The sequence below is a fragment of the Thyridium curvatum genome (genome assembly GCF_004353045.1).
Source record: "Thyridium curvatum strain D216 chromosome Unknown NODE_77_length_194619_cov_74.347017, whole genome shotgun sequence".
Taxonomy (NCBI): domain Eukaryota; kingdom Fungi; phylum Ascomycota; class Sordariomycetes; order Thyridiales; family Thyridiaceae; genus Thyridium; species Thyridium curvatum.
The window spans coordinates 1-65,745 of NW_022156832.1; the positions used below are offsets into that span (position 1 = coordinate 1).

At 53.2% G+C, this 65,745-nt stretch overlaps 23 protein-coding genes across 23 annotated transcripts; 11 read left to right on the forward strand and 12 right to left on the reverse strand.

Annotated features, from left to right (window-relative positions):
- Positions 1 to 84: 84 nt before the first annotated feature.
- On the reverse strand, positions 85 to 2,323 carry E0L32_009975 (uncharacterized protein; the record flags this gene model as incomplete). Its single annotated transcript, XM_031132543.1, has 8 exons — positions 85 to 578; positions 640 to 904; positions 961 to 1,019; positions 1,069 to 1,449; positions 1,509 to 1,658; positions 1,716 to 1,770; positions 1,823 to 2,013; positions 2,068 to 2,323. 8 exons carry the CDS (start codon positions 2,321 to 2,323, stop codon positions 85 to 87), a joined length of 1,851 nt encoding a protein of 616 aa, XP_030990199.1.
- A 1,071-nt stretch (positions 2,324 to 3,394) lies between these two features.
- Positions 3,395 to 5,415, forward strand: E0L32_009976 (uncharacterized protein; the record flags this gene model as incomplete). The annotated part of the gene is made up of 3 exons (XM_031132544.1): positions 3,395 to 3,867; positions 3,983 to 4,232; positions 4,288 to 5,415. The coding sequence occupies 3 exons, from the start codon at positions 3,395 to 3,397 to the stop codon at positions 5,413 to 5,415; spliced, it is 1,851 nt and encodes a 616-aa protein (XP_030990200.1).
- A 164-nt stretch (positions 5,416 to 5,579) lies between these two features.
- Positions 5,580 to 7,863, reverse strand: E0L32_009977 (uncharacterized protein; the record flags this gene model as incomplete). The annotated part of the gene is made up of 6 exons (XM_031132545.1): positions 5,580 to 6,187; positions 6,272 to 6,618; positions 6,692 to 7,329; positions 7,408 to 7,586; positions 7,653 to 7,727; positions 7,788 to 7,863. 6 exons carry the CDS (start codon positions 7,861 to 7,863, stop codon positions 5,580 to 5,582), a joined length of 1,923 nt encoding a protein of 640 aa, XP_030990201.1.
- A 399-nt stretch (positions 7,864 to 8,262) lies between these two features.
- Positions 8,263 to 10,297, forward strand: E0L32_009978 (uncharacterized protein; the record flags this gene model as incomplete). The annotated part of the gene is made up of 6 exons (XM_031132546.1): positions 8,263 to 8,531; positions 8,584 to 8,703; positions 8,763 to 8,854; positions 8,998 to 9,635; positions 9,709 to 9,870; positions 9,962 to 10,297. The coding sequence occupies 6 exons, from the start codon at positions 8,263 to 8,265 to the stop codon at positions 10,295 to 10,297; spliced, it is 1,617 nt and encodes a 538-aa protein (XP_030990202.1).
- A 209-nt stretch (positions 10,298 to 10,506) lies between these two features.
- Positions 10,507 to 11,565, reverse strand: E0L32_009979 (uncharacterized protein; the record flags this gene model as incomplete). Its single annotated transcript, XM_031132547.1, has 1 exon — positions 10,507 to 11,565. One exon carries the CDS (start codon positions 11,563 to 11,565, stop codon positions 10,507 to 10,509), a length of 1,059 nt encoding a protein of 352 aa, XP_030990203.1.
- Positions 11,566 to 12,518: 953 nt separating this feature from the next.
- Positions 12,519 to 14,650, reverse strand: E0L32_009980 (uncharacterized protein; the record flags this gene model as incomplete). Its single annotated transcript, XM_031132548.1, has 10 exons — positions 12,519 to 12,839; positions 12,920 to 13,023; positions 13,086 to 13,224; positions 13,282 to 13,318; positions 13,384 to 13,495; positions 13,556 to 13,751; positions 13,809 to 13,964; positions 14,022 to 14,106; positions 14,179 to 14,290; positions 14,539 to 14,650. The coding sequence occupies 10 exons, from the start codon at positions 14,648 to 14,650 to the stop codon at positions 12,519 to 12,521; spliced, it is 1,374 nt and encodes a 457-aa protein (XP_030990204.1).
- Positions 14,651 to 15,163: 513 nt separating this feature from the next.
- On the forward strand, positions 15,164 to 17,386 carry E0L32_009981 (uncharacterized protein; the record flags this gene model as incomplete). The annotated part of the gene is made up of 9 exons (XM_031132549.1): positions 15,164 to 15,221; positions 15,525 to 15,604; positions 15,682 to 15,973; positions 16,079 to 16,373; positions 16,448 to 16,493; positions 16,552 to 16,860; positions 16,938 to 17,136; positions 17,200 to 17,281; positions 17,338 to 17,386. The coding sequence occupies 9 exons, from the start codon at positions 15,164 to 15,166 to the stop codon at positions 17,384 to 17,386; spliced, it is 1,410 nt and encodes a 469-aa protein (XP_030990205.1).
- Positions 17,387 to 17,621: 235 nt separating this feature from the next.
- E0L32_009982 (uncharacterized protein) lies at positions 17,622 to 19,327 on the reverse strand (the record flags this gene model as incomplete). Its single annotated transcript, XM_031132550.1, has 4 exons — positions 17,622 to 17,755; positions 17,820 to 19,064; positions 19,132 to 19,222; positions 19,295 to 19,327. The coding sequence occupies 4 exons, from the start codon at positions 19,325 to 19,327 to the stop codon at positions 17,622 to 17,624; spliced, it is 1,503 nt and encodes a 500-aa protein (XP_030990206.1).
- Positions 19,328 to 19,779: 452 nt separating this feature from the next.
- E0L32_009983 (uncharacterized protein) lies at positions 19,780 to 21,048 on the forward strand (the record flags this gene model as incomplete). The annotated part of the gene is made up of 4 exons (XM_031132551.1): positions 19,780 to 19,905; positions 19,972 to 20,183; positions 20,280 to 20,463; positions 20,569 to 21,048. 4 exons carry the CDS (start codon positions 19,780 to 19,782, stop codon positions 21,046 to 21,048), a joined length of 1,002 nt encoding a protein of 333 aa, XP_030990207.1.
- Positions 21,049 to 21,180: 132 nt separating this feature from the next.
- On the reverse strand, positions 21,181 to 22,672 carry E0L32_009984 (uncharacterized protein; the record flags this gene model as incomplete). The annotated part of the gene is made up of 6 exons (XM_031132553.1): positions 21,181 to 21,300; positions 21,361 to 21,852; positions 21,943 to 22,026; positions 22,085 to 22,193; positions 22,253 to 22,514; positions 22,573 to 22,672. 6 exons carry the CDS (start codon positions 22,670 to 22,672, stop codon positions 21,181 to 21,183), a joined length of 1,167 nt encoding a protein of 388 aa, XP_030990208.1.
- A 497-nt stretch (positions 22,673 to 23,169) lies between these two features.
- On the forward strand, positions 23,170 to 25,296 carry E0L32_009985 (uncharacterized protein; the record flags this gene model as incomplete). The annotated part of the gene is made up of 1 exon (XM_031132554.1): positions 23,170 to 25,296. One exon carries the CDS (start codon positions 23,170 to 23,172, stop codon positions 25,294 to 25,296), a length of 2,127 nt encoding a protein of 708 aa, XP_030990209.1.
- A 547-nt stretch (positions 25,297 to 25,843) lies between these two features.
- On the forward strand, positions 25,844 to 28,016 carry E0L32_009986 (uncharacterized protein; the record flags this gene model as incomplete). Its single annotated transcript, XM_031132555.1, has 5 exons — positions 25,844 to 26,136; positions 26,588 to 27,226; positions 27,351 to 27,445; positions 27,519 to 27,667; positions 27,795 to 28,016. The coding sequence occupies 5 exons, from the start codon at positions 25,844 to 25,846 to the stop codon at positions 28,014 to 28,016; spliced, it is 1,398 nt and encodes a 465-aa protein (XP_030990210.1).
- Positions 28,017 to 28,254: 238 nt separating this feature from the next.
- Positions 28,255 to 30,095, reverse strand: E0L32_009987 (uncharacterized protein; the record flags this gene model as incomplete). Its single annotated transcript, XM_031132556.1, has 3 exons — positions 28,255 to 29,403; positions 29,479 to 29,573; positions 29,630 to 30,095. 3 exons carry the CDS (start codon positions 30,093 to 30,095, stop codon positions 28,255 to 28,257), a joined length of 1,710 nt encoding a protein of 569 aa, XP_030990211.1.
- A 1,188-nt stretch (positions 30,096 to 31,283) lies between these two features.
- Positions 31,284 to 32,105, forward strand: E0L32_009988 (uncharacterized protein; the record flags this gene model as incomplete). Its single annotated transcript, XM_031132557.1, has 1 exon — positions 31,284 to 32,105. The coding sequence occupies one exon, from the start codon at positions 31,284 to 31,286 to the stop codon at positions 32,103 to 32,105; it is 822 nt and encodes a 273-aa protein (XP_030990212.1).
- Positions 32,106 to 34,300: 2,195 nt separating this feature from the next.
- On the reverse strand, positions 34,301 to 35,041 carry E0L32_009989 (uncharacterized protein; the record flags this gene model as incomplete). The annotated part of the gene is made up of 1 exon (XM_031132558.1): positions 34,301 to 35,041. The coding sequence occupies one exon, from the start codon at positions 35,039 to 35,041 to the stop codon at positions 34,301 to 34,303; it is 741 nt and encodes a 246-aa protein (XP_030990213.1).
- Positions 35,042 to 36,957: 1,916 nt separating this feature from the next.
- Positions 36,958 to 37,641, reverse strand: E0L32_009990 (uncharacterized protein; the record flags this gene model as incomplete). The annotated part of the gene is made up of 2 exons (XM_031132559.1): positions 36,958 to 37,080; positions 37,387 to 37,641. 2 exons carry the CDS (start codon positions 37,639 to 37,641, stop codon positions 36,958 to 36,960), a joined length of 378 nt encoding a protein of 125 aa, XP_030990214.1.
- A 1,741-nt stretch (positions 37,642 to 39,382) lies between these two features.
- On the reverse strand, positions 39,383 to 41,135 carry E0L32_009991 (uncharacterized protein; the record flags this gene model as incomplete). Its single annotated transcript, XM_031132560.1, has 3 exons — positions 39,383 to 39,695; positions 39,757 to 40,362; positions 40,414 to 41,135. 3 exons carry the CDS (start codon positions 41,133 to 41,135, stop codon positions 39,383 to 39,385), a joined length of 1,641 nt encoding a protein of 546 aa, XP_030990215.1.
- Positions 41,136 to 42,299: 1,164 nt separating this feature from the next.
- Positions 42,300 to 49,219, forward strand: E0L32_009992 (uncharacterized protein; the record flags this gene model as incomplete). The annotated part of the gene is made up of 2 exons (XM_031132561.1): positions 42,300 to 42,737; positions 42,794 to 49,219. 2 exons carry the CDS (start codon positions 42,300 to 42,302, stop codon positions 49,217 to 49,219), a joined length of 6,864 nt encoding a protein of 2,287 aa, XP_030990216.1.
- A 1,589-nt stretch (positions 49,220 to 50,808) lies between these two features.
- E0L32_009993 (uncharacterized protein) lies at positions 50,809 to 54,372 on the reverse strand (the record flags this gene model as incomplete). Its single annotated transcript, XM_031132562.1, has 2 exons — positions 50,809 to 50,914; positions 50,996 to 54,372. The coding sequence occupies 2 exons, from the start codon at positions 54,370 to 54,372 to the stop codon at positions 50,809 to 50,811; spliced, it is 3,483 nt and encodes a 1,160-aa protein (XP_030990217.1).
- Positions 54,373 to 55,036: 664 nt separating this feature from the next.
- E0L32_009994 (uncharacterized protein) lies at positions 55,037 to 56,882 on the reverse strand (the record flags this gene model as incomplete). Its single annotated transcript, XM_031132564.1, has 5 exons — positions 55,037 to 55,702; positions 55,757 to 55,763; positions 55,844 to 56,114; positions 56,172 to 56,600; positions 56,672 to 56,882. 5 exons carry the CDS (start codon positions 56,880 to 56,882, stop codon positions 55,037 to 55,039), a joined length of 1,584 nt encoding a protein of 527 aa, XP_030990218.1.
- Positions 56,883 to 58,052: 1,170 nt separating this feature from the next.
- On the forward strand, positions 58,053 to 59,200 carry E0L32_009995 (uncharacterized protein; the record flags this gene model as incomplete). The annotated part of the gene is made up of 2 exons (XM_031132565.1): positions 58,053 to 58,379; positions 58,460 to 59,200. The coding sequence occupies 2 exons, from the start codon at positions 58,053 to 58,055 to the stop codon at positions 59,198 to 59,200; spliced, it is 1,068 nt and encodes a 355-aa protein (XP_030990219.1).
- Positions 59,201 to 60,995: 1,795 nt separating this feature from the next.
- Positions 60,996 to 62,204, forward strand: E0L32_009996 (uncharacterized protein; the record flags this gene model as incomplete). Its single annotated transcript, XM_031132566.1, has 1 exon — positions 60,996 to 62,204. One exon carries the CDS (start codon positions 60,996 to 60,998, stop codon positions 62,202 to 62,204), a length of 1,209 nt encoding a protein of 402 aa, XP_030990220.1.
- Positions 62,205 to 62,996: 792 nt separating this feature from the next.
- E0L32_009997 (uncharacterized protein) lies at positions 62,997 to 64,903 on the forward strand (the record flags this gene model as incomplete). Its single annotated transcript, XM_031132567.1, has 6 exons — positions 62,997 to 63,209; positions 63,268 to 63,410; positions 63,474 to 63,553; positions 63,614 to 64,003; positions 64,211 to 64,241; positions 64,303 to 64,903. 6 exons carry the CDS (start codon positions 62,997 to 62,999, stop codon positions 64,901 to 64,903), a joined length of 1,458 nt encoding a protein of 485 aa, XP_030990221.1.
- Positions 64,904 to 65,745: the final 842 nt, after the last annotated feature.

Below are 65,745 nucleotides of genomic sequence, written 5' to 3' on the forward strand. Positions count from 1 at the left end.
CTTCCTCCCCCCCCAAAAAAAAACAAAAAAAACAAAAAACAAAACAAAGGTAACCCAGAAACTCATAGATAAACCTGGAAAGGTTCAACCGCTCCGGTGCTGTGAGCCCTTTTCGACTTCGACATGATCGGTGGACTTTGTATCGTCAAGGTGACCTGGCGACTCGTTCTCTGATCCGGATACAACTTTTGCATTAGGCATGTTGATAGGCTTGGGCATATGGCCGTCCATGTAGCGGTTGTAGTCTGGGAGAAATATCGATGCAATGATAGCACAGCCAAGTAATGGCATGGCCGAATAGTAGACATAGCGGAAAGCTTCAGAGTAGGCGACCCGCTGCGCCTGGATAACCGCTGCTTCAATCTGTGCAGTAATCCCAGGAACTTTAGCAAATGCCGCTTCAGAGCCAATTTTTAAAGCCTCAAAGAGATCCATGAGCGAAGATTGCGGTAACCCGGCCTCGATTGCCGCCTGAGAGACTATGCTGGCGATTTTGGACTTGGCCTTGGAGTTGAGGACGGCAAGATAGATCGCAGTAAAGATGGAGCCAGCTACCGACCGGATACACGAGATGGTACCTATATCAATCATAGGCGTCAGCATACATTCGGGATGGGGGGTTTGGATGAGTTAACGTACCAAAAATCATGCCAATCTCCTGATCAGGGGCGCCAAGCTGACAGATGACGCATGGTCCCAGCTCGATGAAGCCGACGGGCAGGCCAGTAAGAAATGAAAAGGCAATAGCCTTAGACTGGTCGACGATGCCAACCTGTGACAATGCGATAAGGAAGACGGTGCTGAATACCACGCAGCCGAGGATCTGAAGTCGAAGATCGCCAATCACGTTGACCAGCGGACACATGATCATCAAACCTCCCCAGATTCCCCAGCCGACTGTAGACTGTCTAATGTGTCAGTTACGGGGCGCACCAGTTGCACTTTTGGAAAAGTGCTTACGCTCATCCAGGCTTCAGTTTGCCAGGAGGTGCTGGCAGTGCTAAATACCCTGAAGACGTCTACCGAAGTCAGCTTTGAGTCAGTGAACAGCTCCTAGCATTGACTTACATTGAGGCCAGATAATACTGAGTCCAACGTACATCGATCCGGAACAGGCAGATATTACCGTCAGGCAAACGAAACCTCGATGCTTGAACAGCCGCAGATCCACAATGGGGTTTGGAGTTGGGTAGAATGCCTCCCAGAGGACAAAGGCCACGAGTGTGACACCTCCAGAGATCAGCAGACCCAAAATGAGACCAGAATGCCATGGCTTTGGGTTACCTCCCCATGAGATTCCCAGCAAAAACAGCGTAAGTCCAGCGACGAGCAGCAGCAAGCCCACTTGGTCAATCCGTTGAAATTCTCGAAGTACAGAGCGCTGCTTTCCATGTAGCTGTTCAAACGTTGGGGGGAAATATACAAACATTTGGATGACCCAGCCCACGCCTGCCCAGCATCAACCTCAGTCAGTCACACGTCAGCCGAAGAGCAACTTTCGCACGTACCAAGTATCACGATCAAAATGTAGTATATCCATCTCCAACTGTGCGTCTCAACACATGCTCTGCCAATATAGGCACCCAAGCCGGGCGATATGACCATAGGTATCAGAATTGCTGTCTGAATCATGAATTTGTATCGGTGTGGTGAGATTTCTGGAGGAGCAAGAGTCAACACCTTGCTTCTGTGGCTCAGCTTGACGCATAACTTACCTCCTGCGAACAGGCCGACAGCAGAGTGCACGCCGGATGCCAGACCGAGCAGGACCTGTTGACGTAATGAGCGCAGTTCCCTCGAAGTCAGCTCGAGGATATCATACATTTGCTCCGATCAACGTGTTCATGTTCTTGGCTCTACTGGCCATAATAGCCCCAACCATTGCTACTGCTCCTGCTCCAAGCATGATAGAGCGCTTTCCAAATCTGTCCGAGACACGACCAACCACCAATAGACTGATGGCGTTACACATTGTCCACACAATGGAAAACAAACTTTCGGAATCAGTTGGGCCTGGGGCAGGTGTCAGCGTCTGAGCTGATTAAACGGATAGAATTAGAGACGCACCGATGTCTTCATTGATGTAGCTGAGAACCGATGCAGGGGCGGAAAATCCAAAGTATGCCGATGCTGTAGTCAGTGACAGGGCGAAGATGGTTCCCAAGTAGCGTGGATTCCAGAAATAGCCAGGAGTCAAGTCTGCTATATCATGCGCGAGGAGCCCAGCTTGGTGCACATCCTCTTTGTGTTCGGCATCGTCACGCTTTGAATGCTCTGGAAGCGCTAGGGTGGCACCTAGGCCATCATCATTGCCCAGGGTCATGGCTATTGGGAGGTGGCCTTAGAGTCTGAAGGACCGACGTTGATACGATTGGGATGTAGGTACTGTTCAATAGAGGTATCGAATTCAGATACAGGTGATACATGCAGTCTGCATTGAGGTTGGCAGGCGATATGTGAGGTATAAATAGCGTAGGTACCGATAGACAGAACAGGTCGCAACATCACTACTACCCCACGCGATGTTTCTGGGGTCCGGGGAATTCTCCAGTATACACTAAGAATCGGATCGAATTGACAATAATTAGGATGAAACCAGCCATAGCTCGTTGTCAATCTGTGGAGTATTTCGGTGGCCGAGGACGGATTCCCTAATTGGCAAACGAAGATGATAGAACTTAGACCCGTCGAAGGTATGGTCAGGCAAACAAACGTAATACGCTTCACCTCCTTCAAGCGATTTTATTTTTCGGCGAGACGTTAGGCCATTTGGCTTTTACACTTAGCGGAAGAGTGACTTCTCATGCAGTCGAATCACGCAGGCGTCTAGATCTAAGCCACTCTTCTACATGTCCCAGGCCCTGTTATGGCGAGGAGACTCATGGCTGTTCGGCTGTGGTCGCTAGCTAGAGGGTTGGGAGACAGGACAATAAGGTAACCCCTATACTTCGTCCATATAGTGGCGTCTCCGGGTGTTCCGTTTGGTGCCGAGTTCAGTCTCAGGTATCCTGCCTGGATGGGATGTTGCGAATCATCACTCGACCAAGGAAGACCACACCAAGATACACAATCACATAAAATCTTCATCGTCCGAACTAGAGGCCTAGAACACTCGGTCTGGTCATTGGATTCGGAATGTTGCCGAGCCCCTCCAAGCGGGCCCCGAATGCTGCCCCAGCCTAAGACGAGAGAGGCAATTTGCCGGCGGTCCGCCGAATAACTACTGTCTCGACTTGCGAAACTTTTGAGGCCTAGCTAGCTCGTCTTTTGGGTTCGGCACAGTCCCCAGACCATGAATAATATAACTACATTATACCAGAAAGGTCTTTAATGCGGCAGAAAGCTCTAGGCGTAAACAAATCATTTTGGATCCAACATTTATCATACTGCCAATATGGGTTCTATCAACGAGACCATTTTGCCCGAGAACATCGATGGAAAAGCTCTGCTAGAGAAGTATCGCGAGGAGCGTGACAAACGCTTGCGTGATGAGGGCATCTTTCAGTACCGTGATGTGTCTGCAGACTCATCACTGAAGCACTTTGCCGAAGATCCTTGGTCAACTCCTGTAGTACGGGAACCCCTCAACCAGGACATCGAATTTGCCATCATCGGAGGCGGGTTCGGGGGTTTACTCCTGGCTGCTCGATTAACTGAAGCTGGGATTCACGATTTCAAGATTTTCGACAGAGCGGGTGACTTTGGGGGGACCTGGTATTGGAACAGGTACCCAGGGGCTGCATGTGACATCGAAAGCTACATATACATGCCCTTATGCGAGGAACTGAACTATGTCCCCTCAGCCAAGTACGCCCCGGCACCAGAAATCTTCCAGCATGCGAAGAACATCGGGAAACACTATGGCCTGTACGAAAAGGCCCTCTTCCATACAGAAGTAAAGGAGCTGTCGTGGGACGAAGAGTAATGCACCTTTCTCAAGCTGCGACGAAGCGGCCAAATCGATGTGCTAACTTTATCCCAGTCTCACACGGTGGATCGTTCTGACAAACCGTGGGGACAAGATTCGAGCTCGATACGTGGCAACTGCTGGTGGACCTTTGACGAAACCCAAACTCCCTGGAGTGGAAGGGATCGAGAAGTTCAAAGGCCACAGTTTTCATACTGGCCGCTGGGACTATAGCTATTCTGGTGGTAGTTGGGAAGGCAACTTGAGTGGTTTGGCTGGCAAGAAGGTTGGTGTTATCGGAACTGGAGCAACTGGGGTGCAAGTGGTAAGCTATCATCTTGATCACTACATCCCACTTTACTAAAGACCAACTATCGTAGACTCCACATCTGGCAGCAAGTGCGGGCCATCTTTACGTCTTCCAGAGAACACCGCCTGCTGTTGACGTCCGCAATGATTCACCGACAGATCCCCAGTGGGCTGGGAGCCTCACTAAAGGTTGGCAACAGAGGCGTATGGACAATTTCACCACCATCGTGGAAGGCGGGCATCAAGACGAGGATTTGGTCAACGATGGATGGACACACATTTTCCGATCTCTTGCCCCATCGGGAGAAATGGTGAAGAAGTTCAATTCCGGCAGCGACGCAGCGCGGAATGTCCAGCTGGCGTGGGAAGAGGCCGACAACATGACCATGGAAAGGATACGGCGACGGGTGGACTCGATCGTGCACGATCCAGAGAAGGCTAAATCCCTAAAGGCTTGGTACCGACGGTTCTGCAAGCGACCTTGCTTCCATGACGTCTACCTGGATATATTCAACCGCAACAACGTGACGTTGGTCGACACTGACGGAAGAGGTGTTGAGCGGATCACCGAGAATGGAATTGTCGCGAACGGTGAAGAGATCGAGCTGGACTGCATAGTCTATGCGACTGGTTTCGAGTATGGTACCGATTACAGCCGAAGACTCGGCGCCACAGTCCGAGGCCGCAACGGGGTAAAGCTCTCGGACCATTTCCAAAACGGATTTCGTTCGCTACACGGATACTATGTCCGAGGCTTTCCGAACTACTTCATCATAAGTCTGTCCCAGTCCGGTGGCAACCCCAACCAGGTGTTCATGCTCAATGAGCAAGCCAAGCACCTTGCTTGGCTGATGACGGAGCTCAAGGCCCGTAACGCCACGAAGGTCGAAGCCTCGGAGCAAGCAGAGCAGACCTGGGTTGAGACCATCATCGAACTGGCAAAGTTGAGGGAGAGCTTCTTTCGAGAATGTACACCGAGCTTCTTCAACGACGAGGGCAAACTGACAACGAAAGGTATACTACAAACTCGTTATGGGCTCGGCACATTGGTTTATATGAAGCTTATTGAGGAGTGGAAGCAAGAAGGTGATTTCAGAGGCCTGGAAATTGACGGGAAACTGTTGACCGACAAGCCAATTCAGACGAGGCCTACAGAGAAAAATGTAGAGCAGGGTGCTGCGGTTCCTAAGTTTGGATAGATTTTTCTTTTTCTTTTTCTTTTTCATAGTCTATAATGTTCAATGTATGTTTGATAGCAGAGTGTTCAGACCAATAAATGCATGCTGGAGTGGTAGTTCAATGAGATTTATACGAATGGGTAATGCCGTCTAAGGGGCTTAGAAAGGTCCAAAGGCCTTAGGCTCTAGCAGACATTTTTCTTCTGAGCAAAGCGAAACCTCTTCGCGTGTTCCAGGATCGAAAGCGGAACCTCGACATGTCTCCCCCGAATAAAGTCTGCAAATCCTTTCCCCAAACAGTCAAGGCGTGCAGTGCTGGTCACGCCTCGGCCCAAGATACCGTAGATGACAAAATGAACCGCGTAGATGTTTGGGAATTCGACACGTTCGATGAAGAAGTCGTCGGACCAATCGTCCCCAATCAGCTGCGTCATTCTAGAAATGGTCATGAACGAAGCAAACCAGCTCCACGCACCCTCGTCACGTACAAAGAGACCAATGTTGATGTTGGCACCCTTGTCACCAGATCGGCCGAGAGCAACATCCCCCAAACAGACTGTGGTGGTTGGGCCTAACGAGTCCATATCGATCTGGCTAACAGGGCCGTAACTCTTCCGAGCTGGGATATCTTGGTAGCTTGGCGGATGCCCAGCATCAATCTGCTTTTCGACGGTTCCGTCTGCGTGAAGAATGATAGCAGACTCTTTGAGCTGGTCTTGTGGCACGATCGCGGGATAATAGGCGACATATGGGCGCGGCAATGCAGTTCGTAAATCAAGGGATCGATGTGCACCTGCCGAAACGCACGCAGTTGTTAGACAAGGATCGTGGTTACCACTTTATGCCCGCTGATGGCCGGGATTGGACGGATAGCTACCTGAGAAATGCTGCATGCCGTACTCTCTGATGACTTTGTAGAGATTAATGAGGGTCTCCTTTGCAGCTGCTTGCCCAAAAACTCGCATGTATGTGGTGCTACGCAACTGAGTAGGCGCATTGGACTCGGGTCGGCCGACGCGTTGGAATTCCAGTACGTCCAACTGATTCTGGAGGCCTCGTTGCTCGACACCATATCTGATCTGGGCCTCGTAAAGGTCCCATTTCTCGTCGGTGGCGTATCCCGTAGCATTGAGCAGAAATTCAGATCGGAAACCTCCTTGGTAGAATATGGCTAACTTCGTGGTGGACGGAGGTGGCTGTCCACGAATTCCACTGACTCTCACTCTTGTGGGAACAGTATTTTCGTTAGCTGAAGCTTCATGGACGAAAGGGTTACCGCAGGCAAAACAATAATTACCGGTTATGGCTGCACTGTTCGATCATAACGTCATCAAGAAGAGCTGTCACATCACTGTTAAGGTACGCCGTTCCCTGCAGCTCGTATAGGAACTGGCACTCGACGGTGTCCTTGGAGACCAGACCCTTTGTTTTTTCATGTTTACTTATCACGCATGTCCCGTCATGCGCAATCTCGGCGATGGGAAACCCAATATCGATCAGAGCATCCATGTCTAGCTCGTCGAACCCGGTGTAGTTCGCCCCCGTGACATAGGCGGAGCACTCAATCAAATGGCCGGCTATCAAAGCACCGGCAAGTCTGTCGTAGTCTGTGTCGCTCCAAGAATGCCAGTACCACGCTGCTCCGATCACAGGAGAAGCGTCCGCCACCCTCCCACAGATCACTATGTCGGCGCCAGACTTCAGAGCCTTGACAATGGCGCGAGCTCCAAGATATGCATTCGCTGAGACGAGTTGCCGGTGTTCAACATCAGTCACAAATGATTTTGTCAAGTGGTCGAGTTTCACCTGCGCATTGGTCGCATCTAAGTGGTCGGGAATGTGGTCGGGTCCGGATTTGAGCTCGTTCTGGACTTGTTCCAGTAGGTCGTCTCCAGAAACATAGGCCAGTTTGAGGCTATATTCGCGAGAGCAGATCTAAGGATATGAGGACGAGAATCAGTAAGTAAGCCTTGCAACGCTATCAGATGCACTACACAAGAGGTCTCGTCGCACCAATTCTCGACATTTCTCTGCGAGTCCAGCTGGATTTAGAGAACCTCCGTTGATGACTACTTTGGCACCTGTCTTGTGGATGAGATCGATGCTCTCCACAAGACCGTCAAGGGCTGTCTGTTCGTAGCCAGGGTGTTGGCCTTCCCGGTAAGCCGTCGCATTCTCGGCGAGGTTCATTTCTACATCAATTGGTTAGATGTTGATAGAGTTCTGTTCGGGCACAGTTTAATGCTAAGGAACCTTACCGGCCAGATAATCTCCAGTCACGAAATCGACAGATCCGAGTTCTAATTGTCGGGGCATCTGAAATCCGGGGTCGCCTTATCACAATTTTAGCAACGAGGCTGCATCATTTGAGCATATGGCGCTCTTGTACTGACCATGTGCTCCGGAGCAATTAGCTACCCTTACGGCACGTTTTCCTATCTCTCCTCGAAATTCTGCTTCTGTGACCATTGTATTGGAGATGCCTTCTGAATGATAGCAGCTATGCGGTAGAAGAGATTCGAGCAAACAACTTGCAATGCAAAGGAACTGGGGCCGAAGCTTGCTTAGTAGGTTTAGTTGGTAGGCTAGGCAAATGGCCGAACTTAAAGGCTTCAGGCGGGAAATTTTAGGTTGTGCCCCTACGTCTCGGGCTCCGAGGCAAGCCGAAACCCTGTAATGGTCATTTCCTATGGGGCCACCAATCGCGGCCGTCAGGAAAGTGGCGGTTCGCAGCATCTGATCTGCTACGGGTATATGTTGCGCTTGTCTAGTACCCGAGATATCCTTTACATAGACTCTCGTAGGAAAGGGGATCGCAGAGTCGAACTAATTCCGTGTTGCTGAGATAAACGTGTACGATCTGCGACTATGACCATCACATACAACAAGAACGTCGAGGCGAAGAGGCTGTTTGTGAACGGATTGCTGCGCCATGAGAAGGTTGGAGCCTTGCTGCCACCAGAAGCGCAAGACTGTGCTGCAAAAATCGAGTTTACGGGTTCTGCATCCCCATCTCTGGCCATCAATTGGAGATTCGCTGAGAGCATCTCTGCACTGCAAGCACTGCAGGCCACCATGGTCAGCGTGCTTCTGAAGCGCAAATACGACGTGGATGCCCCGAGGGTTGTGATTGATACGTGCGTCGTCCTCAATTTTAGAAATTGATAGTGACTGACATCTCATAACAAGGGACCATGCGCAGCTGTTTTTCATGACTCTGATGCTCTTCACGATTGACCCTAATGACCAGAGGATCACCATCGGCACCCGGAGCGCACCTGGGGAGGGACTTGAGAAATATTTCCCAAGGTAGGATCTCCCTCGCCTCTGAAAATCAGGACAAAGCTGAACTTTGGCATCGTCATTAGTTGGGAGAGGCATGATTCATGGCGGAACCTGTATCGTGCCGCTGCGACCAACATCTACAAAACCAAGGACAATCGCTACTACCATCTGCACGGTAAGTGCCATCCACCCGAGAGAAGATTCGATATTTCAATGGGCTAATATATTCGGCTTTGTTCGAGGCAGGAAGTCTCAATCCCAGCCCTACAATCGAAAGCCTGGGTCTTCCTTTGCATCATAATGCTTCCACGGTCCCAGAAGCCCAAGCTCCTTACGTCAAATCGGTCGCTGCTATGACCAGCGCGGAACTGGATCACCTTGAGAATGACATCTGGCGTCAAGCCGGGACAATCTGCTACACTGTGGATGAGTATAGGAATTGTGAAAGTGGCAAGGCTAACTCTCACGTCGGACTGTACGAAGTGACCGAATACCCAAGTCAGACACAGCAACCTGGATGGTGGCCATCGACACCTCAAACCTCTGCACAGCGCCCACTTGCAGGCTTGAAGGTAGTGGACTTGTCTCGCATCATCGCTGCCCCAGCCATCTCCAGAGGCCTGGCAGAACTTGGAGCCAGCGTCATGCGTGTCGTTGGACCCCACCTCGACGACCATTCCAGGCTTCATCCAGATATGAGCTGGGGGAAATGGAACACCTGCCTGGATTTTCGGAAAGCTGACGAACTTGAGGCCATGCGAAATCTGGTTGGAGATGCAGATGTCGTCGTTCTAGGTTACCGTCCTGGCGTACTGGACAAATACGGTCTCGATGTTGATGGCATTCTAGGTCTAGTGGAGCAAAGAGGGAGAGGGGTGGTCATAGTCAGGGAGAATTGTTACGGCTGGCATGGTACATGGTCTGGGAGGAGTGGCTGGCAACAGATCAGTGATGCGGTAAGCGTGTTTTGTTGGACTATTTGCCCTACCTGAAGTTGTACCCGGGAGATATGCTGATTGGGATCTTCAGGTTACTGGAGTTTCTATGCAGTTTGGTCAAGCCATGGGTCTGGACGAAGCCGTTACGCCGGTCTTCCCAAACAGTGACTTCTGCACTGGTGTTTGCGGAGTTGTCGGAGCCCTGGATGGACTCCTGCGACGGGCAGAGAAGGGCGGATCCTACTGTATCAGTGTATGTTTGTCTGCTTCTACATCTGAACGTACAGAACAGCAATGACTGACATTCAAGGAATTATCAGGTCGCACTCAATTACTATTCACAGTGGCTCGTTGACGTTTGTGGAACCTATCCTGACGACGTCTGGAGGAATCTCTGGGAGCGCAATGGGAGACCCCAGTTCCGGCACAACGATCCAATGTCGGTTCTGCTACCGGCTTACATGAAGATGATGAAGGAGAAGCACGCCGAGACTCTTCTACGAGAAGACTTCTTCGAGGATCGCGCATGTCCCGTAATCGGGCACTCCATCAGAACGATCAAGCCCGTACTTAAGTATCCGGATGGCGAGGTGCAACTGAGGTTCAACGTAGGGACAAGGACGAACGGGGTAGACCAGCCATATTGGCCCTCAGACCTCACTGTTGAAGTTGTAGAATGAAACAACATATACCGTTATGGGACCACAGTATGTAGAGACGAATCTAACTTTCTTTACACGATATTTCCATAATTCTGGCTCCTCATAGAGTTAGATATCAATAACTAGAACACGGTGGAACACTTCTGAATCGGGTTGTTCTTCCTTACGTTTGTCTTGACTTCGCGGTGCTACAATATCTAATCATTTAGAGCATATTCGGATGATGGTCACTCCTTCACAAGCACGAGCCTGCCGGTTACCTTCGAATCACGAAGAAGTGTCATGGCATCTGCGGCTTGGTCCCATGGCATGGTCTTGATAGGCGGCGGAACCAGCTTCCCACTCTTCGCCAAAGACAGAATTTCTCGGAAATGTGACAGATTGCCCGTGTTTGTTCCCGTGATGGTCAAGGCCTTGCCGATCAGGCCGACCAGCGACAGTTGCAATTCCCCGCCCATGAGGCCGACCTGGGCCATTCGGCCCCCCTTGTCGACGATAGAAAAAGCCAAGGCAGCCGTGGCAGAGACATTGACGAAATCGATGACCCCAGTTACCCGCGCACCGTGGATGGCGTCTCGAATGAGATTCTGAACGCCTTCCTCCGCGGACGAAAATGCCGCCGCGGCACCGGCCTGGACCGCGGCCTGGCGGTTCATTTCGCTCAGATCGACGGCGACGATGAGTTCATGTCCGAGGGCACGCAGTACGTGAATGGCCGCCAGGCCAAGGCCTCCCGTGCCGATGACCACAACACAATCGTCCGGATGCTGAGGGCCAAGGTCACGCACGGCGTGGAGCGCCGTCATGCCTGAACAGGCGTACGTGCATGCGACGGCCGGGTCCAGCTCCCCCAGGTCCACCAGGTACCGCGGATGAGGCACGACAACTTCGGCGGCGAACCCTCCCTGGCGCACCACGCCCAGCGACGTCTGCGCCGTGCACAGGTTGTCCTCCTCCCGCGAGCAAGGCACACACTTGCCGCAACCCAGCCATGGATAGACAATCTGTGGGCTGCCGAGCTTCACAGCGTGCGCCTCGGGCCCGCGGCGAATCACAACGCCGGCGATTTCGTGTCCCGGCGCTATGGGCAGCTTGGTGCCGCGCTGGGCAAAGCTTAGTCGCCGTCCAGCGCCGAGGTCATAGAACCCCTCCCAAAGGTGGACGTCCGAATGGCAAACGCCACAGTGGGTCACTGCAATCACCACTTCGGTGCCCACGGCTTCGTGCTTGGGGAGTTGGACTTTCTCCAGCGGGCGGGCATATTCCACAACCGCCCAGGCGTCCATTTTGTTAGAGATCTGTTCTGGTCTTGTTGATCGAAGGCCCCGGAGAAAATGTGTGAAAAAGTCTGGTAAGTGAGCTGAGCTGATCTGCTGCAATAAGGGCAGTACAGGGTTCGGAAGCCTGTTTTAAGCCGTCGACGGCATCCAGGACTTCTAATTGTAAGGTCGATAGTTATAACTCAGCAGGGATTCCAAGATCGAGCAGGCATGTGACGCTGATACCTTCTAAGGTGTCCAAGTGCGGGATTGGAGGTCCTCCTAGAAGTCCCTAGATTATGAATGCGAAACCACCGAGGAGCCATAAACCTTCCTCCTCGGCCGCCGGGAGATTCTTGCCTGTCGCTCAGGTGAATACGATGGACCTGCCTAGTGCCGCTAACCAGCCCCTCACGATTTTGTGACCATCACTCTAGCAATTTGCATAATTTTTTTTTTGAATTTGGTTCCGGCGTAACGGTAGCGACGCCGTAAGAGGCTAACCCTCAAATAACCAAACTTCAAGACACAACTCGACTTGAAGCTGTACTGGTGGCCCCGGCATCTTCCGCCACTTGTGTCACTTGGTTACCTTATACCCAGTTTGACACCCACAATAGCCAACGCGAGATACCTACTCTGTAGCTTCGAAAGGAAAATCTCTAGAGATGAATTGGTCGGGTGGGGCCCCGCCTAACCATGATCATGCCTTTCCATCCCCTGTTTGCCGAGGACGGCTACTATTCCATGCATCGTTGAAGAATTTCTCGTTGTAGTTTCCTTCCTCATTCAGATTGGCGTCAGACTCAACACAGAGTCGCTCGATCAGCTGTGCTTTGGCCGCACTCCGAGGCTTGATCTCGCATCTATGGTGCCGCTTTTAATACATAATCTTCCTGGCAAGAACCACTAGATGTAGTACGCTGAAGGTGAAGACAGAAATCATAAAGAGGGAGTCGACGATGGAAAGATTCGCGTACTTACTCGAAATGTGCTGGTCCTACCACCAGTCCAGGAGTCAGAGCATCGGGATCAATTGGTATGGGTTTGCCTGATGCATCCAGCTTGGGATGAAACTCGAAAGCCCACAGTAGGCGAGCCATGGTCATAAACAGAGTCCGAACAGCCACATAGGATCCTGGACAGACACGACGACCGGCCCCGAACGTCAAATGCGGTCGGATGGAGTAGTCTGTCGAGACATGGAAGGTCTCACTGCCTGAAAGATCTTCGGGGAACCGGAAAGGGTTGAAAGTCCGTGGATCGGTGTAGATATCCGGATCGTTGTTGATTGTCCATACCTGTTGAGATCATGCGGTCAGCCAAGTTCCGGGTTCTTGACTCCGGAGTTTTCTCTTGATCTGCGCCCTTAGCAACATACACAGTTATAAAGGCCAGCATTGGCTGGAATGGTATACCCTTCGTACGTGTCTTCCTTCATGGTACAATGCGGCATTGGCCCACCCGTCAATGTTGTCGGCATCCCTTTAGAAGTCCTTGATTAGCGTAAAGGCGCACATCAAGCCTCGAGGTCCGCCTGCACTTACAGCGGAGTGTTTCTTCAACGCAACGGCGGACAATGGGCATATCTGGGCGGTCTTTCCACTCCGGCAGGCGAGAGTCGCCAACGATGCGGTCGACTTCTTCACGAGCCTTGGCTTGCACGTCTGGAAACAGGACCATTGCCTTGACACAACGTTAGCTACTTGTCTTTGGCCATAGATCCGAACAGCCTCAGACTACCTTGACGAATGCGGCCAATGTGTTTGCTTGAGTGTCGCTGGAGGGATGTTAGTCGTATAGGATAGGGACATGGGAGGGAGGGTTAAGCCATTGTGTCCTTACGTTGCCGCCGCCCACGCATGGCCGACATTGAACATAGGTTCTCTGATATCAACCGCAACGTTGCTCGCCTTCCGCTCCTGTTCCCAGTCCAGGATCGAGTCGCGACACATACCTATCTTAAACGTTAGAGATGGACGGTATTAGTGAAGACCTACGAAGGCGGACGACGTACTGGGATAGTTGAGGCCCTGCTTCATTTTCTCGGCAACCCCGTTCCACATGTCGCTCCACAAGTCAGACTCGAGTTTGTTCAGTTCCAAAAGCCGGGTCTTTGTATTGCTCGGTACTATGTGGAACAGGGGGCGGAAGATGGGGAACCAGTCAGCAATCTTAGTGTTGGCAACTGCGTGAATATTGCCCATAAACCACTAGATTCCCATGATTAGTACCGAGAATTCGCCACGACTTCACAATGGACAACCGACGTCGAGTAGAATCCTCCCTGGTCCAACCTTTACAGACCCACAGCGACGCCCGTATGCAATGGTGCAGGCAATGCTGATTGTGTAACGCTCCAGATGGTCACGGAACTCCTCGGGGTCCTTGATCAGATCACGCAGGAGATACAAGCTCTCAAACGACTGTAATCCAACATAAGCAATCTGTACAAGCTGCATAAAATGGTCCTGGTCTCTTACCTGATAGGGTAGGTATTTGTTAGCCTGATTACCGCTGACGTGGGTAGTGTACAGTCGTCGCTGGCGTCTCCAAACTTGGTCGTATCTAGATGGTCAGACTCTGGTGAGCTTCCCATCTATTGAACGCAATAACAAAGAGCGTGACAAGCACACGTACGGGTGTGTTGCAACATGATACTCATTTCCAAACTCACGAAATGTCGAGTGCCATCTGGATGAATAGTTTCCTCCTCGTTTCTCAAATAGGTCAGATACCATACGTCCTGACCCTAAAAGTATTAAGGTCTGCGTCCCCAGTTTTAGCGATACGATCGGACCATCTAGAAAGAAAACTTTGTGAGCCCCTTAGATGCCAGACAGAGTTATCATTGATCCTACATTCATCAATCCATTTCTGATATTGCAGATGAACATCCTTCCTGGGCATCTGATGCAGATTGCCGATGATTGGTAAAGTTGGAGGGCCTTTTCGAGCGACTCAGCACCAAGTTTCACACGGCTGTCTTCCCAAACATACCTGGAGGATAGCCCTTGGGACGCATGCCAATTCTAGATATCCTGTAGACTATATGAAGTAGCGCGGCCACGGCAAAAGCCAGGCTGAAAGTGGTGAACTTGACTAGAGCCATGCTTTCGGGCCAAGCAGTGTCGACAGAAAGTGAAGTATGAAGCTTGTGAGTTAAGATAGAGAATTGTCAATGGCGACTTTCGTTCCTTTTGTCTCAGTGATGGTTTCTTGATAAATGCTTAAAAGATGTTTGGGACGACGCTCTCGAGGTGATGTGGGACTCTGCTTGCCTCCACGGGTCTCCATGGACCTCGCGGAGCTCGAATGAACCTCGCGGAGCTCGAATGGGGTCAGCGGGCATTGACTTCCACTAGTGTCGGTGCTTTTGTGTCTCAAAAATCTCAATGCGGAAAATGCCCGAACGTGACCCGGGACTAAACGTTCGGGCTTCCACGTTCCCGGTCCACTGAGGCGTTCATGGTGCCATGCAATGGGTAAGGCAAGAAAGTCACCTCGGACACAGTCCTTGGGCCGATGGTATGCTTCGTAGATTAATATGATAATATCATCATCACGTCGCTATCGCAATATTGAGGTTGAACAAAAAATCAGCAGTTACTGAGTGAGTGCAATCATGGGCGATCGAAAGCGCAGCACCACATCATGTCTCATTGTCGGCGGCGGCATAAGTGGTAAGCGAGGAACATTCATTCCCCAATACTCGATCTCACAAGCTAGGGCTGACGATGCGATTCAAGGCATTTGCATGGCAATTGATCTGATACGACGGAACAAATGTCAAGACTTCATCATCGTAGAAAAGGGAAATTCTTTCGGCGGAACCTGGAACGACAACACCTATCCCGGTATTCCTCCCTAGCAAAATCTATGTTAATGAACTGAAGTCTAATACACGTCTCTCTAGGTTGCAGCTGTGATGGTTCTGAGTTCTCCATACCCCTTCCCTCTCCTGCATGGTTCTGACATTTCCCTAGTTCCATCCTCACTTTATAGCTACAGTTTTGCCCAAAGTCCAGAATGGTCAGAGACTTTCGCTCCTCAAGATGAGATCCTGGTGAGACTCCTATATTTCACACCTTTAATTTATAGACTACAACACTCCCTTTTCCACAGCTGCTAACATCGGACTAGAACTACTTGATCAAAGTTTCAGAAGATCATGACCTCTACAAATATGTCCGGTTCAACACGGCCCTGGAGGGAGCTGAATGGGATTCCATTGAGAAGAAGTGGGTGTGTAAGCTCAATGTCTTGGGAGGGAAAGAAATCGAAATGTACCAGGAGTACACTGTCAAGGCAGATTTCCTCGTCACTGCTGTCGGCCAGCTGAATGTCCCCAAGTGGCCCACCGCGCCTGGACTGAAGGACTTCAAGGGCAAACTCATGCATTCCGCTCGATGGGACTGGAACTACGATATCCGAGGTAAGAGGGTGGCGATGATTGGCAACGGTAAGACTTGTATACCATCTGCTCCCCACAATAGGGATCAGGGCCTTGTAGTCCGATCATCTATTAACGGGTTTACAGGAAGCACGGCTGTTCAGATTGCCCCAGAGGTCGCAAAGGTTGCGTCGAGCTTCGTCATTTACCAGCGCAGTCCGCACTGGCTCCTTCCCCGAGACAATTCTTCCATCTCTGAAGGGCGGAAGCAGATGTACAGACGATTCCCAGCACTACTGCATTATGACCGCGCTAGTACCATGAGGTATCGTGAGAGTCTTCATGGTGCTGTGACGGATGTACATTCGAAAGAGGCCGTAGAGTTGGAAGCTCTTGCCAAGGAGTTCATCATGTCACAATTACCAAACAGACCCGACTTATGGTGCGTAGACCTCCCATGGTAGCAGCACAGTGTGGCTGGCCTCGTGAATCATGACTGGTCTTAATGATTTCTAGGGCCAAGTTAACCCCTGACTACCCTGTTGGGTGCAAACGGGTTGTGGTGAGTCAACCATTCTGAATCAGTAACTAGAATTAGAACTCTTACGCGCCGAAAACAGAAAAGCGACGACTATCTAGCTATCTTTCGACAAAAGCATGTACATCTCGAAACAAGCCGAATCACGAGGATCAAAAGCACAGGCATTGAATGTGACGAAGGCGAAACGGAATTCGACTTGATCATCTGTGCTACTGGTTTCGAGACTACCTCCTTCTTCACCGACTCTTTGAATATTGTCGGACCCGACAAAGACCTTCAACAGATCTGGAAGGGAGGGCCTCGTGCTCTGTACGGCATGCTGGCCGAGTCTCTACCCAACTTTGCCATGTTGTATGGTCCGAATACAAATCTAGGTCATAACTCAATCGTACGTGGCGGCAACTACTGGCTATGGGCCCGACTGATCTTGACCCTGTTTGGAAGATTTGTTGACCGCTGTATTAGATCCTTATGATTGAGGCCCAGTCGCGGTATATCTCCGAGCTTGTGAAAGAGGTAGTGGACGCCAGACGCAAAGGAGACTCTCTTATGATCGCTCCAAAACGAAGCGCTCTGGAGAGGTTCAACAAGGACTTGCAGAGCGAGCTTAATCAGAGCTCTTTTGCGAATCCAGGCTGCAACAGCTGGTACAAAAACGCAGACGGTAGGTGTTCAATGTGCTGGCGAGTCCGAAAAATAAGTCTTGTCAGGCTGATTTTGGCACTAGGTTTGATAACGACAAATTGGTCCCGGAATGTTGTCGACTATCAAAGACTCCTTGAGAGGGTGGACTGGGATGACTTCGAACTGTCAGGAAAGAACAGATCGTCTTTAGACTCTCGGAGCACCTACATTGGTAGGATAGTGGAAGAAAGGCTGATGGACTATACATGGTTGGCGGCTGTGTCTGGTAGCGCACTCGCCATAGCAGCCGTGGTTTTGAGGCCAAGGATTTTGCCGTCCTTGAGAGCTCTTTATTAGCTGAAGATATTCCAATGATTTATCACTACTATTGGTCCAGACAGAATAACATATTGGTGTATGGGAGACAAGCGGGCTTCTCTCAATCATGACCGGGATTTTATTGAATGCCTTATAGAATGAATGCCCGTGATTGTCTTCTGCTGCACCTCAGCCGATCTCTTTTGTCTATATATCTTGGACTGTGAGACAGCCTGTTTTCGTGATAAGGTATTCGTCCACGGCGACGCCTTTTCCACTTTCTTTCCCGTACCCAGACTCCTTGATACCGCCAAATGGGCTGTCAGCAGAGGACATGCCTCCTGTGCGAGCGTCAGTTTATGCCCATAAACTCGTTCTTGGGTGCTGAGAGCTGCAGAAGCTTACCGGTATTCAAACCTATCATACCAGCTTCCAATTTCCGAAACATTCTCCAAAGACGGTCTGCATTCTTGGTAAACACATAGCTGGCCAGCCCCATGCTTGTTTCATTAGCCCATGTTACTGCCTCTTGTTCAGTCTTGAACCTAATAAGGCTTGCAACGGGTCCGAAAGTCTCTTCTTTGGAAACTGCCATGTTCAATGTTACATTCGTCAGGATTGTCGGCTTAAAGAAATAGCCGCTGCAGTTCCCAATCGGCCCACCGTTTAGAGCGGCCGTGGCACCCTGCCGTAGAGCGTCCTTGACTTGATCGACAACTTTGGCTACTCCCCGGCGTGATGCCATGGCGCCAATATTCGTATCGTGGTCGGTGCCGTGACCAGTTTTCAGCTGGGCCGTGCGCTGGACGAATACCTCTACAAATCGATCGTACACGACATCTTGGACGAATACCCGGTTCGCTGTAACGCAAGTCTGACCTGAGTTGCCCCATTTGAGGCGCATCAGGGCATCAACTGCCTGATCGAGGCTGGCATCGTCAAAAACAATGAATGGACAATTGCCTCCGAGCTCCAGAGTGACCTTTTTGATCCCCTGAGCGGCATAGGTGGCGATTAGCTTGCCCACTCGAGTTGACCCAGTGAACGTGATCTTTTTGACGGCTTCGTGCCGGCAAATGGCTTCGGCTACCGATGGCGTGTTCTCCAGGCTGGCGGTGATCACGTTGAGACATCCCTTGGGAAATCCTGCTTCGTAGGCCAAATATGCCACCGCCAACGTCGTCAAGGGTGTTTCCGGCGATGGCTTACACACCACCGTACATCCCGCCGCGAGGGCTGCGCAGACCTTGCGTAACAACATGGCCACAGGGTAGTTCCAGGGCGCTAGAGCAGCGACCACTCCGATAGGCTGTTTGATCGTAAGGGTCGTTCGAGGAACTGCTGCTTGCTGCATAGTGATCCCCGAGATCCTCTCAGCCTCACCGGCGAACCACCTGTTGAAGGATAATGCATACGCAAATTCACCGCGGGATTCCGCCAGCGGCTTGCCGGTTTCGTAGGTCAGAACCAGGGCCAAATCGTCGAGGTTGTTGCGGATTAACTGCTCCCATTTGAGAAGTAACTGAGACCGTCGAGCTGGCAAGGACTCCGAGAAAGCCTCGAACGCAGCCTTTGAACTCGCGATGGCAAAGTCCACGTCGCTGGCGTCCAGATCTGCCACAGTAGCGATTACCTCTGCACTCCCGGGATCTGCTCGACAAGATGATCAGTCTTCGGACTACGACGGAAGATTCGTACGCCAGGAGATTTCTATTACCTTCGACCTCAAATCGTCTCTTGGATCGCGCCTCAACCCAGGTACCGTCAACAAAAGCATCGGCCCCGAAGATTTCGGGACTTTTGAGCAGCTACACTCGACAGATTTAGCCAGGCCCACGTGAATATTTTCTTGAAAGGGGAGCCAGACAAGCAGCGCTTACTTTCAATATAGAGCCCTTGAATCTACCCGCCATATTTAGTGCTGGGAATCCTTGTGCTTGGTTGGATGTTAGTGGATTCAATCTAGAATGAAACCCAGCAAGCCACAACAATCCAATGTACAATGTACTGGTTCTTGCTGATGGGCACAGAGACCAGCCTCTGAATCTCTTGCAGCTACGACTTTATCTTTGCATTGCCACCCAGCACCCCACACGGTCCATCTGGTCGGCAATAACCTTGTCTCTCCTCCGCCGGGGTTGTCTGCCGGTGACCGAACGCGCCGAGGCGTAAAACCCTCAAGCCCCACCTTTGTATTGATGCCACCATTCGTTCCGCGGCTGTGAGCAACAAGCGCCCAGTCGATCTGGGCCCTTGTATTGTCAATCACAATCGAGCCTGACTCATAAACGTTCAGGGCATAGGCAAGCGTAACGTCTGCGACCTGTCTCAGTCAATGGTGAGCAGTTGTTACAGACCTACAGCAATGGGCCTCGATAGTGATCTGACCATCAAGCTGGACAAGTTTGACAGGGGTGCAGTCAAACAAAGCACCATCAACATCAACAAGCAGCTTGAGTCGGCGCCATCAAGCGCTATAAAATGGTGGAAGGTATGCATAAATCTTTTGAAGCGCGGTAAATTTTCTAGGTGTCGATATTGACCCGTAAGTACGTAGGTCGGAGCTCCTGCTTACCGTCAGATGAAGGAGTTGGGAGAGAATGGTTTCTCCAAGCCTGTCGAACATCCTTCTGCCTCTGATTTTGAGATTCCTTCTCGGCAGTCCGGTCGGATGATTCCTTGCCGCCTAGTGAGGCCAGACAACATCCAGTTCACCGGGATCTACATGCACATGCATGCTGGAGGATGGGTCTATAATACTCACCGATCGTAAGTTGACCGTCCCATCACAGGGTCAGTGGCCTACCGTAGACGAGATTGAGTCTTGCAGGCGCCTAACCGACAAACTTCTGACATTAAATCTAGTCAAGATCACTATCTGAGCAGTCTTGCCAGGCAAGCATCGATGCTGGTGGTTTCGGTTGGGTATAGGCTCGCACCAGAACATACCTTTCCCTGCGGTCCTGAAGATTGCTACGACGTTGCGGAATGGCTGGTGGATGAGGCCGTGAAGAATTTTAGTGTGCCGTTGCGAGTAGTTGCCGGAGAGGTAAGCTTCTTATATGACAGCTCAGTGGGCTTTCATTTATATGGTTTCATGAGGTCAGCTTTGATGCATTTGATATGAAAGCTAATCAAAATTAACCCTACTTAGTCTGCTGGTGCCCATTTGGCAGTTTTCACCCTCATTCACCTACTTTCGAGCCGCCCTGCCTTCAAGCTCTCAGGTTTAGTGGCGAATTGTGGCATCTACGATTTGACACTTCTACCTCAGGTCAACCTGTTCAAACGGCCCAAGCTGGTCCTCGATGGCGAGGCTATGAAGCAATTCACCGACGCATTTTTACCCGAGATACCTGCTGATCAGCGCAAGAGACCAGATATTTCTCCACTCTACATCGACTTTGATGGTCTTGAGCTTCCGCCAGCACTCTTCACTTGCGGAACAGAAGACTGCTTGCTAGATGACACATTGTTCATGAGCCTCAAATGGCGTCGCACCGGTACTAAGACATGTGTCAAGCTATACCCAGGTGGTTGTCACGCATTCCAGCTCCTGGAGCCGATTTCGGATGAGCTGGCGACTATTGCCATGTCGGATCTGTCCCATTTCCTCAATGAAAAACTGCGATAAGAAGTCGAGGAGAAGGAGTCCATGTAATGATTTTCTCTCGAGATAGTTCAGTCATGTGTCTTTACATGGTCCTCAGAAGCCCACAACGGGTCACAATGGTGGAGACCTGCAGAAACGAATATGATTGTCTACCTAAAAGCTCCGGTATACTGCCTCTTCAAACTTATTGTTGAAAGCATTGGCCTTAGCATCGCCGGCTGGAATGAGTTGGAAGAAGGTGGAAGCAGCAACTCCCTTGGTGCGGTCGATCCACTATCGCATGTCAGTAAGTCGCGGTAATATCTAGCTGCAATGTCGGAGCTCGGTACATACCCAGAACTGGTTGGCAGCTCCAACCCACTGTAGGGTTCCCGCCGAACGTCGAGCTGGGAAATCCTTCAGGTTGACCACTCCGCCTAGTCCGTGATTGACAGGTTGACTGCGCGGGATCGTAGGTGCAAGAACCCTCTCGAGGAAGCCGTGGAGCTCGGCCTCTAAATGCTTTGGGTCTGGGAGCTGTGGCGTAAAGATTTCATCCACTGACTTGGTGCTCAGGATGGGGGCGCCTCCCCTGAGGAGTGCGCTCAACAGCTTCGCGTGGTCATTCGGGGTGCTCCAGACGCCATGTCCGGCCATTTCGACTGGCGCGTCGCGCGGCACAACCAATGGTCCAGCCTTCACTCCACCGTCCGCCTGCCTTTGATATGGCTGGATGATGTATTGCCCAAACTGTAAGGGATGGAAGGTGCTTCGGGTCATTCCCAGTGGCCCCCATATGTTCTTCCTGTAGTAGTCCTCTAAGCTCAGTCCATTCAGGCGACGGACCTAGATAGATCATGAGGAAGGAGCTCGTTAGCAAGTGAATCACACTTGGTGCTTCTAAACAGGAATGGTGTGGCATTTTGCCTGACGTACAGCTTCTCCTGCCCAATCAATTCCTTCGCCATAAGTCCAACCTGTTCCGGGTTCAAAGGCCAAAGGACACTTGAGCATGACTTGCTGCGAGCTCGTTAGTACCTGTCCGTTATTTTCTGAAGGCTCATAGTCCGGAGCACACCTGATCGGAATCGAGAGTCTTGTTAGGTAGGCCTGTCGCATTGGCCCACGCTGCCAGGGTGGGAGGGAAAGACTCGGAGCCGACACCGCTAGAGTGTGACAGGAGCGTCCTGGTAGTCAAGTATCAGTGCATTTGCTTTTTCCCACCTCAAGTCGAGTTGCTGCTTACCGTAGGGTGATCTTGTTCTGACGAGGCTTGGTTGAGGGAACACCGTGCTCATCAACTGAGCCGTCCAACACCTCGAGCGCGGCGAGCTCTGGTAACACGTCCTTGACGTCGTCATCGAGTCCTATCAAGCCCCTCTCCACAGTCTGAAGCGCTGCAATGGTGCACATTAGCTTGGAAAGCGAGGCGAGCCAGAAGACATGGTCGCCAGTGACGGGATCATCTTCGGCATGGCCGACGCCTCGTGCACACTGCCACATTTTTCCTTGACACGAATTAGCTTCGAATTAATTGTAACCATTCCCGTGGATGCGCTTTCATACCATCTCTTTCAACAACAGTCGCAACAATAGCAGGGGCCACAAACGCCGAGTCTGACGGTGAGGCACCTTTGCTCACCAGCTCGTTCAATTCAGTTGTCATTTGGAGGGTGGAATCTAAATTCTTGGAAGCGAAATCGTTAACTTGCAGCCGCAGTGCCTAGTGGTGATGTCTAATTCAGTCTCACCTTTGCCAGGAAAAGACCGCCATTCATAAAGACTTGGGCCCTGTGGTGCCGATGAGCAGGGGTGGGGGCAAAGGTTCCCCGGAGTATTGCTAGGTGCCGGTCAGTGCCGACCCGTGAGTGACAGGAGCTAAGGCAGCACTTGACCGCGGTGCTGAACTTCGGACAATCGGCCACTTTCCTCAATGGGACTGTGATCCATTTTGCTTATGACTGTGCTACATGAGATGGCACCGACGATATTATCCTCTTCCGACTGGCGTACACGCACTGATGTGCAAATGCTTCCCACAGGTAAATGCCCGATTAAGGGTTTCACCTTTAAGCCCGAGAAGCCGAGAGTGAAATCATCACACCTCATCGACAGCAACTCAGCAATTGTTTTGTTCTAGCCAACAATCACGCCCAAGGAGACATGGCAAACCCTTCTACGACCCTGCCGCCAGCCGGTCCGAAGGGCCTGTCAATATTGGACTCAGAGCGCATGCAATCCGGCATTGATACCGACAACCTGGCACATCACCTTCTTGGTTGCGATGGATTTCGAGATCGCCAGAAACGTATTCTCACTGTCCTGGAACAACATCCTCTCTTCTGCAAAAGGACGACTCTGCATTTATCGCGAGTCGAGAGGTTTCACTTGGGTTTGGCTAGGGCCAAAGAACTTCGAAGACTGTCCCGACGATTTGGTTGGAGTAACGAGGACGATCGAATGGCCGAGTATCTCCTCGACGAAGTGTCTCCATTTGCATTAACACACAGTCTTTTCTCGACGTCGATCCTCGAGCAAGGGACCGATGAGCAAAGAAGCTACTGGCTGCCCAAGGTGGACAGGTGGGAGATTGTGGGTTGCTACGCCCAGACGGAGCTGGCTCACGGAAGCAATGTGCAAGGCATCGAGTGCCAGGCCGAATGGAATCCTGCCACGCGCGATTTTACCATTCACAGCCCAAAGTTAACATCCGCAAAATGGTGGAACGGAGGTCTAGGTCGTCTTGCTGATCACGCCATCGTTGTGGCCCAGCTGCTGGTTCCAGATACGCGCAACGTTCTGCAGCGCCACGGGCCACACCTGTTTATCGTCCAGATTAGAGACATGAACACACGGCAACCTCTACCAGGCATCACTATCGGCGACATCGGACCAAAGTACGGGTATGCTACGATGGACAACGGGTATATGCTATTTCACCACTTTCGGGTCCCGTTCTCGGCAATGCTCGCAAGGCATTCAAGCATAGACGCCGAAGGGAGGTACCGTAAACCCGCCAACAGGTCCCTCTTATACGGCACGATGACCTCGGCCCGTGCACAAATCGTGTCACACGCACGCCTGGTGCTCGCTCGAGCGGTGACGATTGCGATTCGTTATACACTCGTTCGGCGACAGTTTCGCGACAGAGATGCTGGATCCGAGAGTCCCGAGGAGCAAGTCCTGAATTACCCAACCGTACAGATTCGAATACTACCGCTACTGGCCGCCGTTTATGCGCTACATTACACGGGCGAGGCTATGTCTATGTTGTACGAATCATCTCGAAAGCGCGTAGAAGAGGGCGACGGGACTGCGCTTGCAGGCTTGCACGCCTCATCCTCTGGTCTGAAGGCTCTCTGCACAACCATTGTGGCAGACGGAATCGAGACATGCCGCCGAGTCTTGGGAGGTCACGGCTACGGGCCAGGCAGTGGGTTGACAGTTTTGAATGCTGACTATTTGGCCAAGGCTACGGTCGAGGGGGACAATTGGATGATCACGCAGCAAACGGCGAGCTACTTGATCAAAAAGATGCAAAAGTGTGTCGAAAGCGACGCTGCTGCTACTTCCATGGACACCACCGAGAAGTTCTTCCGGGCTTTTATCGCCGAACGTGCTGATGCTAGTGGGTTTTGTCGTCAGATAGAGTCATTCACAGACCCCGTCGAATTGCTGAGAGCATTTCGGTACCGAACCGCTAGTCTCGCCTACCATGCATACGTACTACGGGTGGCCAAGGGCGCTCCTTGGACTGAGATGATGATTCTACTTCGAACATTGTCCAACGCACACTGTCAAACTTTGCTCGTCGAGCATTTTGCAGCAGGCCTCAACCAAAGAAAAGCGAACAATTCTCTGTATGGGCACACCTTGGCGGTGCTGGAGACACTCTTCCGCCTGTTCGCCTTGCACACGCTGGAAGTCAGCGTGTCAGAGTTCCTCGAGTTCGGCATACTTGTGCCCTCTCAACTCGACAGGTTGCGTGAAGATATTCGGCTATTAATGCAAGAGGTGCGACCGCACGCTGCTAAGCTCGTGGATGCGTGGGAAATTCCAGATTATCTCATCGCAGGGAGTTTGGGCAAGTACGCAGGAAATGTCTATGAAGAGCTTTTCCAAGCTGCCCATTATGAAAATCCACTCAATGGACAGAACTTCAACGCGAAGTGGGAGAGCCGCGAGATCCTCTTGGGCGAAGGAGAAGAGGCTGCGGACGAGCGAATCTCTGCTATGTTGGCCGTCAAGACCAGCGGTAGAGACACGGGGGCTCCCAGTCCGAAGTTGTGAGACGTGAACGTGCAAAGGGGCCAGGAGTCACATTTTCATAATTTGAGGCAGGCCGTCTTCCGTAGACTGATCAGATTCTTTGTATTTTCGTTCAGTCAAAGTGTAATTGTTGTTTCGAGCCGATTTATGATGCGAGAAACGCAGTGCAAAGGTCCCTACCATCACAGTTGAGCAATTGGGTGTAGACCTATGTGGTTACAATATCGAAGACCCTTGGAAACACGGTGATTCCTGCCGAACCCACAACTAGGTATCGCCGAGGAACGCCGAGACAATTCACCGGCTCCGCTTAGGATACGGGTTCGATCTACAACTGTTCCAACGATCTCCTAACATCTGGCCGGTTGACAGCTTTGTGCGGTACTTGCAACTTGTTGCCGGGCAATTTCCCCTTTAGTCTTAATGCAAGTTGCTGAACCCATTTTGTAGCTTGCCTGTGCCTCAAAGTACCGCGGCCGTGAAAGATGCATATAATCATCCATCTTTAGACTTGCCTACTGCCAAGGCCTGAGATGATGCTGTGAGGTTTTGTGATCATTTCCCTGCAATGTCGGATCAACATCGTCTGGGTATTGCCAGTGCTTCACGCCCAAAGCATGTCGGTCCAACCATTTTGCCCCAGTTCTCACTTCTCAGTCGGCTTCTGCGCCTGGCATGCAAGGAAACCAAGATTGCGATCACGGACAGACCATGTGGGATCAGCGCAACGCACATGCAGCTCATCAGCGACGTTCTTCACGTTCGTAACCACCTAATATCGAAGCTGGGGCCTGAGGTACGCGAGGCGCTCGTGTTGCAAGAGGAAGTGTATATCAATCTGCTCGCTCCCGCGGGCTATGAGTACGTGGTGGGATTTCTGGCGATCGTAGCCGCTGGGGCAGTTGTGGTTCCTATATGTGAGGCTTTCACCCATTGATCCATTGTGTGTGTTACGCTGCCGCATCTCTTGTGGTTTTGCGCTAACGCACAGTTCTCATTCGTCCCTAAAAAAAGAGAATGAGAGTAATTTCAGCTAACCCGACTACGCGGTCTTTCTGCGGTACATAGACACGGCCCTTCCAGTTTCCGAAGCAGCGTACTACGTAGAAAAGGTCAAGTCGGTTGCGGTTCTCTATGCAGCATCCTGTCGGGAAAAGGGAGAAGAGCTTTCGCGGTATATGAGGATCAGGCAGGTTGATGGGCGGCATCATCCCGGGTTTCAAAGCCATAACCTGGGGTCACTTTGTCTTCAGACGCCACTGCATCGTGAGAGCTTGATTATCAGCTCCGACCACGTGCTGAACACGAGCAGAGCTGGCCTTGTCATATACACCTCTGGTACGACGGGACCACCGAAGGCTGTCGTGATACGCCGCTCGTATCTCAACGAAGTACCTCTGGAGCTGGAGGACCTTTACGAGCTGAGGAAGGACGACTGCATCCTGCACTGCCTACCCGTGCACCACGTCACAGGCATTGGCGCAAACCTGCTTCCGTTCCTCTTCGTAGGGGCGTCCATTGAATTCTTCGGCTGCCAACGCTTCGACGCGGGTCAGGTTTGGGAGCGATGGAGGCAAGGCGGGATTACAGCCTTCTCCGGGGTCCCGACGCAGTTCGTGAGGCTGATGCAGTTCTACGACGAGCACATCGCCTCGCTTCCGCCCATCCAGCTCGCCGAGTACGTCGAAGCTGTCAATGCCATCCGATTCATGGCCAGCGGCAGTGCGGGACTTCCCGCCGTGATTCAGACAAAGTGGACCTCACTCCGCCGAGGGCGACCGATCCTCACGAGGTATGGTACTACCGAATTCGGCGCCGTGTTCGCCGCCACCCCCAATGACGTTGATCTCCCTTATGGCGCGGTGGGCAAGCTTGTCGCTGGAGTCGACGTCAAGCTCACAGGCGGAGACGAGGGAGAGATCCTAGTACGGTCCCACCTACTGCTGGACAGGTATGTCGATCGTCCCCAATTCGGAAAGAGAACTTCGAGCAGTTCATTTTCCATAAGTGCTTTGCTAGACTGACCATCATGGTTCCCGGGGGTTTAGGTATTTTGATAACGACGAAGCGACCAGAAATGCTCGCGACGCCGACGGATACTTCCAATCCGGCGATATTGGGGCCAGAAAGGGTGACTATTATTTCGTTCTCGGGCGTGCCTCGATTGATAGTAGGTTGAGGCTAAGCGTGCCCACGTGCCCTCGGTCTCGATAGTGGATCTTCGCGCTGACCGAAGGGCACAGTCATCAAATCAGGCGGCTACAAGATTGCGGCCCCAGATATCGAACGGGAGATGTACGGTCTTCCTTACGTGTTTGAGGCCATGGTGGTAGGAATTGACGACCTGGAATACGGCCAGAGGGTTGCTGCTGCAGTTGTGCTTCAAGATCAGGTGCGTTTCAATCTCTTGAAGTCCAGTTTCTTGGAGACTACGAAAATAGTGTCCTCCGGTGGAATCTACCGTTGATGTGCCGCTGCACGCAGAAAGCTGACCAGTAGCGATTTTAAACGGTTCACAGACCAAAACTCTTGACATAAAGAGGCTTCGAGACGATCTTCGATCGTCCCTGGCCCCCTACAAACTCCCGACACTCTTGCGAATCGTCCCATTCCTACCCAAAACATCAACCGGTAAGATCGCCAAGAAGGTTCTACGAGACCAGATGTTCCCTCCGGAGGGACATCCGGACGTGCAGGTTTTTAGAAAGAGGTTGACAGCGTCGGCTGGGAGCAGGCTTTGAGTCAAAGTGGGTAGTTTAGAACGAGTTTTAGAGTATACAATAAGACAAAGTACTAGAGTGAAGTAAGGAGGAACAAGCTCACACAGTACGACAACCTGGAAACAGATACAGAGAGCTTGGCGCTACTATGTCAAGGTACTTCAAGAAGCGCAAGGCAATACACTTTCTCGAGGATTATTGGATACAATCTCAGGAAAGCAGACGTAGTTACCGTATAGAGCATCTTAGAGCTGACGGCTTACACCACAGCTAAATCATGCGCTCCTGTGCCAGCCAGTATATCCGTCCAGTCCAGGTCACACCAATTGTCACACCAATTGGAGTCCATTTCTTCAAAGGAAATAGGGGCTTCGGATAGACTTGGCAAGGTGGCTGAACTGGGGTACGTCTGATCGCTCGTCGCGGACACCATCTGGGAGGTGAGTGAAGCGAGCCGGTCAGAAGAGGGTTGACAGTTAATATTTCTCCCCATTCCTGAATTTCGAAGAGTCGTGTCCGCCGGAAGCTGCACATGGGAAGCAGGGGGACCTCCATTGGTGGCCACCACCTGACTCGGGTCCATAGAAATGGCCAGGATAGAATGTATCTGTTGGTAGCGCTGCAGAGTGTGCTGACCATAACCGACAAACAGTGACTCCAGGCCGTGCTCGGAGCCGGAATCAGATTGCAGGACCTGGACCTGACGCTGCGAGTTTTGCGATCGGCGATGGTTTGCGGCTGCATCGTCCGCAATCTTCTGGAGACGTTCGAGTTCTTCACTGTTGAAGGTGGCCGAAGGCCAGTTCGACGAGAGGGAGACCAGTATACCGTGCAGGTCACCGACCGCCTCGCAAGAGTCTTTCCACAGTGACGGCACCACCGAGCACGAAAGCTGGGGGATTGCAGCGACGAATGTGCACCAGGTGAAGATGGGCGCGAGGTAGCGGGTGAGATCTCGCAATTGGAAGCCTTCCAAGAGACGGTGGCTGAGTGACGATGCCAGCACCGCGGCTGTGTTCTCTGGCCCGAGGGTGGATATTGACCGGGGTCGATACAAAATGCAAAGAGCTGTGAGGAAGTAAACGTGCAGCTGGGCCTCCTCGAACTGATGTGGTCGACTCGAGCCATCAGAATTGTAGAGCCTCAGCTCGTCCGGCAGTCTTTCAGTCCATTCCAACAGCCGTGCGGCAATGGTATCCTTGGATGAACTCGATAGTATAGGAGTACGAGTGAGGGCGCGGCATAGATCGCAGAGGATTTCAGATATCTTTACAAAGTGGACGAATATCAAACCTCGAAACTCGTGTCCGGGTGGGAAGTCATGCACAGTGATAGCGTCGATTGAGCAATCTTCCTGGTTGATGATTCGAGGCCGTCCATGCGCTGCTGCTATCAAACAATCTCTTGCCTGTGAGAAAGCCAGTCAGTCACATTCATACAAGACAAGATCAACTTCAGCGTCCGGATAGAGATGCAAACTCACGTAGAGAGTCCACCATAGCCGTTTCCACAGGCTTTTGTTTTGGCTTGGCAGCGTCCTGCCCATGTGAAGTCCCATCTGCTGAGCAAATCCAATTGCTAGGAAAGTCAATATGGCCCCTTAGATTCCTCTCTTAGTGGAGTAGAATGCATACCGTACGTGATCCAGAAACGAGACGATGTTGTGGAGACGTCTTGAGGATTGTAGGCGTTCCACCATTGCATCATGCAGAGGGCTCCCAGCAGGTGTTGCGGGTTTCTTTCGATTTCCATGTCCACCAAAATCTTCGCGCGTGTATAATATTCCTGACTCGACGCATACTTGGTTCCTCGGCGCATCCTTGATCCAGCAAGAAGCAGGGCATTCATGAGCAGTGGTGATTCGGGCTTGCTGAGGGCGGGATCGGTCCACAAGGATGTTGCCGCGGTATCGCGTAGACTTAGATCGACGACTGGCATCCAGGTCCAACAAAACTCGAAGTAAGCCTCGACCAGGCTCTGACACACCGGCAAAGGTGGCATGTCCATGGCATGGAAAAGTTCTAGCACTTTCGACATTGTTTCCGACACGATGAAATCCTTGTTCCTCGGACTTAATGCCGTATGTTGGTTGGTTGCCATAGTGGGGAGCTCACAGTAGGCTGCACGACAGAGGACGCCAACATTCTGAAGCCCGTCTTTGACCGGCTTATGAGCTACTTCTGTGGTGTGCTCATAGTCTGGACTCCCATGCGCACAGGGCTTTGGCGAAGGCTGCGAAGTTGGAGAGCGTGGGCCTACCGTTGTATGTTCCTGCTGCTCAGGTGAACACCTTTCCGGTGGAGGTGGTGGAGGTGGCGGAGGGGTTGGCAGTGGGTTGTTCTCGCCTTGCCGTGCTGTATCGGATCGCTTGCGCCGCCGCTGAGCTGTTCTGTATCGTCGTCGTTCACGAAGTCTGATCAGATTAGTCGTCATCTCGATGAAGCCCTGACAGCTACCATACATGTAGTACTTACATGCACTCTTGGCCGTAGAATTCACAGTTCGAGCAAACGGATTTTCCACCTCCAATGTCACAGCGCACTTTGTTTGGCGGCGAGTTAGCGGTCCTGTTCCATATGCAAGGGAACGCTCTTCATAGCTACCTTTTCGATCATGGCATCTTTCACACGCGGCTCGTACGCATCGAGTGTTAAGTACACTTATCGTACAGGGGACGAAATTGTTGGACTGCATGACAGTCTACCTGAGCACCAATACACCTTGAATCAATTGGACATTGAACCGCGAGATGTTCAGAGAATAAGAGACGAGAAAGTCTCGCTTAGATCACCCCCTGTCTGCGGAAAGTAAGATGGAAGAATTTCCGGGGGGACGGAGCTTCGCTTTGTGTGAAGAGGGGCTGATTCCGGGCTCTCCGCGGGGTTCCCCGCCTTTCGTGGGCCTCCACGTGGGCCTCCACAATGTCTGGGGAACCCCGGCTTGCCCGGCTCCCTGGCACCATCATGATAGGCTGCATAAATTTTGTGCAAGGCTTGTGCGCTAGAGCGCGGCAAGTGAAAAGGACGAGATCCTGGGAAACGTCACCCGCTTTGGGATTTAGTGCAAATCCTGTTTTCAAGGTCCTCGGCGAATTTCCACACAGGAATGCGGGGAACCACTTCTGCTCCGAGGGCAAAAGGAACTCTGTTTGATGCTAGTTGCAACTGTGATAGCTAGGTAAGCCACGTAGATTTAAAAGTTTCTAGTGTTCCTTGGGCCGGTGACCATAATAGACAACGCCTTTTTGACACAGCACGAAAGAGGTCAGCCCAGACACCATAGCTTACAATGTCTTATCCTTCCCTAGCTCGCAAGGTCTTCATCGTCACGGGGGGAGCCTCGGGAATTGGGCTTGCGACTGTACGCAAGCTTATCGCCAACCAAGCTGTGGTTCATATTGTCGACCGGGTCGCCACACCTCCTGAGGAGGTCAAAGGACTGACAAATGAACATGTCCACTTCCATGGCGGCATTGACATCAGTTCACGTCAGCAAGTCACCGAGCTTTACGACCAGATAACATCCCTATCTAAGCAGGTGGATGGCCTCGTCAACTCAGCCGGTATCTGCCCAACAGGGAACGGCTATTTTGAACCCGATGATGTCTTCCAGAAGATCCTGACCGTAAACGTGGTCGGGGCCTGGAACATGACGACTGCTCTCTTGAAGATGATTCACGAAGAAACGCCGAATCATGGTCCACCTACAGCGGGACCACCCCCTGAGGGTCGGGCAAGCATTGTCAACATCGGTTCTAGTGCATCGCTGACACCATTCCCGATGCTGACAGGCTATATTGCCAGTAAGCACGCGCTGTTGGGCCTGACCCGTTCGTGGGCTCTGGATTGGATTCATGTTGGTGTTCGAACCAATCTTGTAGCACCCGGTGGAACAGACACGCCGATGGCTAGGGCACAATGGATTGATTCGGCTCGGCAGGGAGCTGGTACTAAGCTAGGGGGCAGTGATATCCCCAACAGGCAGAAGCCAATGGGGCGATCTGCCACGGCTGAGGAGCAAGCTGACAGTGTCATTTTTCTTCTGAGTGACAACTCTTCATACATCAATGGACAGGTCATTCCAGTTAACGGTGGCTATCCCAATCATTGAGACTTAATAGCAAATAAATCTCCCGCGCATTTCAAGGCGCTCTCCATGAGCCACATTATGAAAACAAGGCGTGCCGGTGATGCGGGCATCGACTTGATGAGATAAGCGAAAGTTAATCTTTGGGATACAAAACTGTTGCGGTTGTTAATCTACCGCCAGGTTACGAGCAAGTTGTCCGAAACTGTAGAACACAAGTATCCCAGCTATTCGGCCCGAGGTGGATTTCCTATTCAGAACAATGTCCAGAATCTCGGCCCACTCGTCTCCCGATGGGGAAGCGGCTTCAAATAGACCTAACCGGTTCAAGAAGAATCAACGGCCACTATCATGGATTTTCAAACGACTCAATTGTCAGTGGTCAGCCCACAACTTCAGAAGAGCAAATCTAAAGGTCCCCAGATGCGATGACTGCGCCTCAGCTTTTGCCAACTGATGGTTGACGCAGAACTGTATTCCTTAACTAAGCCAAAACCTGACGTATCAAGAATCTATAAGCAAGCATAACCCGCTAGTCATTTCTTATGGATCTATAACAAGAAGAACGACTCCGGAAAAAAACCACAGGTCACCTCTCTGTTTTGAATCCGTACTTACTGAAAGATATTTACCTCTTTCTTACACCTTCACCTCTCTGCATCCTCCCTCTTTGTTGCATTCCTGTGGTTCATACCCGATATTTGATGTCTTTGGGTTTGGTCACCATAGTCCCACCACTTGTCGTCCTCGAAGTCTCCGAGAGGATTTCACAATCTAGCGTCAGTCCTTGATGGTCTGTTTCCCATGAAACAGGTAGAAGCTCTTGGTAACAAGTGGCCCGAGAGCACCCACGGGAGAACAAAGGGCGACAGCACAGATGGCGCCAATACCGAAGATAGCATATCATCGACAGGATTCTTGACGACGGATATATTCCCTTCACGGAATCCGGGTAGTACCTGTCCGACACCACTACCATCTATAGACCTCTTTAACTACGTGATCGATGAACTACGACTGACGGATCAAGAACGAGTATTCATACACGATCTCCTCAATCAACCGTCTCAGTTCGATTTCATGACTGCATCTGCACCTAGAGATGCACCGAAATCGTCTGTCCTTGATACGGAAGTGGTGACCGAAGATATTTACAACGCTTCCATCAACAGATCTCTCCAGACATTGTCTTCGCCGTCGCATGAATCTGAAATAACTCCCTCGGGGTATGAGTACATCCTTACGACCGATGAATGTAGGGTGGATGATTTACATTTGTATGGGCTGAGTCAATCAGGCGAAGAAGAGTACAAGTCTCTGCATACAATTATGGATGGAAATGCTGATGATGATTTTTCTCCACTGGCGCTCTGGATATTCCTACGGGGAAATTAATTTATGTGGTACTTGCATCGGATCTTTTGGGGCTATATCAACAATTTGCGACGCTTCATTCAGATATAATGTAAACTAATACTTGCAGAAATGGTAAATCGATGGCTAATTTTGTTTCTTTGTTTGTATGTTTGTGCGTGATGTTAACTACGTTATTTCCCCTTTGTGATCATCCCTGTCATCATCATCATCACAGAGAAGTTCACATTAGACAGCGGGGGCAAATTTCCTACATAGTTCTCACGACCACTTCTGGATAAGCACAAAACGCCCCAAAACAAGTCAGTAAGAGGTGTATTGGGTGTTTCAGCGTGAGGACCAGCCAGGAGGAGCCTTGCGCGACCAAGTGTACGACAGATAAGACTTGGGGTCGCAATATTCATCCTGCTCGGACTCAACTTCTCGTCTTGGTGAATCAACAGGCAAGGGCCTAGCACATCAAAGGCGAAATCTTCAAGCACAGATCTACTACGGCACATGACTACCATCTTAGGCGACAAGACCGGTGGTAACGATGAAGAGCAGCAACTATGCCACCGTATACACACTAAATCAAAATTGTTCAAGTTATTCGCGCTCTTTACTACGCTCTGTGTCTCTGCTTCCGAGTTCCAACTTAATAAGGCCTTGATAGTTGCGCCTGAGGAGATACTTATGAGCGAAAGGAGAAGAGCGCAAGGAGGATGTTAGAGGCATTGGTTCCGGGTTCTCATGGTCACAAGTAAGCCGGGAATGTAAAGCTGAAGCCGTCGAAACGTAAAACTGACAGGACAAGACGTGAATACGTCAATTCCTGATACTTGGGCGTGTATATAAAAGGGGGCTTAAACCTTTGCTTTGGTAGTCGTACCTATCCGCTTTCTATGCACATAACTAATGGCTTTGAACTTGTCGAGAGCCTCGCCCCATAGTTCTGCTCGCAAAAGGCCATAAACTCCCATGGTAGCCCGAGGGGCAACATTGCTCGCAAACTCGACGGCTCTCTGTCTCATCTTCTCTGGTGGACTGAGCTCGTCGACGACCCCGTCCTTCAGGGCAGCTTCCCCAGTCCACTTGTGCGCCTCGAGCAGCATCTTCCGCGCAATCTGAGGTTGGAGCTTCAGTCGAGGAAGGGCACCAATGCCGTCAAAGTGTAGACCGAGATTAACCGGTGGCATGCTGATGAAGCCACGCTTGCTGTTCATGATCCGATAATCACAAGAAAGCATAAATGGGCATGCACCGCCGAATGTGTGTCCTGTGATCAGAGCAATGGTGGGGTATGGGTAGTCGAGCAGAGTGGCGAGGAGCGGATAAAAGCCATCTGAACTGGCGTAAATGTTGGAATCGGACTCATCCAGTTCGAGACCGGTGCACCAGAACTTGTCGGAAAAGGACGAAATGATGACAGCTCCTGGAGAGTCGGGCATCATCAAGTCTCTTTCGATATAGCGTAAAGCATTGATGATTGTCTGAGCAAATGCCACAGTCAGCCGATTCTCGGGCGGCTTGTCTAGCGTGATGATGTGGACTCCTGGTGCTGAGGCCGGGGAATCGATGAAGAGGTTTTCGAATCGGGGAGCCATAGTGATGACGATTTGGTCAGTCCCTGAATGTTCGTTTAAATGTCTGGGCCAGAGGCCAGTGCGAAACATAAACATGGTGTCTTCTAAAAGCAGAAAATCTCTAGGTTGACAGGTCTATATACAAGTACTTGAATACATTCGGCGTTTTGGCGAGCACCGAATAACTACCTAGGTAGATATCCCGCGGCGAGTCTAAATAGACTTATCAGTCACTAGCTTGTCAGTATGTTCTCGGCGTATTCTGGGGGCTTATCGTCAAACCGGAAGTCACTTATGCTGACTAAGCGATCGCTTGAGTTCCGTCACAGAATATCATTAGAAACACAAGAGAATTTCGTACGTTCTGTGGAAATGTACTGTAATACCGCTTGATTCCTTAGTACTACTGCCTGTCTGAGTAGGTGGGAGCCACCCCTTCTATATACAATAGCGTGAATAGCCTCAAGTACGGGTACTCCATACCGTGGGTGTCGGACTGCAATATCTCCGATTTCGGCACATTCTCTGCCTCCCAGTCGAAATATCTTTCCGCTCTGAAAGCATGTATGGAAAAGCCGGGAGAGACTATTATGACCCAGGTCTCTAGTGGCATATCGCAGGAAAGATTTATCAGATGAGCTATGTCAGTGCGTGGCGATCCCACAAACCTCCAGAAATATCCTTCTCTATTTCGATCCATGAAGACACTATTGGAACATCTCACTCGGACCGAATACGGAGTCATCGCTATGTTTCAAATTCCTATCGAACTTCCTGTCTTTTCCGGTGCCACTGCCTCACTTTGGACCTTTGACAGTGATAGAAGTAAGTGCCCTTGTAGTACACTTTCCCCATGAAGAAAACAACCTCCATGTCTTGAAACGCTGTACAGTGAAGCGAAAGTCCTATCTTCGACATGCAGTAATACTTCACACGGATCTCGGCTCAAACACCCAATTCTCGGTTCATTTTCTCAATCAAAAATCTATAGCATGATCGAGAACGCAGCAGATTACGACTCCAGGTTGCATGCAGGTACAGGTAGATCATGAAAGCCGAGTCGAGAGAAGGGTGCCAAGCAGCCTGCGTCCGGATATTTGCGCACCCCTCAGATGCGTTTAATATACGGCTATCTCGATGATAATAGTACGCCATAGATTAGCCTCGATTCTTCCGAATGGAGCAGCGTTATCTGGGACAAATGCGGGATCCCCAACTATTAATATGCCCGTATCTTTCCCCTGACGATCGACCATCCCGCAGCATGCAGTGTGATTGACGACACCCTTCCCTGGCTCAGCGGCTCCTGTGCACAGACGTCTACAAGGCTACCCCATCTGTTCCGGGAACGCTTTGATCATGAAGCTCCAGCTTCTCGCCGGCCTGGTATCGGCGACCTTTCTCTCAGGGCTCTCGTGCAAGGTGGCTGCCAGCAGCTTAGCCGATGACAGTCTGGTCGCTGCAATTATCCGACAGCAACAGCGTGACGCACTTACTCCCAATATCTCTTGGGTAGATTATGGGCTGAGCCTCCTCTCTCCGAGACAAGAGGCTGGCCGCTGCGGACCGGAAGGGAACGACCAGTCATGTCCTGGTCAGAGCTGTTGCTCCATGTATGGGTATTGTGGTGATGGACCTGAGTATTGCAATATTTTCGGGTGCCGGCCAAAATTTGGCTGGTGTCAGGACCAGCCTCTGCCCTCAACGACAGCAGTCCCAACTACACCAAGCTCCACATCGGCACCGCCCTCGCCCACAAGCACAACAAGCGGGTCGGTGCCGCCGCCGTCTTCTACCATGGTCCCTACAACCAATGGCATGTGTGGTAATGGCACCACCTGCTTGGGAGCCAGCGGGGTAGGACGATGTTGCTCCTTCTTCTACTACTGCGGCGATGGAGATGCCTACTGCGGTACCGGGTGCAGATCCGGCTTCGGCTACTGCAACGGCGAGCCGGAGCCGAACCCGTCGACGAGTCCCGTCCCCACATCGCCGACCCAGTCGTCAACGTCAACATCCACAGCCACAACAACGGGAGCTACAACATCGCCGACTTCAGGCTTGACTATCAGTCAAAATGGAATGTGCGGAAACGGCACGACATGCACCGGTTCTGGTTCTGGAGATTGCTGTTCGTTCTTTTACTACTGCGGGAACGGTGATGCGTACTGCGCTCCGCAAAACAAATGCCGGTCCGAGTTTGGTTGGTGTGAAGGCCAACCGCGGCCAAGTACTAGCACAAGCCGCACGAGCAGCAGCAGTACAAGTAGCATTAGCAGTACGAGCACAACTTCTACGAGCATAATTAGCACCACGAGCTCGAGCAGCACGAGCACGATTTCTACGACATCCTCTTCAACATCTACCTCGACGACAAGCTCGACGACGTCAAGTAGCACAACCTCTCCTTCATCCACAATGACGACGTCCTCTTCGACTACAACCAGTCCAATCAGCTCTTCGACCGCCAGCTCCTCGACAACTAGCTCTTCTACAACCAGTACATCGACAAGCAGTTCATCGACATCCAGCGTCTCCACCACGACATCCGTGACATCATCCACGTCGACAACGACGACAACTACAGGAGCTGGTCCGCGCCCGACTCTCCCAGCGGGCATGGTAAGCTCGACCAATGGATTGTGCGGAAACACGACCAGCTGCGCGGGCTCGACTTATGGCAACTGCTGCTCTAACTTCTACTGGTGTGGATCGTCTGCCGAGTTCTGCGGTTCCGGCTGCAGACCCGAGTTCGGCACATGTCAGAACGGTACCACTGTCCCGCCAGTGCCTCAGATGCCTGTCAGCACCAACGGAATGTGCGGCAACGGCACCACATGCGCGGGGTCCGGATTCGGCCGCTGCTGCTCGAGGTTTTACTATTGCGGAAGCTCTGATGACTTTTGCGGGGCGGACTGCCGGTCAGACTTTGGTGCTTGCAACGGAGCCTGAACGGAAAAATTAGAACCACCTGCTTGAGGGGATATCAATATTCTAGGGCCAGAAGCAGTCGACTTTGGACATTAACGTCCACATTTTAAGTTACTTGCTAGACTAGAAGTACTCGAAAGACTTAGGTTGTCAAGGAAGGAGAGACAAAGGCACTTTCCAAACAGGCGAAGATTCTACTTGGTCAACAGTACAGCGCTCTGAAATGTGAGAATGTTGCTCAGGATCTTATCCTTGTGGGAATTGGCTCCTACTTTTTCGAATCCTGTGGAAGGAGGTGCTCCATATGTGCTGTGAGCGAGTATTCCTAGCCGGCACGAACATTATAGTTTCAAAAATGTTTAGGCAGACTTATGAAGCTCAGCTCCTCGAGGGTGCGGCCCTGGGTTTTTGGGAAGAGCGCGTAGACAGTGGCGGCTAACTGCATAGTATTTACAATAGAAGCTCACCCTACATGACTCACCCACGCTCACTGCACGGAGATAAGGGGAGCCATTTAGGGTGAGGCGAAGGTGACAGGGTGCTAGAAGGTGATCTGGGTGATGGATTGCCGGAAAAGCGGACATGACTTACCTAGATCTATAGATGGAGATAAAGTCCTGTCTATTTCTTGCCCTCACTGTTTCTTGCCCTCACTTTCCTCCCTTTCTTCGCTCTATTTATTATCTTTTATTACGTCAACCTAACATTTAATATAACGTATAGTACAGTGTTATAATGCTTTCATCCATGACTTTGTAACTTGCTTTCTCGTAAGTAAGCTAGGCCTCTTTGCATACAGCAAGTCTTCACATCTCAGTCCAACAGCTCAGAGCCTCCCCACAGCGTTCTTTTCCAAACCCTAAAGCATCAGCTACCAATGCATACATGGCAGCCCAGCCATAGGTTATCGCAATTAGAACTGACAGCCGTAGTCCAGGAGAGACATTGCGCGATTATGATATCTTCGACATTGTCAATCACGTAGCAGCTGCTGGGCAGCGTTTCGCCTCACAATGCCTTTTCGATCAGCAGCGATTCAATATTGCCGCAAGCTAAAGTCGCTGTGGAAGCTCTATGGCATCCAGAGCTATGAAAGAGATGGGTACAGAGACTTTGGAGAGGCTACAAGACGACATGCTTTAGAAATGAACAGGCTTTCTCGGGCACCCTAGTCCGCTCGTGTAGCACGGCTACTCCTTGCTCGTCTTCGCTGCTATGTCATTGAGCAAAAGCTTTAGCACGGGCATCGTTTCAACGAGTCTCTTCAGTCCCTTGCGGCCGACGACAACGAATTCCGTATAGCATTCGAGCCAATTGACCGACGCCTCACGCTCGTTCCGCACTTGTTTGAGCTTGGCCGCATCATGGCCATGGCGGCCCACCGAGGCTGCGAGCTCCCCAGCCGTCCGATTTGTCTGGTCCAGCTTTTCTTTAGAACAGCCTATGCTCAAGAGCCAAATCGGACTCCGGCTCTAGACCCACGCAGGCCCGGAAGATGTTGATTAGGGCGGCGCGCTGTTTCCCCAATGCATTGACCACCGGAGTTCCAGGCGGAGTTAAGGGAGCTTTTAGCATGTAGCTGAGGATGCTCAGGACGCTGTGGAAGCTCTCGTATGGAATAGTGGATTCGAGGTCATTGGAGGAGCTGGATCTCCACTGAATTCTGGTCATCATCTCGGTGATCAAGACGAGATCAATAATGAGGGGAGACGCTAGAAGCGAGTCCTCGCAGACGTTGAAGATTCTGCAGCAGATAGTCAACATGAGGCAACATGAGGTCATACCTAGACCAAGAAGCGACTCACGAAATCGTCTGATGACCACCCAGGAAGATCTCGGCGTAGTACTCATCGAGGGCCCGCTTGTCATCGCCCACAGCAGGCATGTACTTGATAACAACGGTATGGTCCGGATGCTCTCCCTCCTTATAGAGGATCGTATTTGCCTCGACCATATCGTCCACTACGTTAGATTTCGAGATCTCTTTAGATCGGAACTGCTTCTGTTCGCTCAGATTTCTGCCGTCGTTATTCCCTAGATGGTTATAGCTCGCAATAGAAACAAGCTTGATACCCGCGTTGATTAAGAATTCTACCAAGGCAGATTTCATCTTAGTCTGTCCAGATTTGAAATCATCGCCACCGATAAATACACCATGCTTCTGGGCAAGATCGATAGCGCCAGGCACAAATGTATTCTGCGGCGAGCCGTTAATAAACGGGGTCTTCTCAAGGATCGAAGCTACCGCAAAGATGGTTGAAGGCGCGATCTCCTTATGGCCCTGAGTGATAGCCTCGAGTAAGTTGTCTGCTGTATCGTTTATACCAGCGACTATATCGGCATAACGTTCCGTGTTAGCAGTCCACAGGACTACAACCTTGTCGAGGTTGTTTGCGCTTTTGAAATCGCTTCTAGGGATTAGGAGTGGTCTCTCTACTCAATGCGGTTTGGCATCTGCTTACCGAATGTCTTTGCGGATCTGGTCTACATGGGCCATGCAGGCGCGGTCGCCAGGAAGCACATGGTTTGCTCGACCGCTCTGGTTGGAGGCGATAAAGTCGGGATAGTAGATGCTAGGGAGGGGCACCATCTGGGCCATCTCTTTCTTGAGTTGCATTTTCAGCGTTGGCTGGAGCACTGCCGCCCGGTCCATGGCCTCCGCGAGGTTCATGTTACTGATATCCCATCCGCCCACCATGAGATCGTTGGGGTGTACCATTGGCAGTACGTTGTGTAAGGGAATATTCACGTCCCGGTGCTCTGCGTCGATGCCGAGCTTCATGGTAGAGCCCATGACCAACGATCCATAGTAGTTCGCAGCCCTCGGGCCCTCACGCGTGTCCCACACGAGCCCGCGACGATTAGCGAGCAGTCCGGCCGTAACGGTCGTGCCGTTGTTGCCACCCCAGCCTACGAGCATGACCCCGACCTTGGGGATTCTGCGGTCGACTCGGAAGTCGTACCTGGTTTCTGTGGGGGTGGCAATATATTGCCCAGTACTGGCGTCCTTGGTAACGGTTGTGGTTCGGTACGTGTACTTGGAAAGCACCTCATCATCCCTGTACACAACGTTGGGGGAGTTGACCGTGAAGAGCTCTCTAGACGAGGATGGGCTTTCGTAGCTGCCGTTGCTCCATAGTCCCCAGTTCGACGAGGCCGTCTCAGCCTCCGCGTGTGGTGTCATCTTTGTTTGGTCTAATGAAAGCCGGTTCGGGCTGTAGTAGAGAGGCAGGCTGCTAGGATGCGGGCAAGTGCAGGAGGTATCGTCTTAGCTCCGTGTGTGCTCCGGTCCAAGCATTGGAGGGGCATCACACGCCTTAAGAAGGGTCGAGCAGGCTCGATATCTTGACACTCTCGCAGTAATTTTCTGCTGACAAAATGTCGCTCCAAGATGAACGACCATGTCGATTTCGCAAGCAAGTCATCCTCTCTTTCGGGTCCGATAAGGAAAACCCTGAGGATCGAAGGTGTGCTATGACCCCCTTGTTACATCGGAGGGTTATGCCGCTGTAGCAACCGGTGTACCCGCAGCTTGTTCGCAGATGTACGATGAGCATTTGGGAAAAAGAATGGCCAGTAATACAGACTTCAAGAAGAACACTTATCACGAGAGTGAAACTGCCTTGGGTACGGGTACCTAGGCAGCCGGATGGAAGGTAGTACATACATCTGGGCAAGGGATCCGTCGCATGTACTGTTTGAAATCGGTGTATACCTAAATGGAGTGGCTCCTATCTATCTCCAAGACTCGACGAAAACCCACCTGCATAGCTGCTATTATCCCCCAATGGCACCCGGTAAGTTTTACCCAAACCCGATTGGTGTGGGCCATCGGCGAGTGGATATTAGATACCTACAACCCGCCGGACATGGGGGACTGCGCGCCTTTCCGCACGGCAATTAGGTGTTGCCCACACGAACCCGGCTCGCATCGGACGAGAGCCGGCGTGTGTGCCCTATGCGCTTCGAATAATACGTTGCCTTGACTAGCTGAATTCAGCGGCTGACTCCGCCTCGGCCCCGCCCCCGGCCTGGCTTGAAATGATGTTATCTCCAGTACATCGGACCTTGGGGACGAGGCACAGCTGTTCAAGGCGAAGAAGCCGTTCAGGGAAGCGAAGACTACTTTTGCAGCTATCATTTATCAATACCTTCGCAGCCCCCAGGCTCGCCATTGTAGTGAGCACTCTTGTTTATTATGAGTACCGTTTCGTGGATGCGCCTTGCATGCCCGGCTTGATACGACAAAGCCTTTGAGTTTAGGTAGTGATATTATATAAGCTGTCGCGCCTCTATCTTCAACAGACACACTGCTCAGTCTCCAAGCAAATTTATAGGAGCTTCAGCCATGTCCGCCTCACAAATCAGCGATTCAGGCCCTGTTTCGGCGGCTTTCTTTTGCCCGCAGGCCTGGGCTCCAGACGAAGAATACTTGAACGGCGTTCGCTCTTTCCTAAACCGAAACCAATATGGCCAGTTACTTTTGCGCGAGATCGCAGACCTCAAGAACAGCCGGATCTGGTCTCTGTTTGCCACAGCAAGCACTGACGTGGCCTCGCTAAGCCCCGGGCCAGAGTACCTGGACATGCTGCACAACTGGGCAGCTAAAGGAGTTTCCGGGCCTGTGGCGGCAGCCAGGTCTGGGGTGGTGGCTCTGCCGTTGCTGGTCATTCTCCAGGTCAGCCAGTACTTGAGCTATCTCGAACACCACAAGTTGTCGCACCGGACCTTCCTTGCCCAAGTCGGTGCGGGCGGCGGTCTCCAGGGGTTCTGTGGCGGTCTGGCGGTACGCATTCTTAGTCTCACCAGCCGCTGGCGTTGTCTTCACTAAACTCGTACTAGACTGCTATCATCATCGCCTGTGCTGCAGACGAGACCCAAGTAGTTCAGTACACAGCCACCGCCATGCGCGTCTTGGTCGGCGTCGGTGCGTACAGCGAGGCGGCAGACGACACTAAAGGCAGAGGATCCACGACGCTTGCCCTGCGCTTAAAATACGACGGCCAAGGCGAGGACATCACCCAGTGCTTCCCGGGGACGTACGTTTCCGCCATCACAGAGCCGCGGTCCATCAGCGTCGTCGGGCCCGCCGGAACATTGCACGAGCTATCCGTGTATGCCCAGGAGCAAGAGCAGCTGAAGGTCCAGAAGATGGACATACGAGGCAAGACTCACAATCCTGAAAATCAGGAGCTTGCGGAGGCGCTCTGCACGGTCTGCGATGGGGAATCATACCTGCACCTTCCCGATGCATCCAAGCTACATGTGCCTGTGCGTTCCAACCGAACAGGACGCAAGCTGACCGAAGGCTCCCTCACTAAGGAGCTTGCCACCACCATCCTGGCATACAGGTGCGAATGGTACACCATCTTGACGGAAACTGCACAAGATATGAAGGCGGCAGGCCATGACGCGCCAAAAGTTGTCACCTTCGGACTGACGGACGCGGTCTCCGTTGCTCCCTTCGTCAAGGAGGGCCTCCGCCTCGCCAAGGTCGCCGCCCATCCTCTCATTTCCCGAGTAGCCGAGGGTCCTTTGGCAGATGCGCTTGAATTCCCGGAGACTGCCATTGCAGTCATCGGCGCCTCTTGCCGATTGCCCGGCGCAAACAATCTGGATGAGCTGTGGGAACTGCTTGCGTCCGGCGCCGATCAGCACCGTCCACTCGGCACTGATAGATTTGATATATACAACAGCTTCCGGGGGTCACAGAGCAAGAACTTTGACGGAAACGAGTCCAGATTCTTCGGTAATTTTATCGATGATATCCGGCGCTTTGACAATAGCTTCTTCGGAGTTAACCCACGTGAAGCGGCGAGTATGGACCCCCAGCAACGCATCCTACTCGAGGTCGCCTACGAAGCTCTGGACGATGCTGGATATCTAGCAAGGCACCGCAGGGAGGATGGTGACAATGTAGGGTGCTTCATCGGCGGCAGTCTTGTTGAATACCTTGACAACACCAGCGCGCATGCTCCAACCGCTTACGTGGCAAGTGGTACCATTCGTGCGTTTCTCTGTGGCCGTCTCAGCTACTATTTCGGATGGTCTGGGCCCGCCGAGGTCATCGACACCGCCTGTTCGTCCTCGCTCGTCGCTATCAATCGAGCTTGCAAAGCAATCCAGGCCGATGAGTGTCCCATGGCGCTCTGTGGAGGGGTGAACATCATTACCGGCATGAATAACTATTTCGATTTGGGCAAGGCCGGGTTCCTCAGCCCGACAGGGCAATGCAAGCCGTTCGACATCTCAGCCGACGGCTACTGTCGAGCGGAGGGCGTTGGCCTTGTAGTTCTAAAGAAGCTATCCCGTGCACTTGCGGATGGCGATGCGGTAATGGGCGTCATCCCTGGCATAAGCACGAACCAAGGCGGCCTTTCGTCCTCCATCACCATCCCTCATTCGGCGGCGCAGCAAGCGCTGTACAAAAATGTACTACAGCAGGCCAGGATACCTCCGGAGAACGTAAGCTACATCGAGGCTCACGGAACGGGCACCCAGGCGGGCGATCCGCTAGAGGTGGAGAGTCTCCGATCGGTCTTCGGCAAGAATGAGCTGCCAACATCCTCGGATAGAACCCTCTATATTGGGTCCATCAAGGGAAATCTGGGCCATTGCGAAACAGCAGCGGGAGTGGCCGGCCTGCTCAAAGTTCTGACCATGATCAAGCACGCCCAACTTCCGTCCCAGGCCAGCCACGGAACCCTCAATCCCAAGATCGCACCTTTGGAACCGGACCGTCTCGCCATCAACCGCTGCCTGCGTGACTGGGATGTTCCATTCCGTGCAGCTCTCGTCAACAGCTATGGTGCCGCCGGGTCGAACTGCGCGTTGTTATGCTGCGAGATGCCCTCCAAAGACGGGAACCCTGAGATCGACGTCAACGCGAGACTCCCGCTGCTTATCAGTGCTGCTTCGGAGAAGAGCCTGCTGCGGAACGCGCAGGCATTGAGCGCCCATCTTCGGAAGCATGGCTCCAAGACTAATCTTGGCGACCTGGCCTACACGCTGAACGAGAGAAGAAAGCGCCACAAGTTCTTGGCGACGATTGAGGCGGTGGATGTTCAGGATGTCGCGGGCCGGCTCGAGAACCTTCAAGCCGATTCTATCGTCAAGAATACGTCTGAATCTCCCAGGCCGGTGGTGCTTGTTTTCAGTGGCCAATTCGATACTAAGGTTAAGCTGGACAAGGCATTCTACGATAAAGTACCGGCCTTCCGGCATCACCTGGACCTCTGCGACAGGGAACTCACCGCCCAGGGTTTCCCATCCATCATCCCTAGCGTGTTCGACAGTGAACCCGCCGCAGACGCCACGTTGTTGCAGTGTGGCATCTTCGCCATGCAATATGCTTCTGCGCAGTGCTGGATAGACGCCGGGCTGAAGCCCAATGCAGTCATCGGCCACAGCCTGGGGGAGCTCACCGCGCTGGCTGTGTGCGGCGTCCTTTCGCTCGCCCATTCTATCAAGCTGGTAGCGTCCAGGGCTCGGCTTATCGACACCCATTGGGGACCGGACAAGGGGTCCATGCTGGCCTTGAGCAACTGTTCTGCGTCGGATTCTGAGGCGCTGCGCTCACAGCTCCAGCAGAAGTCGGGGGCCGTCTTCAACATCGCTTGCTACAATGCTGCCGACACAATCGTGGCGTGTGGTGCATCGGCCGACATGGCTCAACTGGAAAGTCTTGTGTCCAGCGAGCCAAGGTTTCAAAAGATCCGCAGCCGACCTCTTTCTACGAGCCATGGCTTCCACTCACGCTTGACAGACCCGTTGCTAGCTGACCTGGCAGCTATATCTGAATCGCTGGAATGGAAGGAGCCCAAGTTCCCGCTCGAGATGTGCTCGAACCGCCCCATCGAATCTTTCAAGCACTACGATCCCTCCAGACACCTGCGTGAGCCTGTCTTCTTTGTTGATGCTGTACAGAGACTCGAGCAGCGCTTCTCATCTATGCTGTGGCTGGAGGCAGGAATATCGACACCCGCTGTGGCCATGGCGAGGGCCGCATCGGGGCAAGCGAACGTGCATAGTTTCTTGAGCCTCAAAGCGTCAGGGACATTGAACGCGTTAGACTCGCTCGCCGGCGTGGTGTCTACCCTTTGGAGGAACGGGCATTTTCTTCGCCACTGGCGGCTTGTCTCGCCCGAGCGGAAGACGCCCGACTTCAAGCCGATTTGGTTGCCCCCGTATCAGTTCGAGCGCACGCAGCATTGGGTGCCAAACATCGACCGGGTCCTGGAAATGCGGCAGACAGTTGCCAAAGAGGCAGCAGAATCGATGGCTCTCGTCAAGGCCCCCTACACGCCCCCTTCTGCGCCACCGACCTTGGTCAGCAGCACACCCAGGTTGTCCATGAAACACAGTGGGCAGGTCGAGTTCACCATCAATGTCCACAGCCAACGCTACAGCCGTATTGTCCGAGGCCACTCTCTACGGTCGCGGGCGCTATGCCCCGCGTCCATGTACATGGAGTCGGTTATCATGGCCCTCCAGCACCTGGCTGCAGAGGGCAACTCCACGTACGTGGCTCCCGATGGGGCCAATCTGGTCTGGGAAGAGGTGAACTTCCAGTCCCCACTGGGGACGGAGCCGAACGGCGAGGTCGTCGTACGACTCAGCTTGGCCAGACGCGAAAATGCTTGGAACTTCGCCATATGCACCCTACCAGGCGACGGCTCCTCGTCGCGACCTGCCCGAGAAACCCGTCATGTGAGTGGTGTGGTCTCTCTTGCCGAGCGCTTGCATCTTGACGTATGGGAGAGGCTGGTCTCCGGATCGATGGAGAGGATAGTCGGCACGGACGAGAACGAGAGGCTCATGTCCAAGCGCACTTACGGTCTCTTTTCCCGCCTCGTCAACTACCCGCCATTCTTCCAAGGCATCTATTCGTTGGTCCTCCACGATCGCGAGGCGGTTGCGACCATCCGCATGCCAGAGGGGCAGCCGGCCCGAGAAGAAAGCACGGCATGGAGCCTTTGCGACACGGTCACCATCGATGCATTCATTCAAGTCTTGGGCTTCATCATCAACACAAGTGATTTCATCGGAGAAGGTGAAGTGGCGGTCATGGTCGGCTTGGACCGAGCCGTGATCTCGCGCAAATGCGATTTTGGCGCCGGTTGCTCCAGTCAAGAGAACTGGCGGGTGTATGCCCGATTTGAGATTGACGGAAACGGACAGCCTATTGGTGACATTTTCGTTTGGAACACTCCGAACAGTGACCTGGTTGCCGTCTTGACCGGCTGCCGCTTCTCCAAAGTTCCCATCGTGAAGCTCGAAAGAAGCCTCGATCAAGCGATGCGGCTGGTGGCTCCGACGCCAACTAAACCCGCCGCTGTAGTTCATCTTCTTCCTGCTGAAAGCTCTTCCACTTCCTCCTCGGGCTCTGATTCGGACGCTGAGAGTCGCGAGAGCGCCCCTACTCCCAGTAGCGTTTCGTCTACCGGGCCTTCGTCTGACGCCCAGCTTGAAGAACTGCAGAGTCTCCTGGCCGAGGGCACCGGGGTGGACAAGTCCGAGATGACCAAGGACATGCTCCTAGCCGACATGGGCCTGGACTCACTGGCCGCCGTCGATCTTGCCGGGGAATTATCGTCCAAGTTCAAGCTGAGCATCGCCTCGCATGAGCTCCAGAGCATGACTGTCGAGGAGCTAAGCACGAAGATCGGCGGTAGCGCTTCTGTCACTGCTGCCCCGCGACCGCGGCCTGCTATTGCACCTCCTCGGGCCGATGACGTTGGGAACGCTGCTCAACTAGCTAGCCCGCCAGATTGGGGCCGCTTTCAGAAGCTAAAGCAGGTTCTTGTCGACGTCGTGGGTGTTGGTGTTGAGGGCATCGAACCCGGGTTCGTACTGGCTGACCTGGGAATCGATTCTATGTCGGCCAATGATCTGCGACAGGAACTTCAGGAGAGGTTCTCCATGCGCGTCTATCAAATCAAGGTCGACGACACAGTGGAGGATTTGATGAAGCAGCTAAGTATTTCCATTTCGCCGGCCACCAGCCTCAGCGCTGCGAATTGGGCTTCTGTGCCTCAAACGAAAGGAGTGGCCGACACGCCAAGCGGCGCTGAGAGGCACGCATCAGTTGCCGGAGCAACTGTGCTGCTGGGGAATCCCTTCGAGGCCCTCCGGGCCTCAGACGCCTATTTCGACGATTCTGCTAAGAAGCAAGGGTACTTTGATCATTCGAAGGTTGCTGCACCCTATGAAGATGAGATTCTGGTGGCACACATAACCGAGGGTTTTGCCAAACTAGGCGTAAACCTGTCTCGCGCTGAGCCGGGCTCCAAGCTCCCTCAGGTGCCTCACTTGAAGCCCAAGTACGACAGATTGGTCCCGAGACTCTGGGAAATCCTGCAGCACCATGGGCTTGTTACCATCAACCCCGACGGGACATTCACACGAACAGATCGCGAGGTGGATGGGCGGTCATCCGCCACGCTCTTGGAAGCCTTCCGGAGCCGGTTCCCAGCCTACAAGTACGAAAGCGATATCATAGGTTTGACCGGCCCTCGACTCGCGGACTGCCTCTCCGGGGAGCTGGACTCGGTCAATCTCCTGTTTGGCAATCCTGCCGCCTTGAAGATCATGGCGAACTTCTACGACTTGTCGCCCATGATGTCGACTCTTACGGACCAGCTCGTCCACTTCCTGAAGACGCTGCTCCGAAACGTGGACAAATCTCGACCCATACGAATCCTCGAAGTCGGCGCAGGTACGGGTGGCACGACCCGGCGCGTCTTGGCCGCGCTGGCCTCGGCCAATATTTCAACCATCTATACTTTTACAGACATCGCAGCCAGCCTGGTGTCCAAAGCCAAGGCGGCCCTGAAAGAATACGACTTCATAGAGTATGGCACCTTCAATCTGGAAAAGGAGGTGCCCGAAGACTACCGGGGTCGCTTCGACGTGGTCATCAGCACGAACTGCGTCCACGCAACAACCAATCGCACAAACTCCTGCCGCCGACTGCGCGACACCCTGGCCCCGGGCGGCATTGTGGTCCTGTCGGAGCTCACCCGTAAAATCGATTGGTATGACACATGCTTCGGCCTTCTGGATGGATGGTGGCTTGCGGAGGGCCGTACCATATACCCTATCCAGCCGGCCGACAGATGGATGTCCGTGTATGAAGCGGCCGGGTACGCCTCATACGGCTACTCGTGGGGACCGACTCTCGAAGCCACCAGTCAGCAGCTATTGGTTGCGTGCACTGAACGATGGACAGTACCAGCAGTACAGGACGCCCCCGCACAGAGACCATAGGTACTGAAATATGGTACGCCATTGTCGTCTGAGATACATTCGTTCCCTGCCAGATCGCATCTTCGCTTACTCAAATCGCATGTGATTTCATTTTATTCATTCTTTTCATTTTTGTCGGTTGTTCTTCCTGCCGCGTTTATATTTCTTCTGTCATCATAAGGCGTCTTTTAAACACCACACATGTTGCACTGGTTGTCGAAAGCTACAAGCAGTTATGGATGCATACCCGCTTCAAGCGTGCTGGTGCTGGTGCCTGGTGCGCGTTCTTCATATTCTTGTAAACCTCGACTTAAACTCCAATAGTAAATACCAATCTAGCTACTACAACCGGCGCTATCCAGAGATTGCCTCGTCAAATACACGATATTCTTTCACATCCTTCCTATCATGCATGTCAGTAGGACTCTGACCTTCACCGACTATCCGAAGCTGATTCGAGCCCTCTTAAAAACCCATTTAAAAAAGTTGTCGAGACGCAAGAATAACTGGGCCTAAGCATTGCTCTGCCAAATTGCCGTTACGAAGGCGGCCACACAACAATACGTTTCATAGCTCTATCATGTTGGATAAGCATGGGTGGTACCGACATGTGGAATCCCCTGTCGGCCTCGCTTCTCGACGCGGATCAACTCGGCGGGCCAGGTGATCAGACCCTTAAATAGCGTTACACGGCAGATTGGGCTGCTTACTGCATATCTATCGCAGGTAGGCAGGCACTCGCAAGGAAGGAGAATACTCAACGCTGGTTACCTTTGGCCGTCTCCGGTGTGTTTTACTTCCTGCATGTTTTGTGAGGCGTCGTTTGGCGAGGCGCCCAATGTAGGTTGGCCACGGCTGCCAAACCCCCGGGCAGGGGTGGTTAGAACACCTCCGGAGAAGGACGATTGAAACTCACCGGACAGGCCTTGCGAAAACCACCGGAGAGGAGCCGGCATGAAGTTGAGACCGGGATGGGGGCCCTGCTGTGGTTGATCCCTAGATTGCTCAGGCCCAGCCGAGACTCGGTGGGTACATGGGACAGGCCTCCGACTACGGGACTGTCTGGCCACTGTCGTGTTGTACGTTTCCGCATCCGTTTCTGCACCCAGATCTTATGTTCTAAGCTAATCTACGCTTATGTGTAGTTGGGATCGAGTTTTTCAAGCGCGGCCTATCAATTTTGCCTGTCGTGGGATGACGCGGGAGGTATTTATTTGTTCATTCAGTTGAGGGATGGAAGGGGAGGCAGAGTATAGCGTGGGGAAGTTGACGGAGTTGCTGCCAGTGCAAACAGCCATCAAGAAACTCGTGCATACATTCGATATCCTCGTGGGGCTACAAAGTCCAAGAAACAATTGTAGGCTCGGACCTAGCCAGTACACCACAAGCATCTTGTGGTCGAAGAAGGGCAGAAAGGAGGGGGCGGGGTGGAGAGCGTAGTATATGGTTTGCAGCATTGAATACTAGAGGTTTTACTCCCATGGGCTCCCTTCTTCACTTCCTGCCGGATGCTGGAGCTGAAATCAGTGAGGTTGTCTCTGGAACGTCTATGCTCCATGCCGAGACAGATCCATTCCAAGTTTAAGAAGAAAAGAGATGGCACATTTTTGTTACTCTAGGAAAATCATTTGTTTAACAAGTTCAGTCGCCTCTTTCAAATGCTGGCAAAACTGCGTTGCACGGCGGGCAGCCGAAGTCACGACTGTGAAGTGAACACTGTTTGCACAAGTTAGCACATGAAGAAGACGTCCCGATGACGCAAAGCCATGGGGAATTGGAGGCACGGGGCACACATACCATTCCTCGTAAACCTCATAATGCATCCATATGGCATTGGGATCCTTCCACATGCACCCTTTGTCCAGCATTCCCGTCTCGAAGCAGTTACTCATCATCAATCTCGGCCGCACTCTTTTGTAAATTGGGTCCTCGAACAAGGCCGGCACCGGCTCGCCCTTGTTCAGGAGGGCACGCAACGCAGTCAGGTTGCGCTCCCAGCCGGCGTTTCTGCCCGCCTTGGCGACAGAGGCGACGTGTGCGCGGGTTGCGTTGATGAGCAGGCTGCGGCGCTCCGCCATGTCCACCGCCGGGTCGCGTGCCGCCTTCACAAACGCTGCGACCTGGGTGTTGACAACCTGAATGATGTCGACGCGGCCGAGGTGGTAGTGCGCCTGGTTGACGCTTTCAAAGCACGGTGTCAACTCCCCGAAGATGGAATAGCCCGCCAACTGGATGACCATCTGGAACACGCTCTTCGGAGACAGCTTCTGTGCCCGCAGCACAGTAGAGCCAAAGCCCTCGAAGAGGAACACGGCATGGTCGGCGTCCTTGGTGGTGTCAGCATATTGGGCTCGCACTTTGCTAATGAGCGCTTCCAGCGTCGCGTCCGTCTTGAGCGGCAGAAGCTCGGGCATAACGGCAGCACGCGTGGCGGCCGCCGGGGCGCGCACACCTGCTTCAGCATCGTTGGTGATGGCGGCGCCTATGGCATCGCTCAGGGGTCTCAGCGTCAAGGCATCCAGCATGCTGTGCTCACCAAGTGTGGCCGAGATGCCATTGCGGCACACGACGAACTGAAGAGACTTGTCGTGCCAGCGGTTGGCGGCATCGCTCTCGCCTCCTAGATGAAACTGTCGGCTCCGCTCGGCCACGTTTTCCGGAGCTGCTTCATCCAGGGAGACGGTGAAGGCGGCGGCTTCGATGGCGGCGATGCTCACGGCATTCTGGTGGTCCAGCCGTTGGAGCTGCTGTCTCGCTTTGGCCCATGAGGGCCTGTTGTCCGACGTGAGGATGCTGACGAAGGAACGCGCCACTGACTGACTTAGCAGTAGCTCGAATGCGGCGTGCAGCTCTGGGTACGTAGCCGGTCGGCTCCCCACGGAGAGACTGAGCTTGAAGGCGTGCCCTCGCCAGAAGACGATGCAATAGTTGTTGTTCGGATGCCTTTGCATGGCATCGCTGGGGATGCCGGGGACGCGCACGGCGTTGAATATCCAGGGGTAGAACGCTGTGGTCAGCTCCTGCTGGTTCAGCACCACCGGCCCGACGTGCCCCGCCTCTAGCTTCAGTTTGAAGTTGTTCACCGTACATGCGAGAAGCGCGGCTCGTTCGGCTTGGGAGTGCGGCTGGTGGCTGAAGGGATGGCCCATCCAGAAGCTGGTGAACGGAGTAAGCGACACTCTACGATCCAGAAAGCCGCGTTGAAGCTGTAGCTCCCATTCCCAGTTTTCGATGGCTGGGTCCGCCGCTCGAGCTGCGGCACGGTCGTAAATCAGTCGACCGGGACCGCCTGCTCGCTTGAAATCTTCGCAAGCCGCAATGGTATTGTTGAACTCTGCCGGTGTTGCGAATGCCTTGACGCCAGTGAGGAACGCATTGCATAACGCATTGATCTCGGGCAAGGGAAACTTGGGCAACGGGTTCGGGACGAAGGGGGGGTTACCATTCATGCCTGCGTCCTGGTGGACTGTCCCGCTGCCAACGCCATTCACCGCGCCATTTGTGAGCAGCGTTGGGGATTTCGGCAGCCTGGAGACAGTCTCGACTTCACTTGCCTGAGTGAGGGTAGTTTCCTCTGGAAGGCCGTCTGGGACGAACTTGGACCTCTGCGCCACTAACTCTGCCAAAGCCACAAGTCCTGGGGCATTCGTCACTTCGTGCATGGCCACCTCAGCTCCGAGTTTGCTTCCTAGCCAGTCCTTGAAGTCGGTCACGATCAGAGAATCGAGCCCGAGATCCACCAGAGGTTCGTGAAGATTAACCTGATCGGCGCTGATGGCCACGAGCGAGACCAGCTTCCTGAGTTGCTCGTCTAATACGACTCGGCGTGCTTCGGACATGCTTGAAACAGCCGCCAGATGTCGCTCCGCGCTTGCCCCATCGTGATCTGGGGTCGAGCGGTCAGCTACCTCGGGTTCCGTGGCGGACGGCTGCGATATTGTGATCAAAGCAAGCAGCCTACGCTTTTGCTCTTGCGGGACAGAGAGATTGGCGATGGCCCGGGCCAAACGCTCAAATTCTGTAAAAACCTTCTTCGGCGCAGTACTGGCTTTTATCTTCACTATCGCGTCGTCGTCGGCCAACAGCACTATCTTAGCTGCCTGCGTTTGGCTTTCTACGATCTGGAGGGCCGAGAGCGCATCGGCTATGGATACCGTTGCTAACGGGAAGACGCTACCGATGTCCTCGTCCGGAAGCAGAGACAAGATTGACTTGAAGGCGGCACTAGCAAGAAAGGGACGGTATCGGAACAGCTGGGTGGCATCAAAGGATACGCGCTTGACGGAGCGGTCGGAAGCGGGCGAAAACAAGCTGCGACCATTCATGTCAACGACGGTGCCGAAAGGCGCGACTGACTTTATCAGATCTTCCGGAAGAGCAGTTGACGAGGCATTGAGGACAGCGTCGAGCCCGGCTCCTCTCGTTAAGCGTAGCAGCGCGTCTGGGAGAGCAATGTCGTTGGAATAAAAGATGTGAGCAGGCTGGGCCCCAGAGTTTGACAGCAATGCCTGCTTTTCAGTATCCGTCCCAACAATTGCGACAACCTTAAGGCCAAGGAGAGTGGCCACAAGAGTCACGGCTTGGCCAAGCAGCTCGCTCGCACCTTTGACCAGCACGGTCTGACCGGACTCGACTTGCGCGCAATCCTGGAGGCCGTAGTAAGCAAGGGACAAAATCCGGGGAAGCGCAGCACCCGTCTTGAATGACCAGGACGGCGGGAGTCTTTGCACGAAGCAGCCCTTGGCCCGGGTCTGACTAGCAACGGCGGCGCTAGCGTTCCAGCAGCACACCCGGTCCCCAATACGAAACGCGTCCTTCATGTCTGATCCCAGAGATGTAACTACGCCGGCACAGTCTACCAGTCCGGCTGAATCGTTGTTGCTCCCGAGGATAGCTGGGTTTAGAGCGAATGAGAGCCCTCGGATCTTGACTTCGTCCGACCCAAGCGGGCCGTCGGCGGCGTCATCATCGACAAAGCTGAGACTGCCAGCGACTCCCGGCGGATCAATGACCATCTTGACCGGTCGACACACATCGTGGAACGGATTTAGTGTGTACGGTGCGACTGTGGAGCCGCTGTTCGTGCTGACTTGGCGCTTCTGTCCGCTGGACATGACCCCCCCAGTGGGACTATGAACACCATTTTGGGGAGTGGTCGTGGAGTGGTAATGCATGTTGGGGATTCTGAGCTCGCTGGTTGAGAAGGGTGAATTGTAAAAGCTAGGCACCTAGCTAGTGAGCATTCCAAGATGTTATGGTGAGTTATGAGCAAGTCCAGTCATGGGGTGCACCGCGTATCGGAGGGAATATGGGGTTATATACGTAGGGTTGACCTTCTAGCAAAGCAGCACAAGCCTATCGCTCTTCAGGACTTCCGCGACATACCCAATGGCAGGAGGTGGCTCGCTTCTCTTTATCTGGAAGGTCTAGAGTCGGGGGTGATTGGCTCGGCGAACGCATGCCTGGTAATTAACCACCGTCTGATGCTGACCGGAGGGAATACCGAGTAACAGCCACTCCTTCCGAGCGTTAGCCAAGCAAGGGTACATGCAGCTCGTGTAGTATAGGAAACGAAATCAAATTTGTGCTGGTCATCAACAGGACACTCGTATGAACTGACCAAGCCGCGTTCAGTACATGCCAGAGATACAAGATATTGCCCTTGTGGCAGTAGACTGCCGTATGTGGAGGGGGGGTTTGTGCCTCATGGCACCTCCAAAAGAATAATAGATACTCTGCGCTGAGAGGGTCTAGGCCTACAGATCTATACTTATCATCCAAACCTGCACGAGATTACGCAAACCTAGCCATAGCGAGTACCCTTCTTGGCCATTCCCTCTACGAGGGTTCACTTCTTGCTTCGCCCACGCTCTTGGCTTCGGGCAGTCTACGCCACTCCATGGCCGCACTGACGACTAGAGCAGCAGCGGAACTTGCCAGGGCCAGCAGAAATGTGGTCCACAGAGCGTCCTCGAATGCACCCACCACCTGGCCCAGCAGCTCCGGGGGTATCAATCGCCGGAATTCTCTAGCGCCCGCCGCCACCACTGCCGCGCCGTCCAGGCCGTCAATTCCCTGCAGCGTCTTCAAAAGGCTGTCCGTGAAGAGGTTCTGGGCGATGCTGGGCCCCACGGTAGCCCCGAGGCACTCGAAGAAAATGACAAGAACGCAGGCAGTCGGGACGTCTTCCTTGTGGACTACTACCTGCACCGCCAAGATCGGTACCTGGCCGCAGATGCCATAGCCAATGGCACTGACAATCTGGTATCCTGCCCAGCTCGACGCGGGGCTGTCCGCGTGCAGAAGCCGGAAGAGTCCGGCGCCGGCGGCAAGGACAGGAGCACCAATCCACATGAAGGGTACGTAGTATCCCACCTTGGAGATAATCCAACCAGCGACAAAAGTTGCAAGCATGGTGGAGATGGCAAAGGGAAGCATGTTGATCCCGGAGTCCTTGGCGCTGGTGTTCTTGACCGACTGGAAGTAGATAGGCCAGTAATAGGTCTGCACAGTTATGGACAGTTGGAGGAACATCATGAAAACGGTTGCTACGCATACGGTTCGGCTCCGGAACAGGTAGAGTGGAACAGTACAGCTTCCTCGAGGTTAGTGATGGCCGACGCATGTTTGCTAAGCGAGCCTTACCTGTTCGGATTCTTCATTTGCATGATGAGGAACAGGATCAGGGTCAAGCCAAATCCGATCAAGCAGCCGTACACCTTCGAGTCCGACCACGGGTAGACGATGCCTCCCCACTGCAAAGCGAGCGAGAGGCAGATCACCGAGCCGATTAAGACAGTAGCGCCGAGAAGATCGAGCTGGTTTATCTTTTGTTTAAAAGGCAGCCCTCCTTTGACAGGCGCCGGAGGAGGCCGCAGAGCGAACCATATCTGAGCCAGCCCGATCGCTCCAAATGCTGCGGGCCGTCGGTTAGCGCTCAGTATGCATCCCTGACAGTCTCGAGTTTACCCACGAAGATTGACCCAGAAGCAAAAGCGCCAAGTCAGAGTGTCATTGTCCGTAATAGCACCCCCGATGATGGGTCCCAGCACGGAAGCGACGCCGTAAATGATGGAGATCAGCCCCATCAGCACCGGGCGTTTCCTCAGCGGCACCGTGAGCGAAATAATGATGGCAGCTCCGCTCATCAAGCCTGCCGCTCCCACGCCTGCTACGGCGCGTCCGATGATGAGTGTCGTCGAGTTCCGGGCTACGGCACAGATGATGGAGCCCAGCTCGAAGATGAGCAGCAGGACAATGTAGGACCACCGGATGTCGTAGAAAGTATAAATGCGACCGCAGGTAGGGAGGAGGGCCATCTGCGTTAGTTTGTAGCTGGCGGCGTACCAGCCAATGTCGTTGAGGCTGTTGAACTCGCTGGTGATGCGAGGTATGGCCGTTGCTGGTTGGATATGCTCGTTAGATCGACACTGCCGCGTGACGGGTTAAACTCTAAGGGTGGGAGATGCGTACCCAAGATGGTGTTATCGAGAGACAACACAAAGGCGCCGCCCATCAGGGCCATTCCCAGGTTCCACAGGGCCCAGCCATCAAAGTAGCCGGATGTATCTTCACTATCGTCAACTTCTCCTGCTTCTTCCGCTGCAGCACGAACCGCACCGTCGGTCTTCTCGGTAGCCTCTTCAGTGACATGGTTTTCGGCTAGTGGAGTGATGGCTACCATTGCTTCCAACGAAGTTAAGGATGTTTGAAGGTGGAAAAGGGGGGGGGGGGGGAAGAATAAAAGAGTAAAGGAGAAACTAGATTCATAAGGCAAAGAAACCTTACCGAAAATAAAAACAACACAGTGCACCTAGCTGGACTAGAGAAGTAGCTACGGATATGGGTTGTGCTTCACGCGCGGAGTTGCATGTGTTTGGCATCCTCACTTAGTCCAGAGCCAATCGGGGGATCGCCGGAACTCGGGACCTCAAGAAGCGTCCGTGTGATCGCCTCGATCCTGGTCGGTTCGTTGACGGACTAGCGGGCCGGTGGGGCCGAGCATGTAACGTGGTCGGCAGTCCTTTGCCAAGCTTCGCTTATTACCTGCTTACAGGGTGACCGGCGGTTTGTACTCACCATAGTTCTTCGATTTTGCAGGCGTGGGTTGTAACTTGTATGTACGAAATCAAAAACTGGAACCTGGTCCGGCGGGTTTGCTCATCCCTGACCCTGACACCTTTCTAGCCTTCGTCTTATCGGAAAGAGAGCAGCCAGTCACAGACGAATGCCCATGCACGCCCTTTAGCGGATTCAGGTGCATACTGTATGTGCAGGAACAGCGTGCTATCAAGCAGCACAGGGCAAGAGAGGCCACCGGGACGATGATGACGAGCCGACGCCTGAGAAGGCCTTCACCAGAGCCGGGTTACATTACGTATCTTTTACTTCTAGTAGTTGCGTCGACTGTTCTGCCCTTTTCTGTATACTTTGTGGGTTTCTATTGGCAGACGGTGCCTTTTGTAGCCCGCAAAGCTACCGCGGGAGCGCCAAGGATGACCGCTTTCGGACTCCCAGTCACTCTACTGCCTCGCCTACATCGCCGGCTGCGAGAAAGCTGACACTCCTCCGCAGGCCGAGTTGCATTTCACCTGGCCCGGGCTGTCGTATCCAGTCGCCCAACGAGAACCATCTACAATCCCTCTCCGGCGATAGGCTATAGAAAACAACGGTAGCATTCGTTTGCTCCATCGCCCTGCGGCCTTCTACCCTCGTCAGGTCAGGCCAGGCAATGCCGTATACAAAATCTCTCTCTCTCTCTCTCTCTCTCTCTCTTGAGCTTTCATCTTTTGCCCGATATAGCACCGCGGTCGTCCAGAAGGTGGCAAGTCGACACCTCACGATACGCGGCAGAATGGCACCACGGAGGCTCAGGATCGGCGTCGCCGGCTTGGGTCGCATGGGGAAGCGGCATGCCATGAATTTCTCCCAGTCGGTACCCCGGGCGGAACTAGTGGCCGTGAGCACTCCCGACGCATCCGAGCGACAGTGGGCGGAGATTCACTTGGGCCCGTCCGGCGTATCGGTGTATGCGAACTACGAAGACATGCTCCGCCACGAGGGCCTCGAGGCGGTCTGCATCGCGTCCGTGACATCGGTGCATGCCGATCAGGCCATCCGCGGCATCGCGGCAGGCAAGCATGTGTTATGCGAGAAGCCTTTGGCCACTACTGCAGAAGTAGTAAGTCAAGTCGAGCCGAGCCAAGCCAGCCGACTAGGCTCACGACGCAAGAGGCTAATGCTTACTGACGCTCGAGCAAGTCGCAATCCGTGGTCGATGCCGCGGCGAGACGGCCTGACCTCAAGGTCATGTGCGGCTTCTCTCGACGGTTTGACGACTCGTACCGAGACGCGCATGCCAAGGTGGAGGCGGGCCTGATCGGACGGCCCTCCGTGATTCGAAGCCAGACCTGCGACGTCTTGGATCCGTCCGGCTTCTTCGTGGCCTATGCCCAGTTCAGCGGTGGCATCTTCGTGGACTGCTCGATCCACGACATCGACCTGGCGCAGTGGTTCTTTGGCGAAGACAGCAAGGTCCAGTCCGTCTCGGCCGTCGGCATCACGGCGGTAGAGCCCGGGCTGCGCGAGTACGACGACCGAGATAACGCAGTGGGCGTCATCGAGTACGCCGACGGCCGCATCGCCTATCTGTACTGCTCCCGCATGATGGCCGCCGGCCAGGAAGACTCGACCGAGATCATCGGTACCCACGGCAAGCTGACGGTGAATCTCATCCCGCAGGAGAACCTGGTGCGCATCTACGAGCCCGGCGGCATCCGCCACGAGCTACCGCAGAACTACTACGGCCGGTTCAAAAACGCGTTTGCGCGCGAGGCCGTCGAGTTTACCGACTGCTGCCTCGACGACATCGAGGTGCCAGTCAAGCTGGCTTCCGCGGTGACCGCCGTGAGGATCGGCGCGGCCCTGCAGCAGTCCATGATCAGCGGGGAGAAAGTCCGGTTCGATAACGCAGGGGAGGGAGCGGAGCGAGCCCATCTGTAGAGATTTACCTGTCCACGACTATGCCTCCTGTCATTCTACCCTCACCGGGGTTTCCGTAATCGAAGGAATCGGCGACGTACAGTATGGGGGGAAAGCGGCCATGGCTGTTGTGAGACCGGGTGGAGAAGGAGTACATGTCTTTTAGCCTAGCGTCCAACACCTGTCGTGTTTGGTTGCTCGGGTGGCTATCTGAGATACCATGAGAATGGGCTAAATTATGACGGAGGGGATTGCAGGCCTGAACCCTGGTCGACCAGGCCTTTGTAAGCGCTATTCCAAAAGGGTTTGTTTAGCTAGCCTACAGACACCCAAAAGATACTACGTCGCCCACCGGAATGGACTGTTACGACCATCACCAGTCTGACTGCAGCATCGCGTGCTGTGCCGCCGCCTGCTCCCGTCCCGTGCTGGGGCAGGCCCCGGGCAGGGGATGACGCGCGTTGGCGTTCCCGCCACCCCCAGTCCGTAGCGACAGACCGGCGTGGGTTTGTACTGCACCCTCCTACTGGACAGAACCACGCATAGCCCTGTTTCTCTCCTCCAGATCTGGCAGGTGAGGGCGCTGCAAGCGCGAGTCACCTTATCCTCGAGAGCTATTAGAAGACCGGCACGCGCGTCCGTCCTTTCCGGCTCGCTCTACAACTCCTCCGAAGGATCCACAGTCCAACGGCGACCCCCACGGCCCACGGGTACGGCGGGCGTACACGTGGCGCCTTTTGGCGCTGGCAGATGGCAGAAGCCACTTCCTCCCACGAATGCCAGCCCTGGAGTTCTCTGACCGGCAGACCTTCTACTGCTCCATGGCCAGGGCAGCGAACATGCTGCTCCTTCAACCTAGCTACGAACTAGGGTCGAACCGGCTGACCTTCCGCCTTTGGTCTTGTGTAGACCCTCTCTTCCACCTTCCTGTTATACCATAAGGTGGTACCAACCATATCTTATTGCAACTTCGTTGAGGACCCGCTATGCAGATAGAGCCCCTCTAAAGTTGAATCAACCAACTTATACTGATCCACCGTATATGTTCCTCCCCCTATGGTGTACTGTTGCGCAGCACAGGTCGGCCGCCACCCGTCGATGCTTCTCGTTAACGGATCCATACGAGAGCCGTTTCTCAGTCGAGGGAACACATTCCTCCGGAAGATCATCGCACACGCAGCTGTCGCTCCACACCTCACAGCTTCCGCCACTGGCCGCTCTAGACCAGCCTATCGTTCACTCACAAATACACACACACCCTGTCTCTCTCTCTCTTTCGGATAGTCTTTTTACGCCTATATCCCTCCGGCTTCACCCGTCCTGAGCTGCGAGCAAGCAGCAACATCGTCAATTTTTGAGGTTCGATCAGCGATCAATATGTAAATCGAAGAGTATGGCATTAACAGCAGGAGTGGATAAGGTCTACTTCTTCCTACTGACACTGTTCAGCGGACCGTGATCTAGAAATAAGCGTCGAATTGAACCTAATTACCCAGTGGGGTATCTGTATTAAGTAGCTGAGTTTTGTGACGGTAAGCGCTCTCAGCTTGGCTGCCTTCATGTTACCCCTTACGGCTAGTATAGACGTCAGGGGTTTGACATCTGAGAGTCCCTGGATCCGAGTCTTGGTTGTCTGGACGCATTCATATAATTTGCATACCGAGAAGAGTGAAGCCTCCGTTCTTGCCTGCAGATGATCGGGACAGAATACCCTCTGGCGTCCCCACTTACCCTGAGGTTGCCCCATAACGAATTCTTTGAACGGCTCAGCTTTAGCTTTGCGTCTTGCTCCGACCGCCGTCACAACGAAGCGAGAATGAACGCAAAACGGTCTGCGTGCGACCGCTGCCACAAGATGAAGATGCTGTGTCAGACGGAAGGACACGGTCAGAGCTGCAACCGATGCCAGTCGGCGAGGACTCAGTGCACTTACAGCAAACCGGGGAGGCCGGGAAGGCCAGCCAACAAGGCCAGGATCGTGTCGAACCCGAGCGGCGCGACGAACCAAGGGAGCGCAATAGAGCCGGAGCCCGCCGGGGCTGGTATTCCAGCGGCAAGCTTTCCACTCGCCGGCGAGAATACCTGGAGGAACCCGCTCCCGGAGCACGCCGCAACCAAGGAGGCCGCATACTTTCTGGAGGGGCAAATAACACCCTGGACACCTTATGGAAGCTTCTTGGACGCCTCAAGTCTGCCGCTCGACTATACAGGTTGGTCCCTGAACAGCACGGAAGCCGACGTGTGCCCGTCAAGTTCGACGTCCACCGACCACCCGCCGACGGAGCCAGGCATCATGGGGGAGGCGGGTTTATCCCTAGAGACGAAGCCGGACTCTCCCATTTTCATTGCGAGCAAGTTGCATTTTGATGACCAAGACTTCATTCAACGTCTTGCGCATTTTCATGTAACTATCACTTGCATGATCGACTACGAGGCGCACCTGGGCCCGGAAAAGCTTGAGCAGGAGGCAGCGCATGTGCTCGAGAGCTCCTCTAAGTTCCTCGGGATCATCCAGGTGCTTGCAAGTGTGGCGGACACGGAGCGTCACCGGCGCAGAGGGCCGCAGGAGCCCTCCCCCTTCAACGCCTCCATCTTCTTGCAACTCACCTCGATATCTATACGGCTAATCGAGATGCACACCTGGCTCTACACCTCCATCTACCGATGCCTCCAGCAGGAACCCGACACGGTGAGCCAGGAGGCGGCAGGCGAGCCACCCTCGGCGCCGCAGCTGGGGTTCACCATCGCCGGAGTGCGGCTGGCCCCGACCGCGCATTTCCGGCTGCTTCTGATCCTCCACACCGGCATCTACTACCTTAGCCGCATCCAAAAGGTGCTCGGGGAGGTCGAGGCGCTCCGGGTCGAAGCCGCGTCCGAGGTCTCGCCGGCCTTGCCTCTTCAGACGCGGATGCTTATTAGTGGAGACCAGAAGGGGCGCATGGCCAAGATCCGTTCGGTTTTAGCCAAGCTGAAAGAAGAGTTTGGGATCTACTATTCCGCCGGGGTCACAGAGGTTAGCGGGTGACTTCCGCGCTGACGCTTCATGCCTAATAGAAATAAGTACTGATACATAAAAATAGAGCTACATCATGTACTAGCATTTTACCAGCAATGCAATCAGTACCATCTCCATTTTTCTCCCTGTCTTGCCACAACGTCTTCTGCAGTACCATCGAGTAAGCTGACTGCAGTAAGTGTTACAGGAGCTTTGGGGCTGTGTGTGCCTGAAATCTGCGCTGGGCCACGGATCTGCGCCCGAGAAGCCGGAGCTCGCAGCGGATGAAACGAGAAGGGCGCCTGAGGAGTGCCTTTGATACCCCAGCTTACTGCGCCTATGGCACAGACATGACCGAGGCACGCTCTTTGGCCCTTTCAATGGCTTCTATGACTGGTTTGCACTATCCGAGACCACTGGTTCGGTTGTCACTGAGAGACAGGGTGAGCAGGGGTGGCCACAGCCACTACTCATTAACAATCGCTGACTTTTTACTGCTCTTGTGACGGAGCAGTGGCAATACTGCACGGTTTCTTGTGAGTTTACTATTTGGTTGGTCACCGTCTTGTATCTTGCGTCCAATTATCTAATCAGGGTATCGTTTATGTAGCATGTCGGTGGTTTTAAGAAACCCGCCGGATGGCGAGTGCCGACGCCGGCGCCTGTTGTCGAAATCCTTACCTAGGTAGTTGGTCGAGGCGCACACATCAGATGCTGGCAAAAGGATGTTTTCAAGATGAGCGAGCTGGCTTCAGAACAAGATCCAGGCCGACGGGATCCTCTCGCCAACTCTTCCCCTCAACCAAGTCGACACTACCAATCATGGAAACCCAGACGCTTACCAACCTGACGCCTACGCTGCAAACACTGGCCGCCGCCGTTCTCGTCGTCGCGGCATACGCCTTCCTCCAGAAGATTCAGCACCACTTGCAGATCCGAAGGCTGCCAGCCTTTCACAATGCCATCAGCAGCGAGGCGCACAGGAAGCAGTACATCAAATCGGCGAAGAGCTTGTACCAGGAGGGCTACAAAAAGGTAAAATATATCTTGCAGGCAGCAGCGTTGTCGAGCCCTCTGGCTGATGAGCTCCAAGTTCAAGCACTCGGTCTGGAGGGTAACGTCCGCCGATGGCTTTCACCAAGTCGTCGTTCCGCCTTCCGTTTTGCCAGAGCTGAGAAAGCTCCCGGACTCGGTGCTCAGTATTGAGAAAGCCGTTGCCGAGTTCTTCGCCGTTAAGTGAGTTATGGGATGCTGCATGCTGCATGTGAGAAGGGTCTCATCCTGGGTACCCTCTTTCAGGTATACGAGGTTACTCGCCGATGATCGCGATATCGCCATGCTCATCCACTCGATCAAGACCGATCTTACTCCGGCTCTCGGTACGGTTCCGCTCCTCTCTGTCCGCTTTTCTTTTCCCCGCGACTAACTCGCTGCCTTAGCACGCTTGAACGGCATTGTCTATGGCGCGGTCGAGCAAGCTCTGGAAGAAGAAATGCCAGCAGGCTGTGAAGACTGGACCCCGGTGAAGATCAACGCTAAGCTGCTCAATATGGTAGCCAAGATCACAGGTCTCATTTTCGTGGGTCCAGAGCTCTGCCACAACGAAGACTATCTCGACTCTGCGGTTAACTACCCCGGAGATGTGGTTGCAGCGGCGCAAGCGGTCAAGCTAATTCGACCTTTCTTGCGCCCTTGGCTCGCTCCTCGCCTGCCAGAGGTGCGCAAATTGGACGAGACGGAGAGGAAGGCCATGCAGATGCTGGAGCCTGTAGTTAGAGCGCGACGCGACGCTCAAGAGAACGATCCGGACTGGCAGCAGCCTAACGATAGTACGTAAGGCCCGGGGCATAACCTGTGTGGTGCTTAGCCCTGTTCTCGCTCCCCCTTGTTGATCGGCCTTCGAAGCGCTCCGCTAACTTTGGGCCCCGTCCCCGCGTCTTCAGTGCTAAGCTGGCTCATGACTCGGATGGAGAAGGAAGGGTGTCGAGACAATTTAATCCTGGCCAAGCAGCAACTGATACTCATCTTTTTGGCAGTGCACACCACGTCCACAACGGTGACTAACGTGTAAGTCGCAAGAACGTGCATTATCTACGTGGGTTGGAAAGAAGCTGACTAGGCGCTGAAGTCTTTACACCCTCGCAGCTCTTCCGGAATATGTGGAACCTCTACGGGAAGAAGTTCGCCAAGCCATGGCCCAGAATGGAGGTACCATTACCTACCGGGCTCTGGAACAAATGGTCAAATTGGACAGCTGCATGAAAGAAACCAGCCGCTTCTACAGCGGTATCGTCAATTTCCAGCGGAAAGTCGCCCGCGGCTTCACCCTCTCTAACGGCCAGTACATTCCTCCCGGCGTCATCCTAGAAGCCCCATCCCATGCCATCTATATGGACGACGCCAACTTTCCTCAGGGCTCCGCGCCGGCCAACGTCTTTGATGGTTTCCGATACTACAAACTGCGCCAATCCGGACTCGTTTCCGACCACGCGCGTAACCTGTTTGTCACAACCAACGAGCAGAACCTCGGATTCGGATACGGCAAGCATTCCTGCCCAGGGCGGTTCTTTGCGGCCAATGAGATTAAGATGCTTCTCGCCAAGCTGCTGCTCGAATACGACTTCAAGAACGACGATGGGAGCACCGTGAGGTATCCACAGATTGAGGTGGGAGGCTTCACCAGCCCGGATCCCTCCAAAAACCTCTTGTTCAGAAGAGTGAAGGTATGAAGTCGTTCAGCATGCGAGGTCAAGACTGGAGCCAGCGCGCGACGTCAACATAGCACGGACTATGTTGCTAAACGAGTATACCTATCAGATGTTTTCTGGATAGCACTATGTTGTGTAGTCCTTTTTGAGGAGAAGAAGATATTGGCCAAAAACGCCACAAAGCATTGAAGTATCATGAGCAGATCAGCCGCGCGGGTATGCAGGATGACCAAATTCAACATGTACATCTACGTCCCGTCCCCGCCTCTCTCGCCGGCTACGGCTGTTGCCCGAGAAAAACAAATTTGAAGAAGACGAGCTTTGTCTCTCAGCTTGACGCACTTGCTGTCTCTGTTCCGGCTATTCTGCCCTAACTATTCTGTCCTGGCCACTCTTGCCTCCAGTGATGCCTCCATTACGACTTCGAAACATTCGTAGTCAAGAACAAGCAAGATAGTACAGCGACAACCGCCTAGTGTCGCGCAGAGAACTATGGAGCGCGTGCGTATATTCGATGACTAGGCCGTGCCACTCCCGTATCTCCACTCGCGCGGTACTCGATGATGCCGGTCTACCCTCGCCCCTACGCAATGTTGTATGCAGATCCGGTGTATTATTCGGACGTCGCCTGCCCAATGAGATTTCGGGCTGCCTTCCCACCGCCAGAGGAGAGGCTAGTACCTATGGAGGAATTCCAGGATATGTGCCAAGGTCAGATCCGTTCTAGAATGGTAACATCTGGTGACTGGACCGGATGATCTTGCCGTAGGAGCGTACGAACCGGCCCCAACCCTCACCGCTGGAGATAGCACTTGCGCCAAGAGATTGATTCCATTAATACGCCGGCAATCTCACATTCTCTG